This window comes from Dipteris shenzhenensis, chromosome 18 (assembly GCF_047967505.1).
Source record: "Dipteris shenzhenensis isolate YYH24624 ecotype China chromosome 18, Dip_SZ_1.0, whole genome shotgun sequence".
Taxonomy (NCBI): Eukaryota; Viridiplantae; Streptophyta; class Polypodiopsida; order Gleicheniales; family Dipteridaceae; genus Dipteris; species Dipteris shenzhenensis.
In genome coordinates, this window is record NC_141613.1 from 45,328,406 (window position 1) to 45,400,494 (window position 72,089).

At 40.9% G+C, this 72,089-nt stretch overlaps 2 protein-coding genes across 4 annotated transcripts; one reads left to right on the forward strand and one right to left on the reverse strand.

Annotated features, from left to right (window-relative positions):
- Positions 1–26,533: 26,533 nt before the first annotated feature.
- LOC147891290 (chorismate synthase 2, chloroplastic-like) lies at positions 26,534–38,113 on the reverse strand. Its single transcript, XM_087389513.1, has 13 exons — positions 37,374–38,113; positions 36,987–37,140; positions 35,356–35,432; positions 35,208–35,266; positions 34,753–34,836; positions 34,580–34,672; positions 34,383–34,463; positions 34,083–34,214; positions 29,554–29,656; positions 29,151–29,245; positions 28,899–28,964; positions 27,335–27,419; positions 26,534–27,143 (listed from the first exon to the last, which is right to left on the reverse strand). The coding sequence occupies exons 1-13, from the start codon at positions 37,549–37,551 to the stop codon at positions 27,001–27,003; spliced, it is 1,350 nt and encodes a 449-aa protein (XP_087245639.1). The 5' UTR covers positions 37,552–38,113; the 3' UTR covers positions 26,534–27,000.
- An 8,390-nt stretch (positions 38,114–46,503) lies between these two features.
- Positions 46,504–49,608, forward strand: LOC147891291 (putative pentatricopeptide repeat-containing protein At3g13770, mitochondrial). Of its 3 annotated transcripts, none has more exons than XM_087389616.1 (4): positions 46,504–47,348; positions 47,517–47,651; positions 47,820–47,899; positions 48,730–49,608. In XM_087389616.1, exons 1-4 carry the CDS (start codon positions 46,763–46,765, stop codon positions 48,778–48,780), a joined length of 852 nt encoding a protein of 283 aa, XP_087245742.1. In that variant the 5' UTR covers positions 46,504–46,762; the 3' UTR covers positions 48,781–49,608. The 3 variants fall into 3 exon arrangements, with proteins under 3 accessions (XP_087245742.1, XP_087245741.1, XP_087245740.1); XM_087389615.1 differs by lacking the exon at positions 48,730–49,608 and adding an exon at positions 48,000–48,241; XM_087389614.1 differs by having other exon boundaries at positions 47,820–49,608.
- The last annotated feature ends 22,481 nt before the right edge of the window (positions 49,609–72,089 follow it).

A 72,089-nucleotide genomic window follows, 5' to 3' on the forward strand; every position in this document is an offset into this window, starting at 1 on the left:
AAATTTCAAATGCATTTTAAAGTTTTTTTAAATTATTTTTTTAATTACGTAATTTTTTATTTAAAATGTGAAAATGTATATATTTTATTTTTTAAAATCATCTATTAAAAAAAAAAAGAGATTAAAGTAGTTTTTCAAATTAGTGCTATTTCTATTTAAATAAAAAAACGTTTTAATTTTACTTTTAAAAATCATGTTTTTAAAAAAAGAAAATAAGAGTTTTTATGTTAATTTTTAAATTACTGAAGTTTTGAATTAAATATAACGTGTAAATTTTGTTTTTAGAAATCATCTATTAAAAAAAAGAAAATAAGAGTTTAAAGTAGCTTTTATATTATTTTAGTTTATAGGAATATCTAATTTAATTATAAAATATTTCAAATTTTCAAATGCATTTTAAAGTTTTTTTAAATTATTTTTTTAGTTAAGTAATTTTTTATTTAAAATGTGAAAATGTATATATTTTGTTTTTTCAAATCATCTATTTAAAAAAAGAGAGATTAAAGTAGTTTTTATGTTATTTTTCAAATTAGTGCTATTTTTATTTAAATTAAAAAACGTTTAAATTTTAGTTTTAAAAATCATCTTTAAAAAAAAAAGAAAATAAGAGTTTAAGGTAGCTTTTATGTTATTTAAGTTAGTGAAGTTTTTATTTAAATGTCAAAAAGTATAGATTTTGTTTTTTAAAATCATCTATTAAAAAAAAAAGAGATTAAAGTAGTTTGCATGTTATTTTTTAAATTAGTGAAGTTTTGAATTAAATATAATGGTTAAATTTTGTTTTTAGAAATCATCTATTAAAAAAAAGAAATTATTGCGGTGTGCGTTTATCTATCTTTATGTGGAATATTATGTGGAATATTATAGATTATGTAGTTGGTTAAGAGTTTTTTCATAATTTAGGTAGAGTAAGTAGGCTGAGTTAACAAGCTAGAGCAAGATGATCTAGTTAAGGCCTAGTCAAAAAGTTGTTTAGGGCTAGCTATTCCCAACTAGCTAGCCAGTCATGCCGACCAATCATTCAACAGATGCTCCAAGTCAAGCAATATAACCAGGGTTATCTCAATGACCATAACCTATCTCTATCCTATAAATATTGTCATTTCCTATATATTCTATACATTTCAAGATGCTATTCTACTTTAGTTTGGCATATGTTTAGAGGTGCAATTTGACTGCCACTTGCAATTATTGAGAGGTGCATTTGTCCACCTTCATGTGGAATATTCTAGGATGCAGGTCTTGCCTTGGGTTATATCTTTCAAGTTAGCATCTATTCCTTGTAGTCCATTTTAGTGTATTGTACATAACATTTTCTTTCTATCACTCAGTATCTTTACATCTCCCTTCCAAAAATACACCTCTACTACATACTTTGACATGCTAGTAGAGCCCATGGTAGTCTAGAGCCTCGAAAAATGGAGGGAGCATCTAGAACAAAAGCTATTTGCTATTAATTATAGCAAGGGTGGGTAGTATAGACAAGGAGAATGAGCTTGAAGAAACCGACTTTCTAAGTAAACAACTTGTAAATAATTGTAAATACGAATTGAATTTGCAACATAGCACTGTTGTAGGCATAGCCACACATTTGACCCATCTACCGTTAGGTACATAGGATGATCCTAATGACATCCTACCTCATCAAGGAGTACGTAAACAGTTTTCATTACGTAAATAGATTATTAAGTCATATTGAATAGAATATTATTTTCATTACCCAAATAGAATATTAATTTCCATGTGTTTTTTTTGTGCATGCACGCACAGGTTCTGGCACCACTGTTCGTATGCAGATAGAGATTTTGAGAGCTAAGATGAGGGCACTGCAGGATGCTAGGGCACCCCCTCACTTGGTTGCGAGTCTAGATTTAGTCATTGATGCTCTGGGTCGATTAGACACAGTTGAGGACGTTGTGGATACCTTTCAGGCACAAGCTGAGGCAGAGATCACTGGTCATGGCTTGGATTGGAGAGCCGTTCGAGAGTTGTTTGAGCATGAGTCACCTCACAGGCAGGCCTTAGAGGATATGTTTTGGGATGGTCATACTGAGGCGATGCGACCACGATCAGGGCTGCCCTTTCATATTTTATGTTGTAGGCACCCCGTCATAGCAGCACACATTTATCCGAGATATCTCGTTGCGAATGGTGGTCGATTGCCTCACAACCGTCAGATAGCCAGGTCATTTGCCATGCAGCTATACGTTGAGTTTATGCTTGGTCATCGGGTAGACTACCTTAGTACCCGTCCAAGATCAGGAGTGGGACATGGTAGGATGGGGCGTCAGGAGCATCAGACTGCAAGTGTTCGGTGTCGACGCAAGGCACGAGAGCTGCACACTATCCCTGCACCGGCATTGCGAGCTATTGGAGGACAGATTAGGAGGGATTTTCATTCAGTGGCATCATCCTTGCACGACATGGTCTTTGCCCTATCGAGATTACTTTCGATTCCACCTCCCACATCTATGGAGCCTCCCACATCTACACCACCTCCCACATCTACACCATCTCAGCACGAGTTGGAGACTCGAGACACATGGATTGCAGAGTTGGAGGCATTGTTGGCCGAGTCTAGGGATGAGGTTAGTTAATCTAATTATTTTAGTTTATTTTTTTATTGCGTGTTTTGAACTGAAGTTTTTTGGTTAATTCTCACCATGTACGCGACATGTTTGCATTGTAGGCACATCTATTGCGACAGGATATGGAGTCTCGTGTACGACTGCTGGAGGCAGATTTGGAGGAGCAAAGGATTCGGACACGCATAGCGTACCATCGAGCGGAGCACTATATTTTGCAGTTGAGACATATTAGTTGTGATCCATCTCGCCATAGGATCGACCCTAGCATGGCCCTGTACCCCGCTCCTCCCCTGCTCCTTCTGTAGATGTGCCGACTAGGACACCCATAGATGCACCAGTCATAGCCAGGCTTCCTACTGCCACTTGCATCCTTTGCCACAAGGATTTTGACACTGTAGGGTGATTGGACTAGGGTGCGGCCACATCGCACATCTCCATTGCATGACCCGCCACTGGTGGCACGATCAGTGTGCTCTGTATGCTTTGCTGACATTGATGTGGCCACATACAGAGGACTAGGCATGGATGATCTATATCCTGGTCATCATCAGGCCATTGATCCATTTTCCCACGTGGTCTTGACAGAGCACTACAGGGAGGAGGCACAGAGAGCTTTGCTACAGCAGGAGGGTGCTGATACGTCAGTGGTTGCAGTGTGTGTTCCGTGACGCTTCTCATATGGTGATTTCACGCTAGGTGACGAGGCACGAGCAGAGGAGACACACTGTATTGAGCGAGAGGCAGAGCTTCAGATATCATTGCAGCAGTGGATGGAGCAGCAGCTTGGGTAGGGCCGAGACGAGCATCTTCTACATGTAGAGACAATTACTCGCGCTGGATTTGAGGCACGAGTATTCACAGATGCACGACTTTGGGAGCTGAGGCACGCATACATAAAGGAGGCGAGGGAGGTAGAGATGGCAGCGGTGGCTCGTGCAGCATGCCCTCCTCTTCATCAAGATGAGGCTGGCCCATCTCATGCAGGAGATGAGGCTGGCCCATCTGATCCGGCTTTGCCTGAGGGCACACAGCGGACGGTTGGGCAGTGGGTCATACAGGAGCCATGTCAGAGGATGACTAGAGGATCATATGTGGAGTTATCAGATTCTAATGCAGGATGATTGTTTAGGCTTCACACATATCTTGTTTAGGGATGCACTTCTGCACGATGATGATGATGATGTACACATTCATTTTGGTACTTTCATGATATTGTTCTTACTTTTATGATGTATGAGCATTTTGGTACTTTCATGATGTTCTTCTTACTTTGTTTATCTCAGTTTATAGTTTGTTCAAATCTAACATATACATTTAAAATTAGGAGTATGATTTTGAATTTCAAATATCTCAATTCATACGTCTAATACATAAGGTATTTTAAAAATAATGCCATGTGAATATATATCAATGCTTGCAATTATTACACTAAACCTAAGAGCCGTGCAAAGTTTCATCCCCACATGCGTATTTAAAATCAGGAGTATGATTTTGAATTTCAAATATCTCAATTCACACATCTAATACATAAGGTATTTTAAAAATACTGCCGTGTGTCATAATTGTAAACATTAAGCATTGAAATGGTGTTCTTGAAAGTATAAGACCACTCTCTCTCTCTCTCTCTCTCTCTCTCTCTCTCTCTCTCTCTCTCTCTCTCTCTCTCTCTCCTCTCTCTCTCTATCTATCTATCTATCTGTCTCTCTCTAGAGCTCTCTCGTGCTATGAACTTTAAAAATTTTGAATATCATATTGAATTTTGTATATATCAATGCTTGCCATTTTTCATACGTAGTCACTAGTAGGGATTATACCTTCCACATGGCACATACGAAATCAGTTGGAGACCAAATCTTGCGTGGATACATGTATGCATTATATCTTCCATGTGGCACATACCAAATCAGTTGGAGACCAAATGTTGCATGGATGTACGTCTACGGTAGCCTAAGAGCCGTGCAAAGTTTAATCCCCAACAGATAAGTCCACATGTGTATTTGGTTAGTACGTGCACCATTTTTCATACGTAGTCACTAGTAGGGAGTGCTTGCAAAAATGTACGCATTATACCTTCCACGTGGCACATACCAAATCAGTTAGAGACCAAATCTTACGTGGATATACGTCTAGGGTAGCCTAAGAGCCATGCAAAGTTTCATACCCAACAGGGTTTAGGGTTTAGGGTTTTTTAGGTTTAGGGTTTTTTAGGATTTAAGATTTAGGGTTTTTTAGGGTTTAATGTTTAGGGTTTAGGGTTTAGGGTTTAGTCGTGCTAGTAGGGATTGTAAAAATGTACGCATTATACCTTCCACGCGGCACATACCAAATCAGTTGGAGACCAAATCTTGCATGGATGTACGTCTAGGGTAGCCTAAGAGCCATGCAAAGTTTCATCCCCAATAGGGTTTAGGGTTTAGGGTTTAGGGTTTTTTAGGATTTAGGGTTTTTTAGGTTTAGGGTTTTTTAGGGTTTAGGATTTTTTAGGGTTTAGTGTTTAGGGTTTAGGGTTTAGGGCTTAGTCGTGCTAGTAGGGATTATAAAAATGTACGCATTATACCTTCCACATGGCGCATACCAAATCAGTTGGAGACCAAATCTTGCGTGGATGTACGCCTAGGGTAGCCTAAGAGCCGTGCGAAGTTTCATCCCCAATAGATAAGTCCACATGCGTATTTGGTTAGTACTCAGCCATTTTTCATATGTAGTCGTGCTAGTAGGGATTGAAAAAATGTACGCATTATACCTTCCATGTGGCGCATACCAAATCAGTTGGAGACCAAATATTGCATGGATGTACGTCTAGGGTAGCCTAAGAGCCGTGGAAGTTTCATCCTCAACAGATAAGTCCACACGCATATTTCGTTAGTACGTGCACCATTTTTCATATGTAGTCGTGCTAGTAGGGATTGAAAAAATGTACGCATTATACCTTCCACGTGGCATCTACCAAATCAGTTGGAGACCAAATCTTGCATGAATGTACATCTAGGGTAGCCTAAGAGTCGTGCAAAGTTTCATCCCCAACAGATAAGTCCACACATGTATTTCATTAGTACGTGCAATTTTTCATATGTAGTCATGCTAGTAGGGATTGTAAAAATGTATGCATTATACCTTCCACGTGGTACATACCAAATCAATTGGAGACCAAATCTTGTGCGGATGTACGTCTAGGGTAGCCTAAGAGCTGTGCGAAGTTTCATCCCCAACAGATAAGTCCACATTCATATTTCGTTAGTACGTGCATGATTTTTCATACGTAGTCGTGCTAGTAGGGATTGTAAAAATGTACGCATTATACCTTCCACGTGGCGCATACCAAATCAGTTAGAGACCAAATCTTGGGTGAATGTATGTCTAGGGTAGCCTAAGAGCCGTGCGAAGTTTCATCCCCAACAGATAATTCCACATGCGCATTTGGTTAATACGTGCGCCATTTTTCATATGTAGTCGTGCTAGTAGGGATTGAAAAAATGTACGCATTATACCTTCCATGTGGCACATACCAAATCAGTTGGAGAAAAAATCTTGCGTGGATGTATGTCTAGGGTAGCCCAAGAGTCGTGCGAAGTTTCATCCCCAACAGATAAGTCCACACACGTATTTTGTTAGTACGTGCACCATTTTTCATACGTAGTCGTGCTAGTAGGGATTGAAAAAATGTACGCATTATACCTTCCACGTGGCGCACACCAAATCAGTTGGAGACCAAATCTTGTGTGAATGTATATCTAGGGTAGCCTAAGAGCTGCACGAAGTTTCATCCCCAACAGATAAGTCCACACACGTATTTCGTTAGTACGTGCACGATTTTTCATACGTAGTGCTGCTAGTAGGGATTGTAAAAATGTATGCATTATACCTTCCACATGGCACATACCAAATCAATTGGAGACCAAATCTTGTGTGAATGTACGTCTAGGGTAGCCTAAGAGCCGTGCGAAGTTTTATCCCCAACAAATAAGTCCACACATGTATTTCGTTAGTACGTGCGCCATTTTTCATACGTAGTCATGCTAGTAGGGATTGAAAAAATATATGCATTATACCTTCCATGTGGCACATACCAAATCAGTTGGAGACCAAATCTCATGTGAATGTACATCTAGGGTAGCCTAAGAGCTGCACAAAGTTTCATCCCCAACAGATAAGTCCACACGCGTATTTCGTTAGTACGTGCGTGATTTTTCATACGTAATCGTGCTAGTAGGGATTGTAAAAATGTACGCATTATACCTTCCACGTGGTGCATACCAAATCAGCTGGAGACTAAATCTTGTGTGGATGTATGTCTAGGGAGCCTAAGAGCCGTGCAAAGTTTCATCCCCAACAGATAAGTCCACACACGTATTTCATTAGTACGTGCGTGAATTTTCTTAGTCACGTTTTTAAAATGTCCTAAAGCACAAAACACAATTACAACATTACTACTAATAAACAATTTTTTGTTTTACAAAAAGAACAAATCCCATTGAGAAGACCGGACATCATGTATAAAATAGAATCTAATACAATGATGTGTATGAATGTGTATACAACCATGATAGTGAAATACAAAATATGAGTCCATGAAAATTACAATGGTACGTTCACACAGTGAGCCTATACATATCAAATACAAAAATATGTAATCAATTAGTGATACCCAATAAAAATCAATATGATCAACTGATGATCTCAAAAAATATGATATGCAATGTGCTAATCCTAAGGATCAGCTCTCATGCCAATAGTTGCAAGTATGCTCTCATGATCCTCCACTGCAAGGCGCCATCGTGGAGTGGACGTCGCCTTGCGAGTGCGAACATGACTCAAAGTAATCTTGATCGCAACAACAAGATGAGAATACATGTATGCCTCCTGATCCGCCATGTACTCTTGGAACTCGATATAGCGACCACGCCTCTGTATCTGCTAAAAATAGTGGCCACCTACGATCATGCTATGAGCATTGAAGTGCATCCCATGCCCATCCACTGTATCCTCATTCAGCACACTCCTCAGCATAGAGCATCGCAACAAGTAATAATCCACACCCTCCTCATTGCCCTCCGAAGCAATGACCGCAAAGATATCACCAATACGCAACATATCTGTAAGCTGGTCATAATCTCTAGAGGAACTGAATCACGCATCCTGATCATCATGTACCTCCTCCCAAGGCTGGAAGGGAGAAAGCACTCGCCGTGCTCGTGGATCGGCCCATGGTATCATGGAGCACCCTCCCCAATCATCATCAATGCATGCATAGCAAAAACATGCAAACCGTCGAGAAAAGATCGCGGGGTGAGACTCACCTATGCTCCTGATGGAATGGAAATCAAGAGTGCTAGACACTGAATGACAATCAAAAGGCCTAGACCGATCAAGACTCCCAATGTGCATGCACCAGAAATACCGGCTCACCTCCCTATCATCATGCGACTGAAATGAGGAGATAGCACTAGTGGATAAGTGCTAGCTGCACCACCGCACCACATCATGTGCATCCTTGAAGCGATCGGCACTATGACGCAACTGGTATCGATGCAAAGCATGCTTCACGCAAGCACCTGCACCATCGTGCTCTCCCTTACCGTGCCCTGTCTTGAAGTAGCTCCATGTGATCGGAATGCCTATCTCACGGTGCCATCTGCAGAACCAATAAAACTGTTTAGAAGATTTGAACTGACTACCACAGTTGTCTAACCAGATCCAGTGCCGCTGCCATGTGACACCATGATCCCTCAAGAAACTATCATGCAAAGTAAAGCAATGCTGCACAAAATGGGCATCATGCGATCGATCATCACTAATGTAGAAGTGATACTCTCGCACAATGACGCGTGAGTCCATGGTGCTATCAATGCCATCCACATGAGCCTATGCATGACGATAGCTAATGTGCACAAATATAGCAACCTACAATATGGCATTGAAAAAAAATATGACTATTGAAATAATTCAATATAATGAGCCATAAAAAAACCAATAACTCAATCACACGTCACTTGTTCGAAGAAATAATACTCTGATTGGATCTCATGCTCTGGTGCAAAGGTATAATTCTCCGCAAAGTCAACCACTGAGACAACCACCCCTATAGGAAATGTCCTCAAACATGCAGGAACTGACGATCCTCCCACTTCGCAGTGTGCGAGTGGCGTATGTAGTGGTACAGCTTCCCTCGAAAACTGTCAATGAATACAACACGTGGTGTCTCCTTCCGCACAAGCTGCAATCTCCTCGACTGTGCACCACCATCTAAGATCAAGGTACTGTACTCATACTGCTGCCAACGAACCATCTGCACATCACAAGTATCTAGTGCATTATATTGAATTATTTCAATAGTCATATTTTTTTCAATGCCATATTGCAGGTTGCTATATTTGTGCACATTAGCTATCGTCATGCATAGGCTCAAGTGGATGGCATTGATAGCACCATGGACTCACGCGTCATTGTGCGAGAGTATCACTTCTACATTAGTGATGATCGATCACATGATGCCCATTTTGTGCAGCATTGCTTCACTTTGCATGATAGTTTCTTGAGGGAACATGGTGTCACATGGAAGCGGCGTTGGATCTGGTCAGATGGCTATGGTGGTTAGTTAAATCCGCTAGACAGTTTTATTGGTTCTGCAGATGGCACCGTGAGATAGGCATTCCGATCACATGGAGCTACTTCGAGACAGGGCATGGTAAGGGAGAGCATTGCTTCACTTTGCATGATAGTTTCTTGAGGGATCATGGTGTCACATGGCAGCAGCGTTGGATCTGGTCAGACGGCTGTGGTGGTCAGTTCAAATCCGCTAGACAGTTTTATTAGTTCTGCAGATGGCACCGTGAGACAGGCATTCCGATCACATGGAGCTACTTCGAGACAGAGTATGGTAAGGGAGAGCACGATGGTGCAAGTGGTTGCGTGAAGCGTGCTTTGCGTCGATACCAATTGCATCACAGTGCCGATCGCTTCAAGGATGCACATGATGTGGTGCGGTGGTGCAGCCAACACTTATCCACTAGTGCTATCTCCTCGTTTCAATCACGTGACGATAGGGTGGTGAGCCGGTATTTTTGGTGCATGGACATTGGGAGTCTTGATCGGTCTAGGCCTTTTGATTGTCTACTACTTGAAACATTGGATGGAGTCCAATTCAACACAACAATAAACGGGAGCTGACTGAAGCGCTACTACATCAACATGCAAGCCATCCCCGACAAAAATAAAGATTTGGGAAACCAAGTCTTCCTTAGTTAGGATTAGATTGTATCACGAGCACTCACTAGCATATGCACGTTTTTGCACATATGATTTCCACTAGATTGTTACACGCACACTCACTGGCATATGCACGTTTTTGCACATGTAGGAAGACCTAATCAATTTTGTATTAGGGATGATTGAGTCTTGGTTTCCCTATTAAATCAAACAAATAAGCATATAGTTAGACACATCACATGCACTCACATGATTTTGCATAGGCACATAATAGATTGCATCAATAATAGTATCATACACTCTCATTCCATACTCTCAAAGCATGCAATGAATTCACAAGCAGTACATGATGCTATGCCAAAACTCAAGATGAATTGGCAAAAGAGTCTATAGCCTAAGCCGCAACGAAACCCCCGCCCAACATCACAGCCGTCTCCTATATGCAAAAATATCAGAGTTGCATACTAATTCTCTACAAGCTCAATGATACGGGTGCCAAACCTTTTCCCAAGAAGATTCGATGGTAGAGTCTGCAACCTCAGCAACGAGATCCCCTCTGACATTCACAGCCGTCTACCCCTCCTTAAGAGGAGATACGCTTCTTGACTATAGACTACAAATTGTATGGTGCACAAAGCATTACAGCAGGAATGACTCGCATGCCACAAGCTAAACAGCCACTGGATTACGCACATGGCATCCCAACTCTGAAATCAAAATAAGCCGTAACCCGAGGATGGGTAATAAAATGGATCCGGGAGTATGTTGACTTTGTGCCAACATGAACTTATGTAGAAAGAGAATGTGATACAACTTTGTGTTACAACTTTGTGTTACAACTTTGTGATACAACTTTGTGTTACAACTTCTACATGTAGAAAGAGAATGTGTTACAACTTCTACATGTAGAAAGAGAATATGTTACAACTTTGTGTTACAACTTTGTGATACAACTTTGTGTTACGACTTCTACATGTAGAAAGAGAATGTGTTACAACTTTGTGTTACAACTTTGTGTTACAACTTTGTGATACAACTTTGTGTTATAACTTTGTGATACAACTTTGTGCAGAGAAAGAAGCTCTCCAACTTGTATAAATACCCCATAATGGAATGAAGCCCACACTCTTTGGGGCATTGTGTTGAGTCTACCTTGGTATTCCAAGCATTTGTCTCAAGTGTCCATGCTTCCTTGCACTCCACATCCAAAAGCATGTCCTAACCTTGCAACTCCTCCTCCCCTCTCCTCCAACCTTGCAACCCACCCTCTCCCTTCCTCCTCCCTCCTCCTCCTTCCTCCTCCTCCTCCCTCCTCCTCCTCCTCCTCCCTCCTCCTCCTCCTCCTCCTCTCTCCTCCTCCTCCCTCCTCCTCCTCCCTCCTCTCTCTTCTTTCCCCCATGCTCTTACACCTTCTTCCTCTCCCACTCCTATGCTCCCCCTAAACTCTTTGTTCCTCAATCCTTAAAACTTCATGATCTACGAGGGAGATGAGTTCTCCACCATGTACTCTACCCTGAACCTTGGAACCTCCTTCTAACCCTGAACTCCTTCTAAACCCTGGAACCTCCTTCAAAACCCTGAAACTCCTTCTAAACCCTGGAACCTCCTTCTAACCCTGGACTCCTTCTAAACCCTGGAACCTCCTTTTAAACCCTGAACTTCTTCTAAACCCTGGAACCTCCTTCTGAACCTTAAACTCCTCCTAAACCCTACAACCCCCAATGAAGCCGAAAGCCTTCATTGTCTCAACAAAGATGATTTATGTTCCTTTTACACATGCATGCACTTCGTTTGCTTACCACACTTAAGCCTACGTCTCTCACCGTAACACGACTCGAGGTCCTAAGCTACACGTATACTACAATCAACAACTCTAATATATCTGTAAGTGACAAGAAGCCTCGGAATCCTGCAAACATAGAATACCCAGCTCTTCCTACGAAAGTAGTAGGAAAGAGCCAACACAGGTTGGCTTGGACTTAATGTGATTGTCCTAAACCAACTCGATGGTTGGAACATCATGCAATCATGATTGGGTCAGCTCAAACACCAGTTAAGGCTAGAGGAGGTAGGCACTAGCAATAGGAGGTAGGCATTGGCAACGAAATGCATTTTTGTTGGTTTAGGATTACCCGCAACCCCCACAAAATATAACCTTTAGTAAATCCCAAACAACCACTGCGCTTCTTTGAGTAAATCCCAAACAAGGGAAAATGTAAATCCCAAATAGTATACTAATCTCAAACAACCACCGAGCTTGTTTTAGTAACAATGACTATGCATGAGGGACCATCTAATTCATAGGTTTAGACTAGCATTCAATCGGAATCAGACTGTAATAACAATGATTGTGCATGAGGGACCATCTAATTCACAGGCATAGATTATCATTGAGCCAAAATCAGACTATAATAATAATGACTTTGCATCTAGTTCACAAGCTTAGATTAGCATTCAGTTGGTTTATCAGGGTGTAATAACAATAGTTTAGAATGAGAACTAGCATTAAGCTGAGATAGACTGTAAGAACACATCACACAGTTAGAATTACCATCTAATCGCATGTTATGAGTGAAGCAGTCATAAGAAAATAGAACCTTTGAATCCAACTAAATGCAACATTTTCAAATTATAAGGTCTAGCTGAGTGACGCAATATCCAAGGACGTATAAATGGTGAATTATTGCTTTAAAACTAAAGTTATATAGAAAAGCCAAATGTATAGTCAACCCCTAAAGTTATATACCCATGTAGTATACAACCAAGTTTTACTCTTCTACATTTTGAAAAGACACTACCATCGCATCTAAGTATGGATAAATACAAAGACAATTTACTTTTTTTTTTCAAAGAAGAAAATATACTACTCAACTCAAGTTCTATTGAAAAGACGATTGTATTAGAGGGGTGGTCAGCCCCTAAAAAAGTCCCGGGTAATATATATCCAAGGTTACAAGAGATAAAGTCTAAGATCTTTGAAGGACTTTATATTTACGCAAGGATTCCAGGATGCAGGCTCGACACTTCACACAGTGGGAGCCTTTAGTAAAACATACTTCGCAAACTGTGGGTTTTTATACTATTGAAGGCCTTCCCATAGTTCCTCATGCAAGGTTGAGTTCTACAATATCACGTTTGAAGAATGTAAAGGAGTTTTGAAGTTTGTTGTGAAGCTCGATGAGTGTGAGATCGTCAAGGATAAAAACATAGAGAGTTTCTATCACTTTGATGAATCAAGCACTTGATCAATCAATCACAAAGTCTAGCTCAAAGTACTTTAGTGTCCAGTCAAAAAATCACACATGGTGGTTGGGCTCATTTGAGGTATGTAAACTATCACCTTCAAAATGAGTCTTTGCTCGAAATGTTCTAAATTTATTATCATATATCTTGCAAACCTATGGTTTTAAATTACAGGTGATGACCGAGGACCATACGGTACTTTATTGTGTATTTCATCAAACAAATATACCATCAATTATAAAGATTCAAGTAAGTCCAAGGACACCATCTTCATGTTCTAGGGAAGGGTGATTTTCAAATTGAATGGCATATTGCAGACCTGAAGACACTGAAGTGTATGTTCAATATAAGCAAAGGGGGTAACTCAAAGTCTCCTTGCTTGTACTGCAAAAAACTAGTACATGTCTTAGAATCTAAATGGTGGAAAGAGCACCCAACAGAGATAAAGTAGATAAAATTTTTAAAGCAGTTCTTGAGGTCCCATTATGCAATATTCACATTTGTACATTGCATGCATTATATAGGATCATTGAGAAACTAGTTTTCCTATATATTGGATTTGCATGGAAACTTCGCCCCGAGAGGAGAAGAAAAGAGGCACTACAATCATTAGAAGCAATGCTATTAGAAATTGGTCTCCATGGAGGAGATGTACATATTACAAAGAATCTTTAAAAATCTACAAATGGAAAAGATGTTCTTATCAAGCCATCTATTGGTGGAGTAAAGCCTAGAAGATTTTTGTCTCATCCAGAGAAAAGAAAAATAAATGGCAGTAAAACAACATACGTATTAAGGCTAAAGTATAACTTGTGGAGAAAAGTACACAATGCTATTAAAGATCATCAGGCAGATGGATTGGCAAGAGATGTCAAGGCAGAAGTGTGCAAATTCTTAGATAAGCTTTTTGTCTATTGTGACCAAGCTACCTTTAGAAAAAATGATCAGGAAGCATTTGAAGAAGTGGTAAAGAGTTTTGGAAAGGCAATGAAAGAGGCTTGGACAACATGTAACATCACCCATTACATGGTAAGAACAATATCCTATTTTTGTGCATGTTTTTTTTAAAGCAAACAATATTAGTTTTATATATTCTAATGCCCACTTGCCTATGTATCAAAATAGCATATGATCTACAATCATCTTCCTTTCTTTGTAAGAAAATATGGATGTCCTACAATTTGGTCCACGTAGGGAATGGAGAAATCACACTATATGGCACAGAATGCTTTCTTTATACATACACAACATTTTAGAGGAAAATAGAAAGCAAATAGTTTAAAAGAAGTCTTCCAGTGGTTCTATTGAGGAATACTACAAAGGCTTCAAGCCAAGAAGAAAGCTAATACATCACAGGTTAAGCTAGCTTTCAGATTGGCTCAAAAGGAAAGAAGGAGGCAGATTTTGGAGAACTCAAATGCAGCACAAAGACATGCTCAGTCAAAGATATTTGTAAACCACAAATGGGTAGATAGAAGCTAAGTGCTAAACCTTGTTCATCAATAGGTGTCATTAAATGTAATAAATTGTTTTTTGCATGAACAAGACTTGGATCTTTCATTCATAAGAAGTCATTGTATGCAACCATTGAAATATTCCAAAAGTACTACATATATTTCTATTTTAAAATGTACATTGTTTTTATCACAAATACACATATAAACATAACTAAGACATTCTAAAATTACAATGTTCTCACAATTCAACTCTACTTCTATCTTGTAAAATATACAATGCCATACAAGCTATCCTTCCAATGGTTTGCCAACTTTGCTTGGAATCCTTCTTGTGATTTTGATTGGAGACTTGTTTTTCTTGAGCTGAGGAGCAACCGAACTCTTCTCATCTTGTGCAAGAGTTGTTGTGGTCATAGTTTTCTCTTCATTTATTTTGTCTAGAAGGGCCACCAAAGAAGGCTCTCGATTCCTTATGAGCTTATGTTTTCCATAAGCTTATGAGGAGAGGGGATCCTTTACACCACAAGCTAGTGCCTAGGCAGTATATGCCAAAAAGTAACCAGCTCTTGAGCCTTGCTTTCCAGCATAACACCCAAAAATAATTAAGAAGACTGCTTCTCTATCAAAATGATCTTATTTATTTGCCACAATATAGGATGACCACCCAAAACTTTTGATAAACAATTGAAAAAATAAGTAAGAGCAACTCCATCATTGCTAAGCAGTTTGCTAAAAATCAATATCTTTGCAGCAAATTAGGTCTTTGATGTAATGAGAAAGGCTTGATAGCTTACCAAGCCCAGCAATTCTACTTCTAGCTACCCTCAAGAGGAATGTCTCATCTTCAATGAACAATTGCCATATGCAAAACACACTTAGATTTAAAATAGACCATCAAATTGCATATCAAAACTCCAAATTCAAGAAAGGTAGGTGCCTTACCTAAATATTCTCATCTTTCTGTAGTATATCATCATTAAACAAGGAAATACCCATCTCCTCCTTCCCCTTAGAGCTACTAATATCCAAGCTTGTTGTGAGGTTCATTCGTGTTAGGGTTTCCTGGAAGATTTTCTCATCCACCTCTTCATACATTTTGGCTTGCTCAAAACATATGGACAATGCTTCCAAAGGATTGAATTTGTCCTCTAGCTCTAACAAAGGATCGTCATCAATCCTTACTTCGTTGTCAACCCTGCAAGATTGTGCAATAAGGGCAATTGCATAATCCTCTCTCAATTTAAAAAGGCACTGTATGTCATACAACAAGACATACTCTTTTCCCTCAATATTGAACGAGGGAAGAATGGGTGCAGTGAGGTCGGAGCTCTCATCCTCAACGTCATCCACTAGGATAGCATCTCTTACGGTCTCATTTTTTAAGGCCACTAGGTCCAATGCTGCGACTGCAAGCTCCTCCTCTTTCGGGGTGATCTTATGTTCAGGTCGGTCTGACTTATCTTATGTTTCCTCTTCCTCATCGCTATCCTTTGTGTCCTCAATGGATCCATCACCATAGTGTACATACATGGCAAATGCAAGTGACTCTTCAAGTATCCTGCAATTGCCCTTGTGTATAGCGTAGATTCCCTTGTGGTAGTCTTCAAAACTATCAAACAGCTTGTGCATTTGATACCTCATCCTGTCATTTGTGGCAATGTCCTTGATATGTACAAAAGTCTTACTGTTGACAACTTTTGATCCTTCAACTGTTAGCTTGTGAAAGGATTCATACACCTCTCCAAGAAAGTCCTTGTGCTGTGTCAGAAGAGACTGCAAATCCATCTCCTTATTCAACATCTCATGGTATTTGTGATAGTGCATTTGGCATTTTGACTTTTGTAGAAATTCAAAGAGCTACAGTTGGGGTGACTTCTTTTCCTCTTTCTCCTTTCCCTTAGCAAAACAAACTAACCTCCTTTGTTTGAACCCTTGTCATTGGGCTTTCTTCTCTTGACTACATCATACAAAATTAAAATTGAGTCTTGCACATATAGCTAATAAGAAATAGAAGCACTCATAAAGAAATTCTTACCAATAAATTCCTCCTCCCTTAGAGCATAAGCTGAGAGGTCAATGGTCTTTGTGACAAGTCTTGTTGCATCACCTGCATCACTTGGATGGTTAGCTCCTCCTCTTTGAAAGTTTGCAGAAAAATGCGATATGACTGTCTTTCTAGTTAAATACACTAAAATGGCTTTTCTAGCAAAACATTCTATTGATGCAAATAAACTTCTAGCAATAGTAATAAATTTGCTCATAAACACGATATGGGGTAATCCTAAGCTAAAGAAGTCTCAAATAGCATTTTCAAGAAAAGTCCTTGGCCACACAGTATTAATCTCTAGGCTCCATAAAAAACATTAGGTCTAGACAAATTCAGGTAAATCTTAAAGATAATTGTCTTGATCATTCAAAAGATGAAGCAAATGCCTAATATCTGATGCAGTAGAATTGGATAGATCAAGAAAACACTTGGAAAGGTAGGTCAAGAATGTGGTGTATTTAAGTACCTATATCCTCTCTCTCCATGGCTTTCGCACAAGTGTAGGTAGGTGAGGATGATGGTTGGAGACAAGACAAGGTCTAAAGTATTGTCCAGATGAAGATGAGGAAGAAGATGAAGATTCAAAACTGTTGAATGGATGGAGAAAAGTGAAGATAAGAGGAGATGGCATAGATATTTATGCAATTCACACTTGCCTACCACACATGCCAAAAAAGGTCTTCAAGGTACTAGTGAGTTAAGTATCCAGTGAGTGCATGCACCTATTTTTAGACCAAGCTGCCAGACTTAATCATCTCCCTTGTCATCTCCATCTCAAGTTTCCTACAGGCTTGTGCTATCCAACCTCAATAGCTCTATCACACTGACCCAATACAGCTCCAGCTCCATCACCCAGACCCACTACAACTCTATCTCAACCCATCAAACTATCACCCAAATCCTCAACAGAGCTATCACATTGACCCACTACAGCTCAAGCTCCATCACCCAGAACCCCTACAGCTCTAGCTCATCAACCAATCAAGCTAATACCCATTAAACTGTCGCCCATAACCTCACCATATCTATCACAATGACCCACTACAACTCAAGATCCATCAAGCTGACAACCATCAACCTATCACCCATGAAGCTCTTGTTATCTACATACTAATAAGGTTAGTACTTTTTTTAAACTTGTCTTTCTCCATGCATTCTACAAACTCTCGCATAACAATTTGCTCAAAAATGTGATATTCTAGTTTGTTCAAGAAAATTGCTCCAAATTGCATTTTTTATCGAATACTAGCACACATAGCATGTTTTGTGGTAAACGCGATATGGGGTGTTTTTATGCAAAGAGGGCCTCAAATCGCGTTTTTTGGGAAATATTCTTGTCCTCTATGGAGCAAGGACTAGGATCTAAGGAAAAGTGAGTTCTAGACAATCATAGATGAATAAAACACTACTACCCACAAATATAGTAGATTCCAAAGTGGGATATATGAATACCTAGAATTTTTCTATCCATGGCTAGCTTTAGTGACTTGTCTGTGGCTCTTGCATAGGTGCAGTAAGGGGGGGGGGGATGATGGGAGTAAGGAGGGGGGATGATGGCAGCTTTGCAAATAAGGATGTGGTGTAGGGATAGAGAAAAGTGTAGATAAGAGGAAAGGGCATAGTTTTCAATGCATGTCACATCAGCCTTGTCAGCCACACGTGCAAAAAATGGTCTTCTAGGTACACGTGCATTTACTTGCTAATCATTTCTTGCATAGATTTTGAGACCAAACTGCCACTAAGTAGAGTTACCCTTCTCTTTTCGTCCCTATCTCTAGCTTCAGGTGCCTCCAACCTCACCAGCTCACCACCTCCATTGCAGAGTCCCACTGTAGCTCCAGCTCCAACCTCACCACCTCCAAAACAGAGTCCCAGTGCAGCTCTAGCTCCAACCTCACCAGCTCCACCACCCACTCTAGCTCCACAGCCCCAGCCTCCCTAGCTCCATCTCCAACCTCCCCAGCTCCAGCTCTAACCTCACCAGCTCGAGCCCTATTCTGAACCACCACCTTGACCTATTTATCATCAGGACACACAATCCCAGGTAAGCAATCTATCACGAGTCATTGGTTTTTTCCTGTTGTTAAGGTGAAATGGCCATGAATCTACAGCTTTCTCTCAAAGACACTCTATGAGTTGTTTTTGTTGAGCTCATCTCATCTGCATTCTAGGGTTTAGGAGGATGGTGGAGTCCAACTGATTGATTAGATTATGTTGCAAAGGAATTTGCTCAAAAATGTGATTTCAGCTTTTTCTTTGTATTTCTCCTCCATATCGCGTTTTCTAGCAAATGTTTTGCATGGAGTGTGTTGCTAAAGTATGTAAAATATTATTTGCTTAAAAATGCGATTTCAATAGTTTACCTATATCTTTGGACCAAATCGCGTTTTCAAGCAAAATCTTGGGTGGCTTATTTACTTGTTATGTTTGGGTTTTTGTCCAAGAGAAGAACACAATAGACTATGGCAAGAACCAAAGTAACATCCAAAAAGAAAGGCAAGGGACCTCATGTAGAGGATTGGTATGATCTAAAAATTAGAGATACCCTATTGATACCTCAAGCCAGGAAACCTAAAGAAGATGCAGTCAAGATCATAGAGGTCACTCACCAACATGAGACCAGAGGCAAGGTTGCCTATGAAGAGTCCCTCAGGGAGAGAGTCAAAGAAACAATGTCTGTCTTGGAATCCCAGACATTAGTGAAGATGGTGCAAATTCAATAGAAGCTCCCACAACTTGGACCAAGGATAAGAGTATTTGTTTAGACTGTGAATGATGACCTACTGGCCTGGGATTTGATAGAAGATTGCATCATGGCTTTAGCACAGAAAGAAAAACATATCACTTGCACAATCATGCTTGCAGCTCTATAGTAAGTATATCTTTCTAGGTCAATTTTTAAATGTATTTGTAGCATTCACTTTTTCATAGGCTAAGTGAAGTGTTTTTTTGTAGTTTTTTGAAGAATAAGATCCATCGAAGCCTTCAGCACTCTGTGTATATAGTTGATCCAGCTATATCTTTCAAGTTGAAGGATAACAAGACATCAACCAAAAGCATTTCCAAGTGGTTTCATTTTTGCAATTTGGATATGGTTGATATGATTCTCCTCCTATATTGTTCATAGTATGTTCCCTAACCTTTTCCACTACTACTCTCTATTGACAAAATCCTGATATGTTCAAATTGTATTTACACCCTCTTGGTCTAATCCCCTCATGTTATTTGTTTCGCTTGTAGCAATCACTGGAGTTTGGTGCATATAGATGGAGAACAAAAGTTATGTTATACCTTCAACTCCTTAAAGGGCACCCACTGGGATTTAGAATTGTAAGTCACTCATTCCCCATACTTTTGCTCTAAAACGTGATTTCTAGGTTTTCTCTTAAAAAGTCAGCCATATCGCTTACATGCAAAAGTATGAATTTTATATTTTGATGCCCTTCATTCCCATTGCAGATGTCTCGAAAGACTAATGGATGCACTAGACCTCCGTGATCCAAATTTAAAGATGTAAGATTCAACTCAACCAATGCCCTTAGCTTTATATTTTGATTAAACAAACACCACAACAGGAGGATCCTTTCTCTTGTGGATGGAGGACTCTAATAAGTGCAAAATATATGATGGACACATACTTTTTAGAGATACAGCTTGAATTTGTAAGTACTTTTATTGCATACTATTTAAGAAATTCTAAATTCAATGCATTGATACAAAAGAGATTGAAAACATTCTTTGTTTTTATTGCAGATGAAAGAGGATAGTTTTGGCTCTAAATATGTAAATAGCTTCAGGGCAAAGACAATTTTGAAGCTGCTAAAGGTCTCTTCCCCTTGTCCAATACCAGACCGAACAATCCATATAGGAGAGGGCTCAAAAGACTATGAGGATCTTTGGGTTGAAAAACAGGCTCAAAATGTCCCTATCACTAGCAATCTAGAAGATATTCTAGAGGGTTTGGTGTTGATGAGCTACTCAAACAATTCTCAAAGAATGTGGAAGGACAAGCTGCATTTAATCATTTCTAGGTAGAGCTACCACAAAAGCTTGAGCCTATGCACGAGTAGGCAAGGACATCAAAGCAGCGAGCCCGAGCACATGGACGAGGAGGTAGGGACATCAAAGGAGCACAAGGAGTCGATGCATGAGGAGGTAATACCCATGGAGGATTTATAGCAGTAGCAAGATGCCCATCAATAGCAATGTGAGCAGCATGTGGAAGATTCTCAGAAGGAGTTTCCACTGCAAAAAAGTCAAGAGAGAGATTCTGAGCAACAATAGAAAAACACATGATACTTGTAATCATTTTATATTAATACATCAAATGTCAAACTTTTTTTTTTTGGATTGCCAAGTAATCCTTGGAGTCAATAGCTTTGTATTATCTGAATTGCTCTATATACAATGTCCTTGCATTGAATTTTGCTTTCGCTCCTTTGAAGTATTTGCAAAAATAATTTTTTAGCAATATGTAAATGTATTATGCAAATGTAAAGAGAATCAATTTAGAAGAAACACAGGGGGGAAACCAACTTACTTTCCTGTTGTTCAAATGAATGAAAATTCTTTACGGATATTATTCTCAGTCTCCATAATAATGTCATTGCATAACTAAGAGAGAGTACAACATTGTCCCACTGAGATGGATGTTAGAAGGATGTCATTCTCAATAACATTTATTTCAATTATTAGACCTGAAGACCTCTTGTCTTGGTCCATTGCCACCAGTTTTGTGACTCATCCTCTTGTGTTTGTAGTAAAAAGAGAAAAATAAGTTTTGTGAGGCAATCATGTACTTAACGTTGATGGAGTTATGAGCAACTTCACAATACACATTGTTGGCCACCATTCACAACAAGACAAAGCACCCACAGACGTGCACACAAATGCATTTAGTGAACTTAAAAAAAAACTTACGGGCGTGTCTATTTGCACACTGTCTTCTCTTTCTCTCTCTCCTCTTCTTCTTCTCTCTCTCTGTCTCTGTCTCTCTTTCTCTCTCTATATATATATATAAATAGATATATATAATATATATAATATAAATATATTCTCTTATATAAAATATACTATATTTTATATTTTATATAATATTATATTATCTTCTCTCTCTCTCTATCTATATATATATCTTGAATAAATATATAAATATAGCATATTTTATCTTTTATATAATATAATATTTACTCTATTATATTATATTCTCTCTCTCTATCTCTCTCATTTGTCTCTCTCTCCTCTCTCTCCTCCCTCCCTCCCTCTCTCTCTCTCTCTCTCTCTCTCACTTCTTCTCTCTCTCTCTCTCTCTCTTCCTCTCTCTCTCTCTCTCTCTCTCTCTCTCTCTCTCTCCTCTCTGCCCTCTCTCTCTCTCTCTTCTCTCTCTCTCTCTCTCTCTCTCTCTCTCTCTCTCTCTCTCCTGGCCGCTTACCCCAGTGTCCCTTAGGTTGCGGAATGTGGTGGCGCCACATGGCAATGCAGTGCTATGGAGTGTGTGCAGTCTTAAATCTGCCTTAAATCTCTCTCTCTCTCTCTCTCTCTCTCTCTCTCTCTCTCTCTCTTGGCCGCTTACCCCAGTGTCCCTTAGGTTGCGGAATGTGGTGGCGCCACATGGCAATGCAGTGCTATGGAGTGTGTGCAGTCTTAAATCTGCCTTAAATTTGCAGTCTTGAATCAGCAGTCAGCATTGTCATAGTTGTCTACAGTCTAGTCAGCCAAGCACTGCATCAATTTGCCACATGGTGCCTTCTGCTTTCGGGCCTTCTATGTCGATTTCTGCGCTTCATCTCCGTGCTGCCTTTTGCCACTATTCTACCAGCCGCGCATGGACATGTGCAAGTCCTTTGCTACCTCACAGGGCCTCCTCCCTCCCTCCTCCACGTTGTGCAGTCTACCCCTTTGCGCCACTTGTTAACGCCACGTGGTCTCCTCCAGCATTCTCCTTCTCTCCCAAACCTCCCTCCTAGTCCCCCGAACCTCCCTCCTGCCCCGAACCTCCATGGAGCTCCCTCAAACCTCTATATTTCCTGCCCAGACCTCCAAATCCAGGTCTGGGATTAACGCCTTGAGGAATATAAGACAACGCACTACTAAAGGGGGAGAGGGAAGAGGGGCCATTTATAATATTTTAGTTAGCACTAGATATACTCTTGCACTCTATAGCTTAGTAATAGGGCTCACATGTGGGAAAGACATTGCGGGTTCCAATGCTACCCTCTCAATAAAGAATGAGTAGCATGACCCATCTACGATAGGTTAGAGACCTGTTGCGTTGGGTCTCAAAGTGGAATCTTAATTTCAAGCAATAAAATGTTAACAAATAAAATTCAAGTTTTAAGACCCCCTCCACCTTGGCTTGGTTATATGCTCACTTTACTCAACGATTCAGCTAGATGAGTGGCCATGGACATTGATCACACAAAAAATCCCCCGCCCTGCTAGACTCTCTCTCTCTCTCTCTCTCTCTCTCTCTCTCTCTCTCTCACACACACACACACACACACAAAATATTTCTCTCTCCATCACATAGCCACATGTGCTCTCTCTCCATTGAGTTTCAGAGAGAGGGAGAGGGAGGGGGAAGGAGAGGTGGGGAGAGATGGGGATGGAGTGAGTGGGAGATGGGGAAGCTTTCCTTGGGCAAGGCATGCAAGGAGGAAGAAGGTGGGAGGAAGGGGCAAGAAGAGGGTGCCACCTTCCCTTGCACTCAAAAGGAACTCTCACAAAAAAACCAACTTTAAAAACCACTCCATGCTCCAGCTTTGAATCTCTCCCACTGCATGCCCTAGCTCTAACGTCACTCTAAAACTCCCTCCCTAGGAGGCAATCCATGTGGCTCAGCTCAGCTCACTCCCCGAGAGGCTCTTTGCCCAACTTATACTTCGAGAAGCTCTCAATGTGGCATGTCCCTTGGGTTCCACATGGCTAAGGAATAGAAGAATAGATAGAATAATGGAAGAATAGAAGACACGTGTTTTTCCTAAGGGAACGGCTAAGTCAATGCAAAGGTAGACTAAAAAATGAAGGTTAATTTGGTCAAGCTTTTTGATTCACCCTTCATCTTTGACATTGCCATAGTCATAGCCACCATAGCTCCATTGTCATAGCCAGCACCTCGCCCTCCTCTCACCATAGCCAACCCCCTCATCTTTCCCCCCCTCCCTGCTTTCATCTTGCTTGGAGAAAAAACCTTAGAAAATTGAGGATCTCTTGGTTGTTCCCATTCAGCTCATTGATTCCCTCCACGGCTTTACCAATGATGTCAATTCTTAGTATCTTCAAAGTGTGTGCCAAGCTCAAGCTTAAAGCCAAATCTCTCGTTCATTGCCTCTTCGAGGTTGCTCTTCTCTATGATGATGGTAGTAGAGGGGCTTTACATGCGCCCCTTGTGCAGCATCACTCAAGAGCTCCAGAAGTCCCTCAGAAGTGGGTTGATCCTTGCGAGAAAATGTAGCAAGAATGGCGTTATCAAAGGTGATTCACATTTGTGCATGACTTGAAATGGGTGAATGTTCTTTTGGATAACAAGATTGCAAACACGAACTGGTTCCTTAACATTATATCGAGAAGAGGCAATTGGGGGATTCCATTGAGTGCTTCATTAGATTCAATAATGGGGGTGTGTTGGGTTCACAATAATGGGGGTGTGTTAAGTGCACACTGCATCCTACTACACGGGATGGAAGTATAGAAAGAAGAGGCCGCAAATAAATTGTATGAATGTGCACAGAACAATGAAAGGAATGCAAAAATCATAGTGGAAGAGAGTGGTCACACCCTTGCTGAAGGTGTTGATGGATGGAACTGTAATGGCGAGAGAGGCTACTGCTAGGGCACTTGGATACATGGCTAAGGATGCAAACATCATTAATAGTCGATCAGGGTGAAGTTGCCCCGGTGATTGTGAAGGTCTTTATGGGCATACCCATGAGAGTTCAAGAATCTAATGCTTGGGTGCTCGCAAAACATGGTACAAATCGATCTAGAACATCAAGGCCTCTTTCTAAAGCATCTTATCATTTGGAGGCTGGTCACTCTTCCTGCAAAGACCTAGGAAGAGTAGAGAAAGGCAGAGCCAATCTCTATGCATGCACTTATGTTTGAAATGGACCCACTACTTCTTGGGCAAGGCACCAAGAAAGACTACTCCAGCAAGGAGAAGCCCAAGGGTGGGGGATTCAAAATTCAAGCCCTCCTAGTGCCATGTTGAGTATTGGAGAGTGCAATAGGGTCTTCCTTTGCTCACCAGGTGGTACCTCTCCTAACTCCCCCTAGTGCCATGTTGAGTACTTGAGAGTGCAATAGGGTCTTCCTTTGCTCACCAGGTGGTACCTCTCCTAACTCCCCCTCCACTCCCGTTCCTCCTACATGGCAACTTTTCCTTAAGAAATAGAGTAGAAGGTTCCGTTCTAGGTTGACTTTGCTTTCAAGGGATAAAACCTTAGGTTTTATTTATAAATCTCATTACTTTAATGCTTTTTAGGGAATTTTCAATTTGTGTCTAGGTAAGCCTTAGCATTGCTTGTACTTGGGAAAAATGTTTTTTCATAGGATTGCATACGTGTAAATGCATGGCATCTATACTGTGTGTGTCTTTATTTATTTTTAAACATAATTTAAAAAAATAAAACACATTTTGAAGAAAACACACACACACACACACACATACACATGTATAGATATATAAATATACATAAACATATACATATACATATACTCACACACACACACGCGCACGCGTGCGCGCACACACACACGTATATGATAGAAGATTGCAAAAGCTTTGCAATACAACTATGCCAAAAGCTTTGGAATGCCACTGTGCTGTAAGATAGCATCCAAAGGGATGGAAAAATATAAAGGCAGCCAAAGGGATGGAAACAGGGCCAACACCTATTGTCCAAAAGGACAAGGACTTAAAAAGCATCATTCAAAAGGAAAAACCTCACTTCCGGTGGTCTCAAAAGGATGGACAAAGGAAATGCTGCCTTTTTTAACTTCCAAATCTTGTAAAAGGTCGAAATTTTGGCAGTTTTCAACCAGTAAAACAGCAGACTACAGGGCAATCAACCCCCAAAACGCCAGAGCAAAAGGGAGAAAAATAAGGGAATGAAAAAGATGACCAAGATGACCAAGTTTATCTCCATACAAGCAGCCAAAGGATGGAAACAAGATGACCACCTATCCTCCAAAAGGACGACTAAAAGGTCTTTAAAAAGCTTCGTCCAAGAGGACAAACCTAACTTAAGGTGGTCTTAAAAGGATCGACAAATAAAATTTCACCCTTAACTTTGTAAGAGTATAATATATCCAATCATACACAGATAATAAAAGAGAAAGCGAAAGAGAAGAAAAAAGAGGTAACAAATTTATTTTTGGAAAACCAAAGGAAGACATACTTCGCAAGCAAAGCAACACTTATGTCATCATCCCATAAGCAGCTATTACTGGGTTTCTAAAGACCCGTGGAGTCTCTTGGGAAAACCCAGTGCTCACTAAAATATGTCACAAAAAAGAGAGAAAGAAAACAAGAAATAAATAAGAAAGGAAGAAGGTGACTAAGCAAAAATAAACAAGCAAATCAAGAATCAAAATCTTCCAAAAAACAGGAATAAAAACTCTGTAACAGCCTTGCCAATCTAAGCGGTAGCCTGCATGTGTATAACAGTGGACTGGTCAGATGCTTGCCTCAACAATGCTCTTGTAGAATTTGATGCTTTGGACCTTTTTATCACCTCTTCAATCCAAGCTTCTTCTATTCTCTGTACTATGTAGATATCACAACACACTCAGCATCTAAAGACGTTCATTTGCCAATCCCACTAGACTCTGAATCATCCTCAAAAACAAAATATTGTCAATAGGTTCACTAAACACGACATGCTGTAGCTTGGCAAATAAAAATTCACAGAACTGACCTGCCCAAGTATACACTATTAAAGGCACATAGTCTGCTTCAAACTTTACTCCTTTACAGGAGAGAGCTCGACAAATGTACATGCCTCTAGCTTTTCATATCCATAGCCATAATCAGAGATGAAAGAGACAGAAAATAAGGGCTACAGCATCTTTCAAGGATCGCCTCACAATCCCTTCTTTCATTATGACCCTACTAAAAATTATTTGTCCATGTCTTTGGGAAAAGGAACCTACTGTAAGCATTTATTGGCAAAACTCAGCTGATGAGTTACAATCAGCTACCAAAGCCAAATCCTGCAAAATCTTCTGCACTCAGAGGTAGATTACTTTGCATTCCCACAGATACCAAGCATATGAACACTGCAATGAAATCTTCCAACATCGTCAACCAATAAACCCCATAATTTTGGGCACTGAGTGAATGCTTTCTCTTTCAAGTGCGGGCGCAGAATTCACGCAAATGCTAATGTACAAAATACTTGTGTTTCTCTCTCTGAATGCACATACCATCTTGGTCATCTCATTTAAGGATTTTAGCAGATCATACAGGGGCCGGTTCAGACTCCTTTAAATTCTTGGAACCTTGTAACACAGGATCACTGGGGAAAAGTTGGCATTGTGCATACTGCTGTAACAATTGATCGACCAATACTAAAGCAACCATCGCTTCCACCATAGGAACAGCTGGATAAGCAAACAGTACATCATTAGAGACAGTATACAGCCCTTATGTAACGATGCATAAAACCAACATAGAATAAAGGAAAGAAAATGAAATGGGTCACAACACCCAACAACATAAACCTGACTTCAAGAAGCCTTTGCTTGAATATCAAACTTCAATCGACAACCCCAACTGAAGCACCAGCATTTACCTCGAGGGACCACGCAAGGATCATGTCGGCCCCGAGCTCGTAATTCAGTCTCATGTCTATCTCTTGTAACCGTTTTCTGGCTTTTCTGCAAAACAATAGGCTCTCAGTGAGCTATCACACTCTCGCAAGCAAGGGCTGAATCACAAAAGTAGGCTTTTTGCCACAATGTGCTGTGATCTCATAAGAGGATAATATGTGACTAGAAATCATGCACCATATTGACAAGAACTATCTATAGACCATCCTACAAGCTAGTAGTATGCTTTCTTTTCCAGTGAGCCATGGTCGACAAACTACCCATGAACTTGGAGAAGCTATTTCCCAGACTTATTTGGCTTACTCTAAGGGCAATGCCCTTGGTTTACCTTTCGATGTCAAAACGCATCTGTTGGGGTACATTCCAAATCCACAAAGAACCCAGTCTGGAACTCACGGGCACCGGAGAACCATAGAGGTCCTTTCAGATGACACACATTTTATTTCTAAATATGGTAAGGTCCATCACATTGCTGTTTAACTCTTTGCCATCTGATCGTAGTTGCCACCATCATTGCCATGGTTAAACAAAAAGTTGTAAATATAGCAAGGTTGGTGACCTTGCCAGGTCAATTAAATTGTTGAAGAGCAAGTGTCATGCTGCCAAAACTGACAGATACCCTACTTGTATGCGGGATCCCATGACTTCATCGGAGTGTACCATAGGTGTCTTCTACTGATGCAAACTCACAGGGTTACATGTATACCATTACATATTTCATTCTAAAACAAAGGGCAACAGAGATCCTTCTTAAACAAGTACAAATTTCAGAAGAGGAAGCCTGGATCTCAAAAAGTGTGCAATGCTACATTTTCAAAACCTAGCTGGCTAGGCCACATTCATTCGATATGAATCCAGCAAGCATATTATGTTGCCTGAACTATCTTTCAAAAAATTCTTACAAAGTAATGCACAATTATGTTTAAATCAACCCGACCATCCTACAGCCATAAAACATCAAATAAAAACACCAGCACTTTTATGATCATAAAGGTAAGTATGCCTTCATAAGATCTACAATATATCCAACCTTACAAATTAATTTTTTTAGACCAAGCGAAAGAAAAAGGAAAAAAGGGAAGACAAAATTAAGAGTAAATGAGAAAAATTAAAAACTTTAAAAACCCAGTAAGCAAAGCTACACTTATGTTGTCGTCAGTACCCAAGCATAGCTGCCATCTGGGTTCAAAAGACTCTGGAAGGTAAGTAATCCAGAAATCATATGCAAAAGGTCATTAAAAAGATCATTGAGCCCACTCTAAATAATGACAAATACAAAAGGTTACCTCATGACACTAGGGATTTAAAATCCAAATCCAAAAATCTTTGAGGCTGGGTACAAGCCAGATGGCATAATTTACAATAACAAAAAGGGCACATGCATCAGAAGAACTTGACCCAATCAGCCCATTTGACAAAGGCCAATTGACACAGAATTTGCATTTGCAAAATAGCTAACCCTTTGTTGAAAGACGTCTCATAGGTGAAACTCTATCAAAGTTGAAATTTTGAACATAATTAGCTTACAGTGATTGTGGATGTTGGTTTGAAGGCCACTCTCATAACTATTGTCTCACCATTTGAAATTCCCCCCTGCATACGCACCAGGGATATTTAAATGAGGGACCAAAAAAGAAAAGAAAAGGAAACTCAGTAGGATGAGCAGACAAGATTCAAATCATGCAATCTTCACGTGATTGGCCTATGCTCAAATGCTGCATCTGTTGTAACAAAGTATGGAAAGTTACTTGCGCAACCTAACAGCAACTAAACCCTTACTTGTATCCCACCAGAACGATTTGTTCGGGTTCGAACATTCCCACTTTCATCCATATAAAACTCGTCATTATGCTCACTTCCAGTCAGCAATGTGCCTGACGATCACAAACACCCAACTTTCGTATGATTAGAAGTACTGAAAGCGTTTCACTTATGGCAACAATTCAGATGAATAATCAGAAACCCCATGAACAAGATTCCTGGTTGACACTCTCATTTGCAAACTTCACCTAAGCCATGTATTCCTATCGCCTTAGCTATATTATTCATCCAAAGTTGTGTACCCAAAGGATATCAACTGTAGATACTGAAAGACATGATTCAACACGTTGAGCAAGCACACACATGAAAGTAACCTTATTTACTAAGCCAGTGCATACACAGCATGAAGTAAAGTAATTACCAGCAAACCCACTGCCAATTTCAAATCCCTTGGTTGCAGGCAAGGACATCAAAGCTTTTGCCAGTTCAGCTTCCAACTTATCAAATACAGGCGAGCCCAATCCCTGCAAAGTTGTTCCGATCATGATATTGCTCCAGAATTTTTCATTCCATATGCTTCAAAGTTCACTTTGCTACACATGAAATTGTCTTATAAAGCATGTTTTATAATGTTGTTGGGGACAATGTAGAGAAGGTGACGGGACGGATATAGAGAATAGAAGAAAGTAGTAGAGGAAGGGGAAGATAGAGAGAATACGGAGCCTTATTGATGGCTTGCTGCCAGGTCCAAGACAACAGCATGGTCAACATCTATCTTTGGAAGTAATTGATGTGGCATATCAGCAAACTCTGAAAGTCCTGCATATCAACATTCTCCACCTGAGGGATGCTAGGTATATGGCAGCAACCTCTTTTTTGAGTTCCTGGCCAGTTGCCTTGCTGAAATCAGCCGCATTCTTGGGGTTGTCACACCCTGGAACACCACTGCTTTGCCTTTGTGTGCGAAACTGAGAGCCGTTAAATTCAGATCAACACTGAACTCCCCAAGAGATATCATCCAATCACATCCCAAAACGATGTCAGTAGGACCCATATCCAAGGTAATAGATCTTTTGCAAAATCATAGTCATGCAGGTCCATGCACCCTGGCAACATAGCCTGGTAATCATGTGCTATCCATTGGCAGAAGGCATTTTGCTGCTAGATGGATTCCACTGAAGCCCACTAGGCTTCCTCTCAGCCTCCAATGCCTTCCCATTCGCACTGCCCCCAGTCTGCTTGTACTTCTTAGCATTCTTTGGCTTGAATCCTCCACAAACTTGGCAGGTCGCTCAATGGTCTCACATCATATGCAGAGGAAGGGTGCAATCCTTGAAAGAAATGTGGCAGCTTTCCCCTCTCTAATATGTCATGTACAAAGAGGGAAAGCCTCCAGAACTGCTGCAAATATCCTTGACAGAGCCAATCTGTGACAATGCATAAAAATCAGACAACTTTTTCTGCAAGGTGAGCAAGAACACCAAAAGTGTTGACCAGCATCCCTTAAATGCCCCATATAGTGGGTCTGTGCGGGAAGTCTAGCGACACGAAGTATGAGCATAGCCATACTAGAGAAGATGATGCAGTCCTCATCCAGTTTACTAGTGTCTCCCAACTTCAGAATCCATTCATCAAGTCATTTGGTTTAAAAGTGTCTCCCTTGTGTACCATCAGCTCATATTTCACATCCTTTGCAACCAAATCCTTGATTTGGCCAACCCCAAATCCACAGGCGTCATCCCTCTTAAGGTTAACAAAAGGGTGAAACGGTATTCAGCCCGAATGTCCTCCGATAGAGCATGATAAGATCGCAGTGCTTCAGTATGCAAGTCGTTGACTGCAGGCTGCTACTGTCCAGTACAATTACCCGGTTGGAATGTAAAACCTCCTTTGATCTACAAGTTGCATCTAGCTATAATTACTTGTGGCAAGATAAGGGCATGAATTCCTTGTTGTACTCGCCTGCCAAAAGCATCTTGATGGAAAAATTGTGACCCAGAGGAGGAGTGTCCCTTCTCCCAATGCTGTGAACCGCTATGTGGACCCATTGCCTCTGCAGGAATGTAAACTAGTGTGGTAGAAAGAGGAATGGTACACTCAATGAAGGTATAACAATGGGTCCGCCCAAAATAGAGGGCTCCAGATTGGGCATAAACAGTTGCCGAATTTCACAAGTGTACTCCAAAATCCGGATGCTCATGTGTAATCTGCAATTCAGGGTCCAGGACTAGAATCCAGAATTTGAATCCAAAAGTCTGGAATCCGAGAATCCACCGGAAGTGTGACTCTGTAACTTAGGGATCCAGATCCTGAATCTGGGGGCGGGGGGCAAGTAGGATTCCTCATGCCTATATGCATGATGATGATGATACATCTGAGCCGGTAGTACACTGATGCATGGGCATCTTATTGCAGATGCACGAAGGACACGTGGAGGGCAGCATGCCTAATAACAAAATAGAGCCTTCCATGTTTGGGAAGCTTTTTGCTGAGCAACTCATCATGGACTTGCCAATGGGTGATCTCCGCCGCCAGGGCGATTCTGCTCACAAGCAATCCTTGCATCAGTCAATGAACCACATGCATGGGAGAGAGACCATCCATCAAGATAATCATTTATTGCAATCCAGCCTCCTGTACATGCTATTGGGAGTCTGACACATATGCTCCAGTTCCATTTCAATGGAAGGCCTACAAGAAGGCTTGGCTTCAAACTCCATCAAATAGTGTGCACTATGCAGGGTCTAGACTGAATCAATTACAACCTGGACAAGGGAACATTGATGATGCCTTGCCAAAGCTGCACATGGCCGTACCTGTCAGGGCTGAATTTCTATTTCTCAGCAGATTATATGGCTCTTCATTAGTTGGGTTCAGATGGACCATGATATGGCAGGTGAATCATGAGACAGGTACCTGGCAAACACTTGAAAGATATGTCAATGCTCCACAATTTCAAAGGGGAGACTAGGGATCCTGATGAGTTGGCAGAATAGCTCATAAGATTGGACCTTACTTCACATCCTATCTAACAGATAATGAGGACAAGATAAGTATGCCGGCACACACTCGGATGATTATGCCCACAGTTGGTTGAGAAAAATGAGGAGCTCATCACACATGCACTGCTTCCAAGGCCTCCAGGAAGCCTTGAGAGAGCAAAACCACAACAGGACATCCATTTTCACTTCATCTGTGGAGGCTCCATTTTGTAACAAGATCTTGATTTCCTTCCAAGAGTCTTTTGCTGTCCAAGGGTTGAAGCTTGCCTCACATATGAGAACTTCTTGGAACGTTGAGGAAGCACAGAAATTAGGGCAGCCATCATGAAGATAATTTTCAGTTCCATGCAATGCGCACGACACATATAGCCAAATAAGGCAATGCACGAAGGGCCCATTGAATCTGTTATAGAAGAACAATCAACGGGAAAAGTGGACAGCAAAGCATAGAGGGGTGTAGCCATCAGAACAGCCAAGGTACATGATCAAGGAGCTTTGTGGAGCTTCTTGATAGTGAGCAAGCCAGGATGGATTAGCATGTGCATGGCCTACATGACCCAAGAGCTGCCACAGAATCTGAAACAGAGAATTATTTGACTCTTCCTTTTGACAAGGACACATCCAGGATAAAGTCTGCTCATTTTTCAACGATGAACCTTGATGTCCGACCATCGATTGCAATTCTGAAAAGAAAATTATTCAGGGCACAGATGGTTGTAATAAAGGCCGGAATCGGGCCCACTTGGTGGAGGTTATGGCTAACTTGGCTAGAGATTGTTTGGGCCTAGAAGGCTTCAATGGGATACAGTGGAGGGGATCCACCTCCCACACATTGTGCCTCGCATTGGATGTGACATCTCTACTATTCTCCCTAAGTGAGCTCTATGCTCTGCTCTGCGCTCTCTCTCTCTCTCTCTCTAACTATATTCTGCCACTGTGCCACCGGGCGCTGGGTCCTCCATGATCTTGGGCTGGATTTTGCTTTGTACTTTGATGACATATGATGATAGTGGTGATGGGGAGGGTCATATTGACATTATGTTATGACTCTGTATTGATGTTCTTATGGCTATGTAGCATGTAGCATTACTATGGGTGTTTATGCTTGCTTAGTAGCTTCACCCTTTCAGCTTGTTTGTATCATGTTTCTCACCATCGGTCTTCCGAAGACTTTAATAATCTCTCTCTCTCTCTCTCTCTCTCTCTCTCTCAGATTGAGCATTAGCTTTGAGATTTGATTTTGAGCTTAGTTTAGTATAGTACTCAGCAAAGGGCCTTAGTGAGGCCCTTTGCCACAGCCTGCAGAGGCTTGTACGAGTTACTCTGATTTTGTACTTTGTCTCATAGGCCCGGGAGGCCTCCCCAAGATGGCAATGCATCTCTCTCTCTCTCTCTCTCTCTCTCTCTCTCTCTCTCTCTCTGTGCATTATGGAAAAACAAAGCATACATGTAATCCATTCATGCATAAACAACCTAATATAGCTACTGAACTAAAATGTTTCTATCAAAATTCTCCTACACCCTCCTCAACCCAAAAACCAGCCTGTATAAGCATACACCAGCCAGCATCAGTGCCAGGGAAATGACCACAAACACATATATCCTAAATAATAGCTACGGGCATATATTTACACACAGCTGCTTGCATAAAGAAACGCATGTGCAGGCACCTTTTCTGGGACATTTTCTTGAGAGGAAATCATGCATCCTTGTTGTGCAGAGTTGATTGTTTGAGGAACCTCAATCCTCAAGAAAGAAACCCATATTTCAGAGAGTGAATAATTGAATGGATGATAGGGGGCAGCAGCGGCACTAGACTTAAATACACGGATGGGATGAGACACACACACACACACACACACACACACAAAACATAGACGAAAATGCAATCACTCTTACACCCAGCTCGTATAAAATTCCCAGTGGTCAAAAGTGCATCGAGTATTACCCGCGGAACATTCCGGGCAATACAAGTTACTACTCCTCCAACTGAGTCACCTTTCACACGCACATGGTCTATGGCTTCGATCATCTTTTCAGCAAACACAGGATCTGGGCACCTCACAATATTGCTTTCAATCTACCAACAAACAGAACAGTCTCAACATCATGATGTCCTTAATTCTTCAGGGCATATAGCCCTTTAGTCAACTTTGATATCTTATATGACAAAAAACTGCCATAATTTCACAAACCAATCAGCCTTTAGTTGCATGGAGTTGAAAATCATAGAAAACACAACTTTTACCTGTTCCATAGAAAGTTTCTGGTAGTCAACTGAATCTTCTGGCAACTCCACACCATGAACTCGTGAAACAAATGCAAGGACCTGCCGAAAGAAAAATTTCACCTTAACACCTCAAGAAAAATGGAGAGAAAACAAACTATTTACTTCATTCCATACTCATTCTACTTAACAGGATAACATCACACTTCATTTATTACCTCGGTTCCCGATATTTGCTGAAGCACTTTTTTAGCAACCGCACCAGCTGCTACTCTTCCAATTGTCTCTCTAGCTGATGACCTACCACCACCCTGGAGTGAAAGACAAGCTATCAGCATGCACTACTCTACCCAGGTTGGATTAAACAACGGCTCCTTTTATTTAATTGTACCTGAATAGCTCGAACACCATATTTGAAGTCATACGTAGCATCAGCATGCGAAGGTCTGTATGCAAGTGACATCTCTTTATAGTCCTGACAACCAAAGAAGTTAATAAATTCAGCTACATGATGAAGCTCACTTCAAGAGTAAAACTCACTGCATAAAGGACCTGAAGAAATGCATTCTATAGACGCTATGAAATTTTCTTAAAGAGGTTCGGCATTGGTAATGTCAGTTTCCCAACATCTAAATGTTGCATTTTTGGATTAAATGCAAAAGAATCCATCCTCGGCGAAACAAAAGGATGCTAATACTTTCAAACGAGCACCAGTGTTGTGATTACGCTGAAAAACGGCAGCAAAAGATGCCATTTGATATGACTACCCCTAAGTCATCCCAGTACAAACATATACATAACATCGGAATGAATAATTAAATTTGGAGACAATCTTATATGACTCACCCCTCCTCTCTGATCTGTGTTTGGTACAACAACAGCAATAGGTGTCCCCAATGTAAGGCCTGCATGATGAGTAAGTACATAAATTAAATCAGTATCCTGGAAAAATAACAGACTAGGTAAGCACAGTCTAAATTTTCTGTAGGCTAACCTTCTGCAACACCAGATAGAATTGAGCAAGTATCTGTTTCCTTCCGAGGAGTTGTAATACGACTTTGACCTGGCCTCCTGCATGGAGCTCAGACAAATGATAAGATGCAATCACAAAGTGGCATGACAATCGAAATAAATATCAGCACTTGAAAAATAAGAAGTGCAGTCTCTAAACCTTCTAATAGTTGCCAACACAATCATGAACCATCAACTCCATTATGATGGCAAAGACTAGCTATAAGGACATCCCCACTAACCCATCAGTAAAACCATGGTGGGTGGTGATGTGAGAACCATTATATACATATGCTCTTTGAAATGCACATGGGCAAGGTCACACATACATGCACAGAGTATATGCCAAATCTCTGAAGATGAAGGGCAGACTCTAAAGATGATAAGAACAAAGGTGACACCTAGAGAGAAGGCTAATCAAAACGAAGTCCACACTCTGGTCATCCAAGACACACCTGCTCGTGAACACAAGACTGTTGTGATTCTAATCTCTCCCAAGCAAAGAGATTTACAGAAAACTGCTTGAGAAAGTTTGCTAATCAGGCAGACAAGCTTAATTAGAAAGTTTATCATAATATCACCTGGCTGCAACAATAAATTTCAAAACGTTGACATCTGCAGACTGCAAAAGCTAAACAAATCCAAGAGCCTGCCCACATTATCGTGCAAAATGGATTGAGTGGGGTAGGATTACAGTGACCTATTGTAAAGTATGATGATCTTCCACACAGATCATTACCTCCATTATCATATGATATCAACTAACCTGTCATCAATCAACACCACATGGTGGTGTACATGTGTCGATTGTTTGAGTACATGTATCCATTTTTGTATACGCATATGCCTTCTAGCATGCATTCACACACACGAGAGCATAGATTTGTATGTCTACAAACTTAAATTGCATCAAAGACTCAGTGAAGATGAAAGTTAACACCTAGGTAGAAGGCCAATAAGAAAGGAGTCTGCTTCTTTTCTCCAAGCACTGTTTGTAAGCACAGAACTATTGCATTTTAGCCCCTTCCAACCAAAAGACTTCTAAGCTAACTGCTTAGAAAATATAGCCGATCCTGTGGACAAATAACTGAATTTACAATGCCTGCACCTCGGACTAACCTTCCACAAGGTGATATCTGCATGTCCACCTATTCAACTAAATGTCCTGATGGAACTACAGCTCTACGGTTCAACCCTCACTGGAAACATCTGAGTTACAAACACCAAGCTCATGCTGAGAGGGGAACAGCTCACTAGCAAAAGAAGTCCCACAGCAAAGAAGACACTAATCGAAGATTTGAAGGGGGGGGGGGGGGGGGGGGGGGGCGGGAGACTGGTATCTGGAGCTCAGCGGATAATATGAAGATGTCAAAAGGTTTACATGCCTCGTCCCTTTGTTGATCTCATTGTGGTTTTGGACTCACTGAAGACAGTTCGAATGAGAATTTTCCGCAAGGTTAAAAAAATTTAACCTTCATAAGATAATTGTCTTTGACTCTAGGAAGCCCTTCATCAGGCCTAGTTCGTCAAATGTCAGCCAATATACATACAATTTGTCGTAATGCTATGGCTGACCAGAGGCATGCGAAGAAATAAGGTTGATGATGGACCAACCTCCGATCAAGTTCGAATTGCATGTCAGTTTCACTGAGAGGTAGCCTGGGAGGAACCCCATCAATTATGCATCCGACACCTCCGCCATGCGACTCACCAAAACTGGTTACCCTGAACAAATTTCCAAATGTGTTCCCCACACCAGCGCGTACTTCTGCAATGAGACCATCAGACCATCAGGAAACTCTCTCTCTCTCTCTCTCTCTCTCTCTCTCTCTACATACGCGCGCGCGCGGCACACGCGCTTCGCCTGGACATAAAAATCTAACAAATTCGGCTGGTGAAAGAACAATGGCTGTTAAGTCTCAAACGGTGCTGATCTACGGTTCAGACGGCCACGAAAGCAGTTTCAAATCATGGGTCCGTCAATCGTAAGAGGAAAAGTACCGAGCCTGCTGGACTGAGATTGGAATGGACGACTGCAGGTAAAAACCAGCTTCCTCAGGTCAGCTCGATCGGGGCGGAGGCCGGTACCATCGAGCAGTCCGCACTTGTCGGGTTCTTGGGAGAGCAAGCTGGAGGCAGAGTGGACTGCCCAAGTGCGACCAAGAGCTCCTGGATGCATGCTGCAAAGCTCCGACGATGCTCAAGCGCTCTCTCGCTCGCTCGCTCTCCCTCTCTCTCTCTCTCTTCCAAATCCAACAGTTACGGTTAATCTGGAACAGGGGAGGCAAGAAGATTCTCTCTCTCTCTCTCTCTCTCTCTCTCTCTCTCTCTCTAACCCAACCCAATGAGACTCAGTCCAATTGGGTCTCTCTCTCTCGCGCTGTCTCCTCCAACCCAATGAGACCGCGTCGAATTGTAAGAGAGTGGAGCTGCGAAATTGGCAACAAAGCGCTCGCGCTCTCGCTCTCTCTGTCTCTGTGTCTCTCTCGCGCGCGCGCTCTCTCTCGCGCGCTCTTCCTATTGCAAGGTTCCAATGGGAGCTGTGAGAGAGCCAACAGGGCAGGGCAGGGCAGGGTAGGCAGGGAAGGGGCGTGAGGGAGGGGGTAGCAATTAAAGGGGAGAGCAAAGGAAGCGGGCAAAACGTGCGAGGGGGGGGTCTTGGAAGCAGACCGGTCGTTGAGAAGCACGCTTACACAGTGCAGACGCCATAGCCACAATGCTGACAGAGTGCAGACGCCATAGCCACCACCATCACAAATTAACATCAATAACAACAACAAATTGCCAATTCGCCCACAAGCCCAAGCTCCAATTCTCTAACAAAATCTATCTCTATCTCTCTCTTTCTCTTCTTTAATCTTTAACCTCCATCTCTTGCCAAGCTCCTCTCTATTTCCTCACCACCTTCATTTCACTTGATTGTAGCACTTCAACTCCCAGCTCCACATTTTTCATTTCTTTTGAAAACCCACTAATTAGGTGCCCCCTATGAGTTTTATTCCGGGATTTCCCATTTTTCAATCTACGTTCCCCCTACTTTAAAAAATGGAAAATTCCCATTAATTAGTTGTTGGGATGAGAAGAGAGGTGGAAAGGAAGAGGGAAAACGCATGATTAAACTAAGGGATAAAGGGGGAGGGAGGAGTGTCAATTAAGAGGGACTACTTAAGAAGGGACCATTAAAGAAGAAGGCACGTGCTAAAGGGGGAGGGAGGGGGCTTTAAAGAAGATGAGTAACCCGACCCGTCTACGATGGGCTAGCGACACGCTCCATCGGGTCCAAAGGTTGGGATCCTAGGCTCCCTTTCATTTCAAGGAATACAATTTAAGATTTTATTTATAAATCTCAATATCTAAATGCTTCTTATGAAATTTAAACACAAGACTAGTCTTTGGAGTCTAGAACTCGTGGTTGCCTGCAGCTTGCTTATTCGTTCTGCGATCGTTGATTAGCTGTGCACGTCTCAGAGTGTGCCGACTTTCTTAAAGTAGTAGTAAGATATATATTTTTTATTTTATTTTTTGTTCGATTGTTTTACATATTATATAATTATATAATTTTGTTTAATATTAGAGAAATTATTTAAATATATACTCTCTCTCTCTCTCTACATTTTTTGAGACTATTCTTGACTCTTGGTTGCCTGCAGGCTGCTTATTAGTTATGCGATCATCGATTCATTGTGTAAGTCACTGAGACAGCCAACTTCCTAAACCCTAAACCCTACACCAGTTTGCAACCAAGAGAGGGAGAGAGAGAGAGAATATTTCTTATATTAATTTATAAATAATTTCTTAAATAATAAGCAAAAATTAAATAAAACAAACGAATGTGTGTGTAGTATCTTATCCCTCTCTCACACTCTCTCGCATCTATCTCTCTCTCCCTCTCCCTTCTCTCTCTCCTCCCTCTGCTGCCCCTATCTCTCTATATATCTCTAGTGTCTCTCTCTTAGTGTTGTGGTGATATAACCCACTGGCCATGTCTGCACGCATTCCATGCCACGTATTGTGTCACATAAGTGCCTCTCACGCCCCATCGGCCATGTGTTGTTGCCTCTCACGTCGCGTGTTGCCCTAATTTGTGCTTTGCCTCTACCCAAGATGTGCCCTCTTACAACAACAGCAAATCCACACACGTCTGGGTCCCCTCCAAGCCCCAGATTTGCTCCCAACCATTTCATTTAGCTAACTGTGGACAACTGTACACCTATTGATGTCATCACCAAGTCAACACCACGTTTCCTTGCTAGATTTCTTGCATACATCTGCCTTCTCTAGTTATGGATAGCCTCTGGGAAATTGCGCCTCAAATCTGCCCTCCAAGAGGTGCCTTCTTTGCCAGGTAATTATCTTTCTCTCACTACTACCCACATTGCAGCCACAATGCTGCCCTTTGGGGGCTCGCAGATGGGGAGTTGACCTATAATTTCCCATAGATGGGGAGGTGACCTATAATTTCCCAACATCAAATCCCTAGCTCCTCTCTTGGCAATGCCTTCAATGGTTTATGATTCAAGATCCAAAGAGATCATGGGGATGATCATAGGGACCATTGCGAAAACAATCAACTGGTGGACTTCTTGTCTTCTATTTTGATGAAACTACTTTGCCTTCTGCTATAGGTTTTCCAGCAACCCTCAACCCTACCGGTCACTGTGGGAACACTCTGAGCACGAAAATCTTCATACGTATGAAGTCTCCTACTCCCACTGTGTGCCCTTGACATAGAATAAGCACTATTTGCATCTCTTAAAGAAGCCTCAAGCAATTCCTTTATTGTCTCCTCTAAGAACCCAACTTAGCCACAGATCTGGAGTAGAAAGTAGGAGCGCCTTGTAAGCCTTCATAGAGCAAATCAAATGGCCACCATCCGATAGAAGAGCTCCTAACGCTCATGATCACACTGATACTCTCAAAGATAGGTTTTGATATCTATCTGCAAAGCGATTCTGGTGTTCACACTAATACTTGTGGAGATTAGCACATAAGAATTTTCAGCGCATTACACAAAAAAGAGAAGGAAATATGGACAAAGGTGATCTCTGACATTCTCTCTCTCTCTCTCTCTCTCTCTCTCTCTCTCTCACTGACATTTTCCTAAGGGAACGGCTAAGTCAATGCAAAGGTAGACTAAAAAATGAAGGTTAATTTGGTCAAGCTTTTTGATTCACCCTTCATCTTTGACATTGCTATAGTCATAGCCTGTTGAGAGTTCACGCTCAACATCATGTGATCATGTGTGCATAGCACCATCACGTGATCATATGTGCATAGCACTAACCTTATAGAGTGCTATAAAGGAAAGGGTTAGATCCCCTAACCCTAACCCTAAAAGGGTTTGTATATATTCTATTTTTTCAACTAATTCTAGTGTACAGTTAGTCATTTGTGGTGTGCTCTCTAGCTGTGCCCTCTCTCCTCATCTCCACTCTTCTCCTCTCCCCTCTTCATATTTTGTCATGGTATCAGAGCTCCCTTGTCTTCCGCTGAGACATTGAGATTCTTGAGAGTGTGAGAGAGATTGTGAGATTGAGAGTTCTCTGGAGTGATTGTGAGATTCTTCCATTTACTTCCGTTGAGAGAAAATTTATGTTCATTGGAATAGATTTCTGTCCATTTCCGTTCATAGTTCTACTTCAAGTTCGAGAGAAAGAAAGAGAGTTCTACTTGTGGTCTTCTTTGTGAGATATTCTCCTTCTTCAGGTGAAAGATCTACTGAGAGGGAGAGAATATTGTTCTACTCCTATTTGCTTGCGAAAGAGATAGAGAGAAAGATTTCTCTCTTGAGGTATAGAGAGAAAGCTCAAGCTCTCTTTGCAAGAGCACACGGGCAACCAATGACCATCGACAGCTTCAACATCAAGCGACTTCAACAAGGCAGCTTCTATCGATGCCCGTGCTCCAGCCAACCTGCTCCAACAGCCCAACAACGATAGTCTCTACGCTAAGAAGAGCCTCGACCTGAGCGGTTGGCTGCTCCATCTACGTCCACCAATTCTAGACTTCTGTAGCCTAAGCTTACAAGGGTGGCTGCAACAAAAGAGCAGTGAGCGGCTCCCCACAATAGCTCCTCGCCAACCTCTATTTCTGCGAGCCCACGGAGCACGCCAGCCTCCACGCTCTTCTCCTTCAACTGGCTTCACCTCAGGACAGCAGCGACAGTTGCAAGCAGCCAGCCACGACTCCACGACTGGACCTCCTTGATCTCAACACTCTACAACCGAACACCCACGAGCTGCGCTAGTCTTGGCAACGACGCCTCCATCCGAAAGGAGCTCCTTCAACGCAGCAACGATCACCTCCAAGAGCCGAGAGCCGACCCACAGTCCAAGCCATTGGCCCCTCTCAGTGCTCATGCACCTTCAACAATGGCGGCTCTACGGGCTAAAGGTAGTTAGGTGCTGACGGACATCTCTAAGGCTCCTGTCCTCACGACTCCTCTCGAGGGGCGCACCTACCTACGAGCTCCACCGTCTTCAACCGCCAACAACCTCTAAAGCCATACGGCCTCTCCAACGAAGCACCCCTCCATCAAAGCAACGGGCTCATCGCGGGCTCACGGGCTACCTCCATCGCCATTTTTGACGTAGCCCCTCTGAAGGCAGCTGCTCCAACGCACAGCAAGCCGCCGCCAAAGCCACCACCAATAGCACGCCATCGGCCGACGGTTCCATCGGCCAGCCACCGCTCCAACTACTCGAATAGCTCTCTTTCTACGAACTCCATCGACGGAGAAGACATGTTTTCTTGTGTTTGTGAGTTTGTAAATCATTATACGTGCTTGGAAGTTTTGTACTTTCTATTGTGATATGTGCATCTATGAAGGCCTCCAAGACATTGTTGTTGTAGTTCTTGTAGGCTGATGCTGCCTCTGTCCATAGCAAACCATGGTCGTGTTGGTTGCATCTGTTATTAGAAATTTGAAGTTAGCCCCAGAAGAGTACTATCTTGGCATGGCAATGTCTTTAGAGCTTTGAATTTTTGTACGTAGTATTGAGCTATTGTGATTGGGTCCCACCTAATAAGCTCCCGAACATTGTCGGCACAATAAGTTTATTTAGTTTCAAGCCTTCTTTCTCATAGCTTGTGAAGGCATGCCAACAATGGTACCCATCGTCTTTTTGCAGCCGGTAGAAAGTGTGATGAAGAAGATGTGGCCCCAATTGTGTGACTATTGTGAAGACATTAAGTTTCAGTCATTGTTTGTAGTCAGCTTGATGTCTGCAAGTAGACAAAGTCACGGTATCCAGTTTTTTATTGTAGCAGCTTCTTGATATTCATGTCTATTATTGTAGTCTTTACTTGAAGGGTTGTCCCTTGGAGTTGACCTTTTCGCATGCATACCCAAGTTGATGACAATACTTGTTGGACCAATACTTTCATGGTCTTTTTAAAAAAAAATTTGATTGAACATGTAAATCTTTTGTCTTTGTTCCTCAATTCCCATTTTACTATGTCTTGGTAACTTGCTCGGTTGGGTATGTCATATGCACGAGTGCACCCATCGAATAGAGTTGGAAATGCCAGTTCCTCATAGTGCTTTTCCTTAAGTCTCAAAGGGCAAAAGCCTTCGATAGGGGCACTAACTACGGGTTTGTCCTCATAATCGACCACTTGTTGGCTCGTATAAATACCATGGACTAACATATCTGTTTCAAGATAAGTTTGCAAATGTTCCTTGGACACTGTTGTTGGTGTGCCTAAAATTGTCTACTCACTACTTTGCCTCGGGGGTTTCACCTCACAAAATTTTAGTTTACCACATGCATTCAAAAGGAGGGGTATTTTAATTCATTTTTTGGAAAATTTTTAACATGATTACAATAACAAGAGGGGTTTTTTAATTCAACTTTTAAAAAAAACTTGTTAGTTCACAAGTAAAGAGGGTGGTTTTATTGGGAGAAAATTTTTAATAATTTTTTTAAAATACCCCTTGAACGCACGTGATACATATGATTTCTTAGTAGTGAACTCCATAAGTACTCTATAGTTTCCATATGTATTGTAGCCAGGTGTCGTTGATCTTCACATTGTTGTATTTATAAGGTGGACTGTCGAGCATTTCATGTAGTGTGCACATCTTGCACATCGTAAGGGATGGGCACACCAAACCACTAATGAGATTATTGTGTTGTCACTTATGAACCTTGGCAGTACATGTTGGCCTCTATCGACATGAATGAAGATATTAATGACACTATCATGGAGGCCAAATTGTCCTTCATACGACAGTTGCCTAATTTGTTTGAATGGTATTCTTATAGAAATCCGGTGCTCCTCAATCTTGTTGAGAGCGGATGTGTACCTTTTTTTGGGTGACATGTTCATTTTCATTTGCAAGAATCTGGGCATTTTCTTGACGTGGAGTTTGCCATAGCAAAGCAAACACACGTAATGACTTTTCGTTGTTGCAGGGGCCATCAACCACATGTTTTCATCCCGCATAAACATTTGGACGTCCACACTAACATGTCTTAGTTTTGATTTGAAAGTCATGCATCCACAACATGAGCATGCAAATCTTGGTGTGTTTTTGATTTTCCTATGGTACATTTCTTGGGATTTGTTAATCCCCCTTTTCCATTTTGAGGATTTTGGTATATCGTTGACGTTTGTGGGGGGCGAGGGTTCCACGCAAGTAGCAAGTGCAAGTTGTGGTACTTGCAGGCACCCGAACCAACATCCTTCTATTGTAGGCTATCTGAGCATTACATTGCCATTTTGAGCTTGTATCTCTTGTTGTAGAATATGCCTTGAACATCATGTTTATTGCTGCAATGATGTTCCATGTATAGACTACCGATTGCTCTTGTTGGAAATTTTGAGTGTTGTTGCATAAGTTGTATCAATCATGTCTCCTCTTCTTCTGTCCAAATGTTGTATGTAGGGAGTACATAGGTTTACTTCTTGTGTAGAGAAGTGGGACAATTGTGGGGGGTTTGTTGCATCATGTTCAACTTTCGGAAACCAAAAATAATTTCTAGCATTTTCTAGACGTGTTTTTTTTCCAAATTCTTTGATTGGCTGATGTGTTGACTTTAGAGCATATCTTTCAAATTTGGGTGTGCTTTTTTTGGAAGTGCATTCATTCCCTCTCTCTCCTCTTCCATTTCTCTCTCTCTCACTCACTTTGGGCAAGCCTCTCTCTCTCTCTCTCTCTCTCTCTCTCTCTCTCTCTCTCTCTCTCTCTCTTCTCCTTCTTCTCTCTCTCTCTTCTCCTTCTTCTCTCTCTTTGCAGGCCACATGAATGGAATTCATCTTATTCAGGGAAAGCATCATGAAAGCAAACTTATGTTGTTGTGTAGTCATAAATCCTTGAGAAAACACGTGTGCAAAAAAAGAAATGGAAATCTGAAAATGAGAAATAAAGAAACAGTGACCTCTTTCAAATTCTCCACTGCTTGTGTCCATCGAATCCCCCGAATCTTGTGGTTTGTCTTCGTGATTGGGCATACATGCGGTCGCCATATAGCAAAATACCTTCTTGCAAAAGAGAGCATGCACATAAGGAAATACGAAGTAGAGGGCAACAAACCACAAGCATAGATACTATGATGCCACCAGACATCCAAATGCTAAGGGCAGTACATCTACGTTTCTATTGTCAGAATCGATAATACTTCCACAAGTGTATTTGCTTCTACCAATTTCAACTGGGAATTTGACTATACTAATACTAACAAGGATTTCTCTCTCTCTCCCTCTCCCTCTCTCTCTCTCTCTCTCTCTCTCTCTCACACACACACACACACACAATTTTTTGGACTTTTGCTTTGTGATAGTCTTTGGCCTCATTGTGGATTTTTTTGACAAGTGGTCATAGGATTTGAATCATCCCCTCAACGAATTAAAACAATTTCTTCCAAGTTTCCCTTTGATTTTAAGGAATAACACTTTAAGTTTTATTAAACTACATCACAATTAAGCCTAAGAATTGCTTTTAGTTGGAAAAATGGTTTAATGCACGTTTAAAAAAGAAAAGCTAGAAATGAAATATAAACCTATGTTGCACAATCAAGGCCACCTACACATATATAGATACATCTATATTTACTTCTATTCTTTCATTAGGGAAGAGTTGCCATGTGGGTAGCCAAAGGGGAGAGCAAGCCTAAATTTCATTGTTTGCGTGTGAATGCCTCCTAAGATTGTTTGTTTGTGTGTGTATGTATACATGCATATGTGTGTGAGGGGAATAGTTACAAGATATAATTTGTTTGTGTATGAGAGAGAGAGAGAGAGAGTATGTGTGTGCAAATGTACATGAGAAACAAAAGAGGTGGGATATATCTACTATGCTTGAGTGTCCATGTGTGTATGCATGTGAGAAAGACACTCAAGGGAGAGTGAGCACACTTGGGTGTATGATGGAGATATCGATAGTGCAGAGAGAGAGAGAGAGAGAGAGAGAGAGAGAGAGAGTCTTTAGTGCCTCTTTGTGTGTGTGCATGCATGAAGGAGACAATCAAAGGAAAAGAGAGAGAATGTGTGTGTATGTGGGAGAGACAGGGGGCCGGGGGATGTGCTTTGCCCTCAATTAACATCACATAGCTGCTCATCAAGCTGAATCATTGAGTAAACTGAGCACAGAGCCAAGGTAAGCAGTGCCTATGGTTGAGGGGGTCTTGAAACTTGAAATTTTTTATTGAAATGAAAGACATTTTACGGTCTTATTTTGAGACCCAGCGCTGCCTATGGTCGAGGGGGTCTTGAAACTTGAAATTTTTTTATTGAAATTAAAGACATTTTACGGTCTTATTTTGAGACCCAACGGAGCGGAGAAGGAGCTCTTGGATGGAGGCTTGGAGAGGGGAGGAGGTAGAAAGACAAGAGGCAACTTTAGGGGGAAGGAGGAGAAACAAGGTCCATGGAATGGAGAAGAACAGGGAAGTTCAACTTTGGGAGGAAGGAGGAGATGGAAGGTACATGCAATGAAAGGAGGAGATGGAAGGTGTGAAAGCCATGGGTTAAGACTTACGCAAAATTTCAAAAAGCCAATCCAAGTATGCAAGGTGAATTGATTAGCAATTTTAAACTTTCAAAAGCCAATCGAAGTATGCAAGGTGAATTGATTAGCAATTTTAGAATCAAGATCCACCTTAAGACGGTAAAAGCACTGGTTCAGTACTGGTCTTTTCTAGGAGCGAGAGCCCTGCCCAAAACGAGCACATGACGAAGCTCTAACACCTCCAACAACTGTTAGGAGTGTACACTGTATATAGCTATCCATCGCTAACAGCTATACTACGCCGCAGCAAATTAAGTAGAGCAGCAACCATGGCCGCAAAGTCCAAACATATCGGGGCGGCTTTGTAAACTGTTATCTAGCTCCCAGCAAGAAATCAGCTACATGCAGGACCCCTAGACATGGAAAACGTGACACTTTTATGGGCTCAATTCTACCGTCGTTTTATTTAAAGGGGAGCACACGAGGGTGCACGATTTGGCTACTTCATTCTTGGAAGGTGGGATTAGAAGGGTCTGATCGCCCACGGCTAGCAGCAAGAATTGAGCAAACGAAAGAGCTCTCTTTTAGATGCCCGCCTAGTTTGCAATTTTCATCTCGGGAAGCCGAAGAGAAGACTCTGGATCGATCCTGCAGTCCGAAAGATATAGACACGTACGCTTCTGTCTTGCGTTGGTGCAGGGATAGAAAAGCCCTGTTGGAAGGCAAGCGCATCCATGAACTCATTGTGAAAGATAGACTCGAGGGGAATGCGTATATAGGGAGTCTTCTTATACTAATGTATTGCGAGTGTGGAGCTCTAGAAGAAGCCCAAACGTTCTTCGAAAGCTTGAGTGAAAGGAACGTGTTTTCGTGGAATTTTCTAATCAGAGCAAATGCAAGGCTCGGGCAGAGGATGGAAGCCCTGCAACTCTTTGAACGGATGCATCAAGAACTGGTAATGCCTGACAGAGTCACCTTTGTGGGCGTGCTTTCAGCATGCAAAAGCCGAACCGATCTACTCAAAGGTAAGACGATGCATACTCTTGTTGTGGGTAAGGGTTTCGAATCAGATGTTTTTGTCGCGACTGCCCTTGTTAGCATGTATAGCAAGTGCGGAAGTCTAGACAACGCCCAGAGTATGTTTGAGAAAATGCCCACACGGAACGTTGTCTCATGGAATGCTATGATTGCAGCATATGTGAAGAACGGTCATTGCAAAAAGGCTCTGGAACTCGTTTCTCAAATGCAGCAGGATAGGTGTACCCCAAACAGGGTAACATTTATTAGTGTTCTGGATGCATGTGCCAGCCTGGTACTCGTAGCTGAAGGTGAGGGAATTCATGCTCTCATTGTTAGATATGGATTCCAGTCAAATATTGTTGTGGGGAATGCTCTTGTTAACATGTACGGAAAATGTGGAAACTTGGAGCATGCCAGGAGCACTTTTGACACGATATCTGACCGAAATATTATTACCTGGACTGCAATGATTGCAGCTTATGCTGAGCATGGACAATGTGCAGAGGCGCTGCAGCTTTTTAGTCAGATGCAGACAGAAGGAATAATGCCAAATAAGGTTAGTTTTGTTACCATTCTTTCTGGATTAGGCCAACCTGAAGGTGAGAGGATACATGCTTGCATTATGGTTACTAATTTTGAATTGGATCTATTTGTAGCAAATTCCCTTATCAGCATGTACGGTAAGTGTGGAAATTGGGAACATGCTTGTAAAATATTTGACAGAATGCCTGAACGGGATACAATTTCTTGGAATGCGATAATTGGGGTGTTTGCTCAGAATGCACAAGGCAAGGATGCCCTGCAACTTTTTGGTAAAATGCAGCAGGAAAGCTCAATGCCTGACAGGGTCACCTATGTTAGCATTCTCGATGCTTGTGCCAACCATGCAGCGATAGTAGAAGGCAAGCATCTTTATGCCCGCATTATGGGCAGCGAATTTGAGTCAGATGTGGTTTTGAGCACTGCGCTTTTGAATCTGTATAGTAACTGTGGCAGCCTGGAGGATGCAGTTGAGATGTTTGAAAATATGCCACAATGTAATGTTGTCTCTTGGAATGCCATGATGGCAGTGTGTGCTCAGCATGGTCAGGGCAGGGCTGCCCTTGTACTTCTTGACAAAATGAAGCAGGAGGGAGTCGCACCAAACAGAGTTACTTTTGTTTGTCTACTTTCTGCATGCAGCCATTCTGGCCTTGTGGATGAGGCTTTTCATTGTTTCACTTTGATGTCAGAAGAACATGGTATCTCACCCATTGTAAATCATTATAACTGCATAGTTGACCTCCTTGGGAGGGCAGGCAGGTTGCATGAAGCTGAAGACTTGATCTACAATATGCCATTAAAAGCTACAACTGTATCCTTGATGGCATTGCTTGGTGCTTGCAGACATCAGGTGGATGTGGAACGAGGAGAACGTTGTGCAATGCGCGGGGTTGAGTTGAATCCAGACAGTGCTGCTCCATATGTGATGCTATGCAATATCCATGCTGTGGCAGCCAAATCTAGATTGTAAGGTCAAAGAGGGACAAATCGAAGGATGAGGTGCATAGTTCTTTGAATATAGTTTGCAATGGAGGGGCTAGCAGAGTATATCTTAATGTGAAGCTGTTGTTGCAATGGCAAACTGGGAGAAGGCGCAGGGACAGAAAATTATGGTGAGAAGCTGGCTTGTATTTGGACTCCCTAGTTACCTCCTGGACCATATATTATCACCAACTACCTTTGAGTGTGCCTCCTATATCGTACTGAAATCGGCCATACCCAAATGTGGAACTTCACTCCTGGTGCTTCACCTATTTATTCATGCTCCTTGGGTGTCCTCCTACACCTGCTCTTGTGAATTGCTCTCGTGAATTGTATCATTCATCCCTCACTTCTTAGCTGCACATTGGGTATTCTCCATGTTGCCAAGATACTTTAGAGTAATCCTTGTTACGAGCCTCATGCTTCCAATAACAGACAAAAGTGAATGTGAAGCAATCACCCACAAAGTTAAGGATACATTCAAGCAGTTGTATGACTACGTAAATGAATCGTGCTCAGTGGACGAACAGGAGAAATGTGGAATACGAGTGAAGAACAGTAGTGCTGCACATTTAAAGGCTACAACCTCCACAGGGCTGTTGAGGTGCTTGATCGGCAGGGGTGTCTTTATGTTTATGAATGGATGCTAGCCTTCTTTTAGAGTCAGAGTATGTTATCCTTCTGACTTCCTCAGGCGTTGGAGCCTATGCCTTTTCCCTACCCATTATAAAACTTAGTGGATCTCAGTGTGTAATTAAGTGCATCTCAGTGTGTAATTAAGTGCTTTGCAATTTCACATCTACACGAAGGTGATCTTGGTCCTTGGTTCTGCTAATCCAAACAAATGTAAGCATGATTGTGTGAGGGATCTGCTTTCACATTTGAAAATACCTGAATGGTTTTCTTAAAAGAAGCGCTTGAATTTGTGTCCTCAATATCTGGAGTTTTGATTGTAATGGTTTCCTTTTCTGGGAAAGAACTGCTTTTCTCTGGAAGCCAATCTGTTCTCTTTACAGGTGCAAGAAGCCTGCTAACTTTTTGTCATGCGGATTTGTTTTGTTTGAAAATATCTCCTGGGCATGCAGAGCGCTTGAAAAATGGAAGTGGCAAGTAGCTGCGATCGAGTTACATCTGAGGATATTGCCATTTAAATTTTCTTTCAGCTTTTGGTTTTCCGTGTGTTTCATTTGCATTGTGTATGCTTAGTAACTGGTTAGCATTCCTGGCTAAGGGGTCCTGATTTGTAGCCATGCAAGGAAGGGATTAGCCTTGGTATTTTTGACCCCTTCACATAAGTGCTTTGATGTGCATATGGCTGATTTTTACCACTTTATAGCTTCAAGTGTGGCTGTAGGTGCATGCCTCTCTAAACAGACCGTGTGGGGGGATATTCCTAGCATGGGGTGTTTCCAATTGTTAGGTTTTTTGATGATGCGACACTAGCAATGCAGAACTGATGTGCTGGCCCATGTGTCAGCTGTGCAGTCCCGCCATATAGGAGACCTTTGAGGAGTTTTTTGGTGGGCAGGAAATGGTCTGATCAGGTTGTCTCTCAAATCCTATAAATAGGAGACAACTGTGAGGTCGTCCCAATGCATATGTACCTATAGCGGACATTTTGAACCATTTTTTTACAATGCGTTCTAATGAGCAGTTTTTAAATGGACGTTTGTTCCCCAAAAAATCCTAACCTCTAGAAAAAGTGTGCACTGTGCATTGGTCTCGGCCATCTGGATATCCCGGGTAGCGCCTCCTTCCAAAGTCCCAAAAAGTAGCCGCCATCTTTCCAGCGGTTAGTCATTCCTTACATCGTACACACTTTCAGCGGCTAGTTCCTTCCAGCAGCTGCTGTTTCCTGCGGCTAGTTCCTTCAGGCTTTCTGTACACAGTTGTAGGAACTAGGGTGTACAGTGTACGCCGCTTCACAGGGTGTGGTAGCCTGTGGATACTAGGCTGTAGCCTGTTGTATGTACGCCGCTGTAGGCTGTAGCCAACCGTTCCAGCCTTGCAGATTAATCGGTGTCGATATTGAATTTCGATTATGCATTTTGTAGATTTACATACCTTAGACCTGTAGACCTGAAAAACACTCTATAGCCTGTCATAAAAACTTCGAGAGATATCTGCGGTGTCATGCTTTATTGGCTCAATTTCTCTTGGAAGAAATTGAGATTTGTGTAGAAGGGGACAAATTCAGAAGGAAACAAATTGTTTGGTACAATATATTTTCTAAGTTTTTATTTTCCTATGACATGTTTATATTTAAGTTTCTTAAAATATTTAAATTTGAATTTTTGAAAATGTATATTTTCAAAGAAATTTAAGGTTTAGTTGTCTTCCCCACCTTAGTGTTTGATTGTGTTCAAATAAAATTCTTAGTATTAGATTAGTATCTGATTGTCTAATTCAATGATATTTTAAATATTTAGTATTAGTATTACGTTAGAATATATTGAGACTACTTAGTATTAGGTTAGGATTAGAATATATTCATTAGAAATAGGTCATTATAAATACATTTAAAACTATATTTAATTTTAAATGTATTTAACATATATTTAAATCACATAGTTAAGGATTAGAATATACGTATTTAACATACTAATAGTTTACTTAATATAATCAAAATTATATTTAATCGAGACGATATCTCAAATAGTTAGATTAGTATCAATAGTAAGTTTTAGATTAGCTTAGTTTAGATTCACTAGATTAAATTCTACTTAATTTGTATTGTATTAGGTTTGTATTTAAAGTAGATTAGTGAGCTTACTACAATGTTCACTTTATTTAAAATACATAATAAGCTAATTAGATTAACTTAGTAATTTAGACATATTCTAGTGAAGACTGTTAATTTATAGAGTATTACAAATTATATTTCATTTAAAATATATACAATATATTTTAAAATATATACAATATATTTTAATTGCTTAGCTTCATTCCAAAAAGATAAATCGATTGTTTTTTGAGCTCTACTTGCTATTGGCATCACTAAATTATTTCTTGCTTTTTAACGGTTTGATGATTGGTAAAGTCTAAATTAGCATAGATTAGTTTACCTTAGAAGAGATGTTTGAATTTCTCCACCAGGGCCAATTAAGCCATGATCGAATTCGCTAGACTACTTCCTATTGGAGTCAGTCCTTTGCTCACATGCAGATTCCCACGTATAACTTCTCCTTAAACCCAAGCATCCTAAGTAGAGTTCACGGTTCTTAAAAAATTGGCAATCGTACTCATGGGTAGATTGAAGTAGTCAGTGGGCAGATTGAAGTTGTATCAGTGGGCAGATTGAAGTTGTATCAGTGGGCAGATTGAAGTTGTATCAATGGGCACATTGCACTTTATTTCATTTTGCACTTATTAGCTATTTTTCTCACATTTATGCACATATTTGAGCCTTGTAAAACCTTCCAAGTTAATCCTATGCCATCCACAGTTCATTGAGCGCATTTCATGGTTGCCGAAGATATTGTCAATTGTATCAGTGTGGACAGATTGCATTAGTGCAATTGTATTGTAGTGAGATCGCAATTCACTTTTTACTTTACATACCTTCATTGTAAAGCCTTATTGGCTATTTTTGTTGCATTTGTGGACATATTTGAGCCTTGTAAGGCCTTCTAGGTTATTCTCGACATTTACTGCCATATCAAGCCATGTAACACATAGGATATATTGCACTTTCAACTTGTACTTGTTTACTTATAGCTATCTAAAGATTTCATTATTTTTTCATTTAGGATTCCAAATCATTATGGAGCACTCAAAGGAAATTTAGGATCTCCAGATTATTAGAGGCATTTTTCTCTAACATCACCTTGAATTTCAAGGAAAAGAGTATCTTGTGTTCATTTAGGATTCCAAATCATTATGGAGCACTCAAAGGAAATTTAGGATCTCCAGATTATTAGAGGCATTTTTCTCTAACATCACCTTGAATTTCAAGGAAAAGAGTATCTTGTGGGTGGCTTCGGAAAGTGGGCACATTATCACATGGATAGGAGAGCATGGTTTTCTTTCCAAAGGAACACAAGCTATTCTTGGTGATTGTAACATCACCATAAAGAGGGCTCAACTCTAATTCACCACCCAACCACGATTCAGTCGAGTGCTCCCTCATCCTTCTTTGTTTCATGGAGCCTCTCTCTAGAATCTCCCCTAAACCTAGTGCTTGCCACTTGGAGCCCACCTGAGTGCCACACGTCCATAAAGGGCCTCAGTACTTTTTTGCCCGTTAGGCCTTAACATTGCACCCCCCATTCTTGCATAGGCCTAGGATAGTTCCTAGTCCTAACCCTCTATGCTCCCATCAACCAAGCAGTGCCGAGCCCTCTGGCTTCCCGCTTCACCATAACCACACTAGACGATTCCAGGATTATGGCTGATGTAATAGTGATGTTAAAGAAGGATTTTGAGAAAAATGAGGAGCTATGGGATGCATCCTTTTCCAAGAAAGATACAACGTTGAGCATTGTAGTAGTAATAATGAGCCACCTAGAAATGACTTACGTGGACATTTTTACAAAGTCCTTCGATCTTGAAATTGGGGGTAATCATTTTGTTGTGTCAAGGTGAAATGCAAAATACTTTGTAATGCTAATACAAGCTATATTGGCAGATCTTGTAGATGTGTGGAGAGGATTTTTGAGTATAGAGGCATTACAAAAAAATTGGACTAAAAAAGGGCCTTGTACGGGAGCCCTTAGGTTGGTGACAAGGAAGAATAAGGTGAATAAAACCCAATATAATGTTGGGGTAAAGGCCAATGGCCCAATCTATACCCCTTTGTACCATACATACATAATAAGAGCTTACCTTGATTTAGGTGAGTTAGCAGCCACAATTTTCGGTGTTCTCCTTTTCTTCATTGCTCTCCGATAAGACCTCCTCTCCATCAACTTGGTTGAGCGAAGCCAATAAGGAGACTGTAGCATTGCGGTGTTGTTGTGCCAAGAGCTCGAACTTGTTGCGTGGAGTCTCCTACTGCCCGTGGGCTGCCCCTGGGAGCTGTATTTTGACATATACTAGCTCGTTTTTACTGTTTCAGCCATATATATCAACTTGTCTCGACTGTTCCAGCAATCTATTGCCTTGTTTGTGTGGGGGAGAAGGAATATTATCCATCTACGATAAAAAACGACCTGCTGCTCTACAATTCCAGCCACTAGAAGTTGCTGTTTTGGGGCCCGAAAGCAAAAAACGTCTTTTGTTTGTGGCGGACTCCACTTGATCAAAAGTGGCTGGTACATTCAGATTTCAATTGGGTTTATGCCTTCAAGTTGATGCATATCAAGCCAAAGGTTGGCTGAAAGTGATTGCTTACAATTGATGCATTTTGAGCCTTTGTTTAGCTGAGAAAGTGAGCAAAAGTGAGCAATGTTTTTCTGAAGCTGTCTTGTATCCCAGGAAGGGATTATTTTTGTAAGTGAAATACTCTTCCCACTAAGGGAATTTTTTAGACAACAATTTTTAGAATTGTTGGGCTATTTCATTGGAGTTTATGCCTCAAATGCTTCAGGAAAAGTTGGTGATTGGTAGTTTGCAGTCTTGTGACAACAGTAAAATGTGAGCAGGTGCTGTTTTCAAAAGTGAATATTAGAGAATCCATGCAAAATTGTCTTCTAAGTTGAACTAAGAAATTTTAGTTTTTTGGACAATCTACAATCTTGTTTTTGAAAGCGTTTCAATTCGAGATTTAGAGAAAAAGTTATGATGCCTGGAATGCCCATGATTTACAGTTTTGACAGTTTATGACAGCAACTAGAAAAAGTGAGCAGGGGCCTGCTTTCAGCGCTGCTTTCAGCAGTGAATATCAAAAAATCCATAATCAATTTTGACTTGCAGTAAACTAGAAGTTTGTAGATCTATTGATTGTGTCCAACTTTGGTGTTTATAGCAAAGGCAACCGAGTTATGGTTGGGAAGATATTGATAGTTCAAGACAGGCCAAAACTATTGCAGGTGGTGGTTTCCAATAGCAGATATAAGGAAATCTGTCAGAATTTTGGACTTGCTGTAAACTGAGAAGTTGTAGAGTTTTCTACAAGCTACATTTCTTTTGTTCATACTTTTTGCATCAAAGCTACCATGCAAAAGCTATTGGCTAGTTTTGGGATGCCCTGAGGTCACTTACAGCAGAACATGTATTTGTGGCAGTGACAGTGTGGCTGTTGTCATTGTAGTTGATATTTTTTGGGCTTGAGTTTGGGACATTGGTGCACTGTATCCTGGTTGTTTTGTCATCCATTGTGATGGCTTCGGCATTAGAGAATGCATTGTTTAACATTGAGAAGTTGGATTGCACAAACTTCTCCTATTAGAAGGAGCAAATCTACAATGTTTTGGTGTAGAAGAACCAAGTCAAGCCTATAAAACACAAAGGCATAAAGCTAGAGGATTGGGAAGATGATGAAGAGTGGAAGGAATTGGATGAGCTTGCACGAATTAGATGAAATCGGTGTATTTCAATGTGAAAGATACTGCAAGTGGTGCCTATGGTGTGTGGACAAAGTTGCATGATCTTAATGAGAAGCAGAGTGCCACTTGTCAAGTGTATTTGCTGAAGAAACTCATAGATCTTTCCATGGAAGAAGGGACTTCCATGTCTAGCCATTTAAATGAGTTTAACACAATTTTCAGTCAACTTTCAGGTCAGAAAATTGCCGTTGATGACTCAGTTAAGGCAATGTTCTTATTGGTCACCCTTCTTGAAAGTTGGGACACTTTTAGGGCTGCTATAAGCAATTCAGCCTGTGTAGGAGGTCTGACAAGCAGTGATGTTGAGAGTAGCCTTCTCACTGAGGAGGTAAATAGAAAGAACAATGCTGGAACTAAAAGTTCAAGTGCTCTCAATGTGAGAGGGAGGTCATATTCCAGGGGGAAATACCATGACAGAAATACAAGCAAGTCTAGAAGCAAATCTAGAGGAAAATCCCATACCAAAAAGGATTTAGAATGCTTCTATTGTGGGAAGAAAGGCCATTTCAAAAAGGATTGCTACAAATGGAAGAACGATAAAGGCAAAGGCAAAGCTAATGTGTAGCCCAAGAAGGAAGAGAAATCCACGGTCAATATAGAGGAAGTGAATGCTATGGTAACAATAGTGATGAAGGTGACATTCTTTATGCCTCTATGTTTGAGCATGCTTTTCTTGTGACTAGTGATGATGCATTGTCACAGAATTAGATACTAGACTCAGGAGCATCGTTCCATGTCACTCCACATAGGGAGTGGTTTACCATTTGTTATGCAGGAAGGAAAGGAACTGTGAGACTTGGAAATGATTATCTATGTGACATTGTTAGAGTGGGAGATATCCACTTGTCTCTTCCTAATGGTTCTACATTTGTACTCAAGAATGTTAGGCATGTTCCAAATTTGAAAAAGAGCTTGATAAGTACGGGACAGCTTGATGATGATGGCTATCATGTGTTCTTTGGCAACAATACATGGAAAATTAGCAAAGGGTCACTTGTGACTGCTAGAGGTTCCAAGCATGGAACATTGTACTCAATGCATGTGTCAGGCATAAGAGATAATGTAATCAATGTGACCAAGCAGCCATTTGTCTCTTTGTGGCATCGTCAGTTGGGACACATGAGCATGACAGGAATGATACTTTCTGGTTTGTAGTATGTTCCCGTGGTTTAACTTTTCATATTTTAGCATGTGTGAGCATTGCATGTATGGGAAGCAAACATGGTCTTCACATAAAAAATCTTTGGGGAAGAAGAGGCTTGAACCATTGGAGTTGGTTCACAGTGATGTGTGTGACCTATGCCTACTATCTCATTGGGTGGTGCTTCTTACTTTGCTACTTTCATTGATGATGCTACACGGAAAGTGTGGGTCTATCCTCCTCGGAAGAAGAGTGATGTCTTTGATGCATTTCAAAAGTTTTTAGCATTTGGAGAAAATCAGTCGGGCAAGAAGCTCAAATGCTTGTGCACTAATAATGGAGGAGAGTATACCTCTCATGCATTTAAGAATTTTTGTGAGCTACATGGCATCAAGCAGGAGTTGACTACTCCTGAGAATCCTAATGGGGTTGCTGAGAAGATGAATAGAACTATTCAAGAAAGGAATATAACCATGCTTTCTAATGCCGGTCTACCTCATGGCTTTTGGGCTGAGTCTATCAAGATAGCAGTACATCTTATCAATAGATCACCTAGCAAGGCACTAGATGGGAAAGTGCCAGAAGAGGTTTGGTTAGGCAAGCCACCATCTTATGGCATCTTCATGTATTTGGCTGTGAAGCTTATGTTCATATCCCTAAGGAAAAACATAGCAAGCTTGATCCAAAGTCAAGGAAGTGCATTTTTCTTGGATATGGTGATTCAGGCGAGATGGGATACCGATTGTGGGATCCAGAGACCAAGAAGATAGTATGTAGCGATGATATTATCTTTAATGAGGACAAGATGCACAAGAAGCCCGAAAAGATTGTTGAGATACGCAGAGTGGTGTTTCAAGAGGATGGACAACCACCATATGAGAGGCATGCACAACCTATTCCACATGATGTAGGGCATGGACAGCCCATAGATCGTGAGGTGGGAGAGCCACATCTAGGTGGACAACCTCAAGTTATTGAGGAAAATTAGTTCATCACCCTGTCCACTAGAGGATGCATCATTGCCTTACTACAATTTTCCAGTCATGATGTCATTTTGCTTTTGGGACAGCAAGGTGCTCATGGTGAGCAAGTGTTGAGACATTCCACTAGAGTCTCACGACCTCCATAGAGATATGCTCCATCTCTAGATTATGTCATGTTGACAGATTGTGGTGAACCTTCATGCTTTGAGGATGCTATGTCTAGGAATGACAAGCATAAGTGGGAGAAGGCTATGCAGTCAAAGATGGATTCTTTGATGAAGAATGCTACTTGAGATTTGGTTTATTTGCCCAAAGGAAAGCATGTATTGCCATGCAAATGGGTTTACAAGCTGAAGATGTCTCCAACAGATGCATTGCCTAAGTATAAGGCAAGGTTAGTAGCCAAAGGTTTAAAGCAGGAGAAGGGTATTGACTTTGATGAGATCTTTTCCCTAGTGGTGAAGATGACTACCCTTCATATAGTGCTTGCATTGGTTGCCAGAGAGGACATGGAGCTTATCCAAATGGATGTAAAAATAGCTTTTCTACATGGAAGTCCATAAGTTCTCCGTTGCCTCCATATGTGAAACTTAGCAAAGCGGATAGCAGCCCTAAGTCAGATGAGGAGTGGGTTGAAATGGCAAAGATACCTTATGCATCCACAATAGGAACCTTGATGTATGCCATGGTTGCTACACGTCCAGATATTGCTTTTGCAGTGGGAGCTGTTAGCAGGTATATGACAAATCCTGGCAAGAAGCATTGGTAGGTAGTGAAAGGTATCATGAGATACTTGAATGGTACAAAGAACATGTGCATTTTCTTTGGGAGGAAGGACACATCTGTTGTTAGATATGTAGATGCTGATTTTGCAGGGAATGTAGACACCTGGAGGTCTACTACAAGATATGTTTTCTCATTCACTCGAGGTGCAGTTTCATGGGTCTCTCGTTTGCAGCCATGTACAGCTTTGTCTACCACTGAGGCAGAGTATGTTGCAGCCACTAAGGCATGCAAGGAAGCTATATGGGTTACTCATCTAGTGAGAGACTTGAGCATTGTAGGAGAGGTTCCAGTTTTGCACTGTGATAGTCAGAGTGCCATCCAGTTGGCACATAATCCTATCTTCCATGCGAAGAAAAAGCATATTGATGTGAAGTATCACTTCATCTGAGAGGTGATTGAGGACAAGCGCATCCAACTTGTCAAGGTTCACACAGATGAGAACCCTGTAGATCTTCTTATAAAGAGTCTTTTCTCAGAGCGGTTTGCACATTGTAGAGTATTGATGGGTGTCGGATGACATTAGGATGCCCATCTTCTCCCTTAAAGGTGCATTGGCCTTTAAGTGGGAGGTTGTTGGGGTAAAGGCCAATGGCCTAGTCCATACCCGTTTGTACCATACATACATAATAAGAGCTTACCTTGATCTGGGTGAGTTAGCACCCACAATTTTTGATGTTCTCCTTTTCTTTGTTGCTCTTCGATAAGACCTCCTCTCCATCATATAATATTGGCTGGTGGAGGGCAATAGAATATTTGAAGTGCCTTGACTTCTCTATTTCTTTATTCAATGGCCCAAACAATGATGTGGAGCACCCACTTTTGCTACCTCAACTCTCCATCATGTTTTTTAACTGTAACCAAACCGAGAAACCTAGTTTCTCAACCAAACTTGTACCATTTGACTTGAAACCAAATTCTCCTATTCAGCTACCACACTCCTTTCATTCTCTCTCATTCCTCTTCCTTCCCCCTAATTTATGAGCACCATTTCGAATTTTCCTTTGCTCCATCCCTCTTTTCAAACTTCTTTTTGGCTTCTAAGAGGGAAGCTTCTTTCTCTGTTCTCCTCTCATGGGATGGACTCTCATGCCAAAATCTCGTCACTTCTCTTCTCTACCTGCGTTTCCCTCCCATTTCACTCTCATTCTTTTAAAACTATCAAGATTTTCGAATGAGATCCGCCCTACCTTCTTCTTTTTCTATTTTGGTCACTTCTCTTTCAAATCTCGTCACTTCCTCTCTCATATGAGATTGTCCCACGACATGAAATCGTTTCATCTAGGAAGTCAAGGCAACCAATGTTTTGAGCGAACCATGAATCATGTAGGGTGTTGCATCAAGACAAGTTTAAGGATTGTGTAGAAAGGGCTTAATAATAGATTGACTTTCAGGCATAGTAGTTGCTAAAGCATCAAAATCTATCTTCTTTTTTCCCATCTCTCAATACTAGTCACTTTCCCTGATGTAATCTCTAAGGGTGCATGATTTCAAACCATTTCTAAAGGTTTCAGGTCTATCTAAACAACTTGTATGGAGGTTTAGGTGAGACAATCTTTGGACCAATGAACACAGTGATTATGATGATGAGATTTCTTTGTTAATGATGCAACTTTGAAGAAAAAGTTAGTTCGTATTTCATTTTGTGTTGTTGTGGTGTTTTGTTTTATTATATGGTTTGAAAACATTGAAAGATTTGTTTGTTTTGTAAGAAATTTCATGAGAAATGACTCTTTTCCACTCTTACTTCAATAGTTGTCTACAGTATATTGCTTGAAATAGATTTCGAGATGTTTGGGAAGAAACAATTAATTTGTAGTTTGTTTTGGTAATTGATTTGCTTTCTTTTAATACATGGCTTGAAGTGGAATAAAGATTTGTTTGTTTTAAAAGATACACTCTTACTATTGAGGTTATTTTATAGAAGATGGTTTGAAATAGAATTTGAGTTGTTTGGAAGCATATAATTAGTTTTGGAGCAGAATCCATCAACTTTAGCATCCTGCATTACAAGAGGGATCATTGAGGATGACAAGTTTGATTTCATTTTTCCTTCAAATATCCTTGTCAAGTATTGTTCATTCACATAGTTTAACAATGTTTGATGATAAGTAAATGTTTTTTTGAATTTATACATTCCAATTGTTAGATTTTGCATGCAATTGGGGTTTTCATTTTTTCTTGGTTTGATACTTATTTGAAACATGTAATGTTTGTATATTGCTTGCTGATGTCAAAGTTATGTTATATTAAGTGGAAAGTGTATGAAATCATGCACACTCCTAGGAATTAAAAAAAGCTAGGTATCCATCTTCAAGTTGATGCAGAGAATGCACCATTTCTAAAGAGGAATGAATCCTCCTTAGCAAGTGAAAGTGATTTTGTAGCTCTTCGAAATCAAGGAAAAACACATATGGGTTTGTGGTTAGACGAGAAGATATATCCAGCAGATCCATAAACTTTTGAAACTCCTCAATTCCATGGATTGACTAGCTTAATAAAGTTTCTCTGTCAGGGTGAGAATCATTTTTTAGGAGATTGTCAAAGGTTGATTGCTCATGGAGCAAGTAGCCTTCACAACCAATATCAATCTTTGCTTAATAAAAGAGACAAAATGATTGCACTATTGAAGGATTGGATAAATTTGGTATCATCTATGCAAGCTACAAGCACTCAGATGCTTGCAATTATAGGAATTATAGGTAAAGGTTCAAACATTAGATGCTCAGTTGGGAGAGAGCATTGTAAATGCAATTCAATTACAGATGCAAAACACAGCTTTGAAGGATGAAATCAAAAAGCCAGAAAAAACATTATCATTCATGAAGGATACTCCAATGGGTCCAAGACAACATAAGAGGAAATTGCAACTAATGGATGAAATATCCAAGAAAAGTGGTCAATGGAAGCATCGAGTGAGAGCTTGTAGGAGTGTTTTAGAACTCATGTCTATCCACGATGAACACTCTGGTGCTATGGGTGAAGTATTTACAAAAAATATGTTGAAGTCTGTTATACAACATCCAAAATTCAAAAGTCTAAAATCAAAGATAACAACTGAGTCAATGAACAAAGTTGTGGAGCATTTCAGTGCAACTAGTGCACAAGGTCTAAGCATGGTTAGGTGACATGCTTTTTGTGCTTTATGAAAGCACATAGCACATTACTTATAGCATAAATTATGTACCTTAATATATGAAATTCATTTAATATCAATGTTCTTTAATGAACTTACAATATTGTAAGAGTCAAAAAGCACATTTTATCATTGCAATAGTTTTCTAAGGTTTGAAATAGGTGTCCTATACAACTAAAAGTAGTAAATGTCCCGAACAGTGCTTTTTGTGTCACCTTCCCATGCTAAGATAGTGTGATACTACAAGGATGAGTACAAGGACATATCGACTCATATTTAAGAGCTTAAAAAAAGCATGTCTTTCTGTTGGAATAAAAGTTAAAGCCCTGCTTCCTAAACAAATTGATGTCGATAAGGCCAGGCATGCACTCAATTTGGGTGTACTTAGTTTAGTTGGTGAGCCTTAACATGAATGTAGTACACTAACTTTGAAAGGGAAGGCTGGAAATTCTTAAGAATTGGAATTGACAATCAAAAACATCTTTGTGATGGATGTTCTAATAGTTCTGCAAGCCATGGGGAAGTTTTATGATATGTCTATGGAGGAATGCAATGGTCAATTGAAGATTGTACTAAAGCGTGATGAAAGTGTGGTCAAATGTCAAAAATTAGAAAGAGTTAGTTTGACAATGATGAACAGAATATTGGACCCTTCAAGTTGAGCTTGATGATGCAAGACAGTTCAGTGTGCAATGAAACCATGAGATTTGGTGGTTGGCTGCATTTGAGATACGATGGAAGTTTGAATTTTAATGTGGTAATGTAGAAAGCCTTAGAATTAAACTTTGAAGTGGTTTTGTGACCAAACCGATATCCCAAGTGTGATCAAAGGTCATAACAATGGTGAACTATTTGAAGTTGAGGGCTATGGATCCTAGTGTGTAGAATGGCATCTAGCTGCTGACCTCAAGACTATTAAATGTATGTTTAGTGTGGCACATGGAGTGAATATAGGCCATCCTTGTCCCCTGTGCCTACAAACAAGAGTACTTGCAAAGGGTGGTAAAAAGAATAAAAAGCAATGGGCTTTTGAACTTGCAAAGATCGATCAAACTAAAGCACCAGATAGGGATGTTCCAGGGAAAGATCCCGTCATGGAGTCCAATTCTTGAATTCCTCTTGAGAGACCACATTTGTGTGCTTCATGCTATTGTGAGAATAATTGAAAAGTTGGTGCATCTATACATCATTGATGCATATAACTTGATAACTCGAAGACCCAACAAGAGAGCGAGAGGATGATCGCAAGAATTGAAAAGGTTCTTTCAGATATGGGACTACACTCTGGGCAAGTAAAGATTGCAAAAGATGAGAAAAGATATGAAAAAATAGGCAATGTTCCTTGCAAGCCAAGCTTTGGTGGCGTCAAGGCTTTAAAATTCCTTTCTACAAAGAAGAAAAATGACAAGCTCAAACGTGCTAATGAGTTTGATATATGGAGAAAGTTACACAATGCTTGTTGTGAATAAGGGGGGAAGGGACAAAAAAGATTGGAAAAGGATCGAGTGTGGTTAGCTATTGATAGCTTGATACCTTTACTGCTACAAAAGAAAAGGTTCAAAGATGATGATGCAGAGCGTTTCATCAATTCTATGACTGGCTTTAGCTAGAATATGGAGATTGCTTCGCAAAAGAACCATTTCACACAGGACAAGGTAATCTCTAACTTGGATATTGAGATGTGCTTATTGAACGGTCCTATACTTACTAGTTTTTTGCCATTTGGCAGCCCATTTTATATGCTCATGCACCATACATGGCATGGAATTATGGAAGCATTGGAGTGTGGTCCACTGAGGGCATGGAAAGTCACATTGGCAAGCACATTGTGCATATAACAGAGCAACCCAACATGGGGGTGGTAGAACTAAGTCAAGCCCGATGGTTCAATTGGTTCAATGGTGGTACAAGCGTATCAAAATAAGAGCAGATGTTACACTAGCATTCAAAGAGTCCTTAGTATCCCATGAAGTGCAAGATGTTAACGCGGAACCTAGAAGAAGAATGTATAACTCATCAAATGCAAGACAAAATCATGCAAGGTGGCATGTACCCCATCGTAGACAGGGGTGCATATGGGTGGAGGCAGATGAAAATGATGGTGTATACTCTTCCAATATGGATGCCCATGCATAAGCTTTAGAATTTCTTTGTAAATTTAGTTATGTGATTTGTCGTAAAGACAATAGATAATGGTCATGAATTGCAGTACAAATGGGAAATTTTGAGTTATTGGACATTAATTATAAACTTTTAGCTCAAGGTTGCACCAAGTTTTCTGGAGTTTATATAAAAGACAAGTATTTTTGAAAATTAGGGTTTGGGGCCTATATAAAAGAATGGGCCCCATTTCATTTCATTGTTTGAAGAGTTATCTACTCCCACATCTCCTCCCAATTGCCTTGACACTCCACCCTTTCTCTCGCACCCTCACCTTTCTCTCACACACTCTCTCCATCCTCCATGGCCAGGCCCAAGATCAAGGCATCAAGGAGATTGGCCGAACAAAACCCACATCCAAACCCACAGATAGAGAGCAAGAGCCCCCCCTCATCTCCCCCCACCATCACCCCCAAAGGGAGAAGCTGCAGTTTGGGAGGCTAGATAGGCAACCACAAAGGGAGCAAGGGGCAAGGCTACAACTAGAGGGAGAGAGGAAAGCCTAGGAGGATTAGGGCACAGAGATCGAGGACTCAGAGAGCACAGAGGAGGAGAACAAGGAAGAGTAAGAGAAAAGGAGGGACTAGAGGACTAAGGCAAGAGCAGAGGATAGGCATCCACACCCATAGGGGAGAGGACACCCACCTCCAGGTGCCTTCCACATTTAGGGCAAAGAGGACCTCCTCCAATGAGGAGATACAGGTTCAAAGCCAAGGACCATGGCACTTTGAGAAATAAAAAAGTCTCAAAAATCTATTGATCTGCTCGTCCTCATGGCAAGCTTCACGAGGGTGGTACGCAAGGTCATGCAGGACCTCAACAACAATCCCATGTCTTGATATTATAGGCGCAGAATTGTAGAAGATCCATGGTGTATTTCCAGAGATACATTTTTGGCCTTGAAGCATGCAACTAAGGCCTACCTAGTAGACCTCATGGATGACACCCAGCTGGCTGCAATCCACAAGAAAAGGGTCACTATGACCACAAAGGATATGCAGTTCATTTTGAGTCTTAGGAAGCCCAAGAGCACTAAGGTTTTCCGTATATACGCCTTGGGCGATAGTTAGGGTTCAATTGGTGTACTCTGCCTTTGTGCATCACTTTTGTATTATCCTCTTTTGAATGTAATAAAGTGTCATTTTTTGCATCGTCTTTGTATTTACAATCTCCAACTTATTTTCATTGTATTTGCAATCTACAATTTACTTACATGCAATTTTGAAAAAATAAACAATATTTTGCCTTTGTGTTTGCAATCTTAATTTACTTTCATGCAAAATGAAATAATGTTAAGCAAATCTCAATGTAACATGCAAAAGGAAATAATACTCAAATTTACTTACATGCAAAAGGAAACAATATTCAGTTAACAAATAAGAAAATAAATTGAAAATTGAATTTGTTATCGATACAAAGTGGTATTACAAAGAACATCCCCTTTAGGGCACATGTTACTCTAGCCTACATTTCTTCTTACTTGGTTCAACTCCCCTTTTAGCTTGCTAAAGAAGAGAGGTTGCACAATTTTATTTTCTATGGCTTGGGGATCTGTAACACCAGCTAGCCTTGCAATAGCTATGGAGAGGTCCGGATACTATCTAAGAACAAAAGTAAAGCTACGTTACACCTAATCAAAACAAAACGATCCACAGTAGAATGGATGGGCCTCATCTTCACCATCCAACTAAGGACCAGGCTAAACTTCATAATATTTAACTTTCCATCTGGAAATAAGTGCCGATGGAAGACCAAAATGTGCTAAAGCACTCTGTTGATGTAGTTGCCAATTGAAGCCATCCCCCCACCAGAAGATCCTCTGGTTCCACCCTTATGCATATCATATTCATCAATCCACAAGATATCCTACAACCAACATATTACATCAAAACCCTAAACCATGATTTGTGATTATATAAATTAAGAAACTTTTTTAGGAATAAATAAGGGTTAGGGTTTTCTTATACGAGAAGAATCAAATCTTAAAAATATAATCTCTACCGGGACATTGAGGTCTTATGGTCCATGTGCATGATTTCCAGAGAAAGCAAAACTCTGTAAGCCCTAAATCCTCCAGCGTGCAACTAAGACCTAATTTTTGCCACATGGACCATATGCCCTCAATGGCCTCCTCGAGATGATATTTTAAGAGTTGATTTTTCCCATGAGAGAAAACCCTAATCCTAATTTTGTCCCGTACTGGGAACATAAAAAGTTTTTTTATGTCTTTTCCTAGAGCCCAGGGTATCATTCAACAATTAAAATTCATCTAGTTTATTGGGTTCAATTTATTCAATTTCTTCAACTAGTAGGGAATAAAAAATAGGGTTTAGAATCTAGGAAGCAAAACCCCACAAGTTTTTTTCTTTTAAACCCATGTTATCCTACATGTATACCAAATATGTGTATGACCTGGAAGCATGATATCCGACATCATGCGACTAGGGCCTACTTTTTATAGTTATCCTACTAGTATACCAAGTATGTGTATGCATTATCAGCCCAAAATATGTTCGAGAAGCATGATATATGACATCGTGCGACTAGGGCCTAGTTTTTACATACCTGCATGTATACCACGTATGTGTATGCCTTGAAAGCATGATATCCGACATAGTGCGACCACAACCTACTTTTTGTAGTTATCTTACTGGTATACCAAGTATGTGTATGCATTATCAGCCCAAAATATGTCCGAGAAGCATGATATATGATATTGTAGGACCAAGGCCTAATTTTTGCAAAAAGTAGGCTCTGGTCATACGATGTCAGATATCATGCTGCAAAAAGTAGGCCTTGATTGCACAATTTTGGATATCATGCTTCTAGGGCATATTTTGAGCTAAAAATGCATACACATACCTGGTAATACACATATCTGGGTTTAAAAGAATGTTTTTTGTTGGGTTTTTCTTCCTAGATCCTAAAACCTATTTTTTATTCCTCGCCAGTTGAAGACAGAACATGGATTTTCCTTATTAAAATGGAACCTAGAATTATACAGATGATATTGAATCACATGATGAAGCTTGCAAAGATACATAACATTTCTGCCTCAGTGCAAATGGTCTCATCTACAGTGTCCAACTAGACTCCCTTTTGTGGTGGGTCTTGAATTCCATGCTGGCTTGAAGTGCCAGCATCTTCATCACTGTCCCCAAACAACGCCCTTTGCAAAATCATAAACTACTCATCATCGGACATGTCGTAGTCTAGTGCAACATTTTGGATTGCCTTCTCTATTGATTGGATTGCCTCCAGATTGGTGGGGTTCGAGTCATAGAAGAGTGCAATCTCATCAATTGCTGGATCAACTGGAGCATCAAAGTCAATGACATCATTAAAGGTTTCATTTGAGAGCTGGTATAGCACCTCATCCTCTTGAAGACCAGTTTCTTCCATCACTTCCAATAGGGTAAGGTATTCCTCACCCACAATCTGGATTGGATCAATCAAAGCAAGGTGTGGCTTGGTTGCTACCTCATCTGGATTATAGGTGGAGGATGGGTATGCACAAGTTGGATATGATGATAGGATTGCCTCTCTCTAAACTTTCTCCTTAGCTAGGTTAATAGTATGCTCCTCACATTCTATGTCTAGGTTTATGTCATCTCCTCTACCACTTGTGGATGCAGAAACCTTGCGGCTGTTTGCCAACATCCTCATCAAACTTGCTAGTTATAAGGAGAATGATATTGGTTGCATCTCTCTCGATCAAATGAATTGGGGAAGGTGAATCATCCATGATGGGAATAGCATACTCATGGAGACAGATAGGGACATTATCCATGGACCTACCTAGTGTCTTCTTGACATTAGCACTCTAGTTAAGAGAGCTCAAAATATCCAATGAAACCCATTGGTGAGGGGAGTCAGCAATCGCGTTAGATGGCCCATGGATAAGTCTATCAAAAAACTGAAGAGAGGGATTATTAGTAGTAAGGAGAGATCTCAAATGCAACTCAGGATGGAATGCCTTGCAGAAGATAGGGTGAACCTAATCTGCAAAGGCATGGGAATAAGTGGATGAAATCCATTGGTCAAAAGCCTCTTTAGGGAAAGCCATGAGTACAAGAGGACACTTGGGAATACTAAACAAGAGCCTATGGAAAGCAAGGTTACTCAAGAGGGGGAAAATGACAATCTGAAAATGACCTTAGAAGTGTACTTTATAAAGGAGGCATTGCCCTTTCAAATGTTTTTTATTAAATTTTTTTATATTTATAGTTTTTACTTTGGAAAATGTTTCTCTCTCTCTCTCTCTCTCTCTCTCTCTCTCTCTCTCTCTCTCTCTCCATCTCCATCTTTCCCTCCCTTTGTCTCTCCCCTCCCTCTGCCTCAACCCACAATGGCTTGTATCCTTTTAGAACTATGATTGTACTTCGTCCCATAGACCTGTGAGTTCTTTTGAGGACGAACTAATATATCTTTATTTCGTTCATACTTTCCCTCCCTTTGTGTCCCTCATCCCTCTCTCTCTATCTCCCTCACTCCCTCCCTCCCTCTCTCCCTCCCTCTCCCTCTCCCTCTCTCTCTCTCTCTGTGTCTCTCTCTCTCTCTCTCTCTCTCTCTCTCTCTCTCTCTCTCTCTCGGGTAGCCAATGACCATCTTGTTGCCTTGTTGCCCCTAGCTATCTATGTCATGAACATTGGACACTAGATTTTACATATACTTTTTTTGTATTCTCTTAGCAACTCCACCCTTTGGATCAGTCGTATCTGATTTTTTTTCGGTCTCATTGTCTCACAAAGACCTTAATAAACTTTATTTTTTTCTTTTTCTAAATTTAGATATGCAAATGAATAAATGCAATCTTAACTCTCTCTCTCTCTCTCTCTCTCTCTCTCTCTCTCTCTCTCTCTTTGTCCCTGTCTCCATCTCCCTCTTTCTGTCCCCCTCTCAATCTCCCTCTTTCCTTCCCCCTCCCTCTTTCTCTTTCCCTCCCTTTATGTCCCTGACTGATATCTCTCTCTCTCTCTCTCTCAATGTCTATTCATACCTCTAACACTCTCTCATGGCCAAGTGCATTATTTGTGTCCCTTATCGCACTCTCAATGCCTCTATGTGTGTGTGTGTGCATGTGTGTGTGTTGCACACTCTAATTGCTTTCTTACCCTAAAGCCTCAGTCTCTGTCTCTCTCTCCCCCTCTTATTCTCTCTCTATTGCATAATACAGATATACAAATATCCACACAGATTTAAAATTGATGAGATATTGAGCTCCACTCGTGATATGCTACGGGGACCGTTGTGCATTTATGTCACCGACTTGTTAACTGCAGATGTGGTTGGTACACCGCCCATGAATACTAGCTGGATGACAGCTATCCTTATGTACTCTATTTCGTGGCCGAGTTAGTATGCCACCTTAGTTAGCTGAGTTTGGTTTGAGACCCACATATAGGGTTCTTCTATTTCTTTATACTAGAGTTCTTTTGGCTTTCACAACTAAGAAGAGGAAAACTGTTTTCAGCCTCCACCTTTGTGTGTATTCCCCCATTGTGTATGTGAGAAAGACGCAAGTGAGACTCCTTCCTTCTCTCCCACTATCTTCACATGGTATCAGAGCCTGGTTCGTGGTAAGGAGCTCAAGAAAGCAAACCAATTTTGCGGTGTCCTGGTAAGAGGACCAGTGTTGCTTTCCCTTTTTCAAGTTTAGGAGCAAATCTTTGCAGCTAGCACACCTGGAAAGTGCAAGACTGCATTGTCTCAGATTGAGACGACCTTCATGGTGTGGCGAGAGGGCAGTTTATTTTTCTGATTCGAGACCATTTCAGGGTCTGTTTCGGAGGCAAAAGTTCTCCACAAGCACTGAGAAAAAGGCCCTATTTTTGTTGTGCGACCACTGCTCTGGAGGTCGGTGAAAAGTTACCACAAAAATTGCATCGTATGCCTGTGCGTAGAGATATTGGGAGTTATAGAATCATCCTTATTGCCTATTGATGCAAAATCGTCACTAGGAAGTGACTGTGTGGTCAAATACCACTTTCATCAGTTTTGTAGATTTGCCCTTATGAGGCAGAAGCTATGTTTTTTGTAGTGACAGAATATTTTGCAGTGTTCTATAATGGTGTCTGATTCTCTTTCACAGATTGTCACTAAAAAGCTTGACAAGAACAACTTCCAAGCATGGAAGTTTAGAATGATGAATTTCCTTATGGGAAACGGCTATTGGGAGTTCATTACAAGAAATGAAGAAGAACCAGTTCTTCCTTATGTTCCCAATCAATAGGAAATGCAGGCATTTAAAGGATGGCATGAGAGATCCAAAAAAGTTATGTACTGGCTGTCTTTCAGTTTTTTAGATTCTATGATTGTGCATATTCAGGATGCAAGTATGCTAAAGGAGGCATGGGATACTTTGGCAAAAATGTACAGCACAAATACGTAAGCCAGGAAAATGTAGCTCAAGCAGGAGTTACACAATGTGCAAAGAGAAAATATGAGCATCAATGACTACCACATAAAGGTGAAGAAAATTGCAAATGCACTTGCTTCCATTGGGTCACCAGTGGAAGATGATGATTTAGTTTCTGTGACCTTGAATGGTCTAGGAAAGAATTATGCACAATTCTGGACAGGCCAATCTGGAGGCCATGGTAGAAATCAGAATATGCAGCAAACTCAAGAAAACCAGTCCTATGGAGGAGGACGTGGTAACTCTAGAGGCAGGGGGAGCCAAAGAGGTCGTGGTGGATGGTAGAGGCCAAAATGCAAACAGCAATGTTGAATGCTACTACTATGGTAAAATGGGTCATATGGCTAAAGACTACTATAAAAAGCAGAATGACATAATGAATCGAAAATTACAGCAAGGGAATTAAGCATCTTCTAGTAGATAGGGTGATGATAGGAATGAGCATCTGTTTATGGTGCAGCACATGACCAATTCTGTGACAACTGCAAAAGAAAGTAATGATGTGTGGTATGTTGACTCAAGTGCATCAAACCACATGACAAGTCATGCAGAATGGATGCAGGATGCAAGGAAAATGGAAAGACTAGGATTTGTGGAGACGATGCTTTCACTTACATGCTTCACAGAGGTGGCTAAATGAAAGCTTTCCAATCAAATCCAAGTATAGAAACTTGAAAGAAATTTGTAGCCATAGTTGTACTAATGCTTTTTCAAAACTTCAAAACCTTAGAAATGCTAAAATAGCATCTAATGTAGCATTACTTTCACAACCTTGTCAAAACTGTCAAAAATAGAGGCTTGAATTTGGAGGGCTTGTATCTTACTCTCCAAAGCAAAGAAAAAGGGGCTTTCTAAAGCAAAAGAAAGCTCTTATACCAGAGAAGATCCACTAAGGAGGAGAGGCACAATTCCGCGTCAGGTCGCCATAGCTAGCTTCTTCAAAGTCGATTGGTTTTTTTATGTTTTCTCCTTGAATATGCAACCATTGCTGCTCAAATTTCAACAGTAGATAGCCCAAGGATGGAGAAGCTGTTGAGATATCGAGCTCCACTCGCGATATGCTAGGGTGACCGTTGTGTATTTATGTACTGGAGATGCGGTTGGTACACCGCCCATGAATAATAGCTGGATGACAGCTATCCTTAATCTACTCTAGTTTGTGGCTCAGTTAGTATGCCACCTTAGTTAGTTGAGTTTTGTTTGAGACCCACATATAGGGTTCTTCTATTTCTTTATACTAGAGTTCTTTTGGCTTACACAACTAAGAAGAGGAAAACTGTTTTCAGCCTCCACCTTTGTGTGTATTCCCCCATTTGTGCATGTGAGAAAGCCGCAAGTGAGACTCCTTCCCTCTCTCCCACTATCTTCACATGGTATCAGAGCCTTGTTCATGGTAAGGAGCTCAAGAAAGCAAACCAAGTTTGTAGTGTCCTGGTAAGAGGACAAGTGTTGCTTTCCTTTTTCGAGTTTGGGAGCAAATCTCTGCAGGTAGCACAGCCGGAAGTGCAAGAGTGCACTGTCTCAGATTGAGACACCCTTCGCGGTGTAGCGAGAGGGCATTATATGCTGCGAGAAAGGCAAAGCCCTTGGTGACTTTATTTTTCTGATTCGAGGTCATTTCGGGGCCCGTTTTGGAGGCAGAAGTTCTCCGTAGGCGCTCAGAAAAAGGCCCTGTTTTTGCTGTGCGACCGCTGTTCTACGGGTCGGTGAAAAGTTGCCGCAGAAATTGCATCGTATGCCTGTGCGCAGAGACATTGGGAGTTGCAGATTCATGCTTGTTGCCTGTTGATGCAAAATCATCACTAGAAAGTGACTGTGTGGTGAAATACCACTTTCGTCAGTTTTGCAGATCTGCCCGTGTGAGGCAAAAGCTATGTTTTTTGCAGTGACAGAATATTTTGCAGTGTTCTGTAATGGCATCTGATTCTCTTTCACAGATTGTCACTGAAAAGCTTGACAAGAACAACTTCCAGGCATGGAAGTTTAGAATGACGAATTTCTTGATAGGAAAAGGCTATTGGCAATTCATTACAGGAAATGAAGAACAACCTGTTCTTCCTAATGTTCCCAGTCAACAGGAAATGCAGGTATTCAAAGGATGGCATGAGAGAGCCAG

Coding starts and splice junctions, on each gene's coding strand:
- LOC147891290 (XM_087389513.1), bottom strand. CDS start 37,551: ATGCATCCAGGAGCTCTTGGTCGCACTTGGGCAGTCCACTCTGCCTCC. Junction 34,837..35,207: donor ACACAGATCAGAGAGGAGGG/GTGAGTCATATA, acceptor TTTGGTTGTCAG/GACTATAAAGAGATGTCACT. Junction 34,464..34,579: donor AGCAAATATCGGGAACCGAG/GTAATAAATGAA, acceptor TTCTTTCGGCAG/GTCCTTGCATTTGTTTCACG.
- LOC147891291 (XM_087389614.1), top strand. CDS start 46,763: ATGGGCTCAATTCTACCGTCGTTTTATTTAAAGGGGAGCACACGAGGG. Junction 47,349..47,516: donor CCGAACCGATCTACTCAAAG/GTAAGACGATGC, acceptor CTATGATTGCAG/CATATGTGAAGAACGGTCAT. Junction 47,652..47,819: donor CCTGGTACTCGTAGCTGAAG/GTGAGGGAATTC, acceptor CAATGATTGCAG/CTTATGCTGAGCATGGACAA.